The following is a 63,045-nucleotide window of genomic DNA, read 5'->3' as shown; positions in this document are numbered from 1 at the left end:
AAAGAGCGTGAAGAAGATGGTGGCGGTGATGCTGCTCCTTTATGTTACCCCATCGTTGGGAGGCTTACTAAGGGTCAGTATTGGATCCCAACTCCCTCTCAGATCCTGTTAGGTCCTACCCAGTTCTCTTGCCTCGTGTGCTGCAAGACCTTCAACAGATACAATAACATGCAGGTGAGCTGCTCTTTTTCTCCCTACTATAAGCTTGCTTTTGATGTATTGCATTATGTATTGCCATATGCCATGGGTTTCTGATCCACCGCGTTCGTCATTTACCCTGTGGGCGTAACAAATAGATGCATATGTGGGGTCATGGATCACAGTATAGGAAGGGACCGGAGTCGCTGCGGGGAACGCAGCCGACGGCGATGCTGCGGCTGCCGTGCTACTGCTGCGCGCCAGGTTGCAGAAACAACATCGACCACCCGAGATCGAAGCCGCTCAAGGACTTCCGGACTCTCCAGACCCACTACAGGAGGAAGCATGGAGTCAAGCCCTTCGCGTGCCGCAAGTGCGGCAAGGCCTTGGCCGTCCGAGGCGACTGGCGAACCCACGAGAAGAACTGCGGCAAGCTGTGGTACTGCACCTGCGGGTCGGACTTCAAGCACAAGAGGTCCCTCAAGGACCACATCAAGGCCTTCGGGCAGGGTCACGCGGCCTGTGGAATCGACTGCTTTGACGAGGAGGACGAGCCATCATCTGAGATCGAGCAAGACAGTGATCACAGCCGACATGAACTGCACTAAGTACACCAACCCAGAGTGTATCACCACTGCTTTCGTTCTCCATTCCATTTAGCTACTGTGCTTTCTGTTCTCATCCATCTACAAGTGTTAGATTCATATACTACAACATTAATGTAGGCTCATATATTTGACTATAAATTGTTGTTGATCGATGGATGGCTTGGCTAATCTTGCCTTCTTTCTCGTTTATAATGAAATAAGAACACAGTAAATATTTACACAAGGAAAAAAGAATTATTGTGTACTGTTCTCAGGTAGACAAAAAGCAGAAAAAGAGAAGGGAAGAAAGCAGTAAAGATCATGATTTTTTCGGTTTAAAGACTGTAAAGTTGCATTTTCCTGCTGCTTCATTTGCCTATCATCCTCTCTGTGATATCTCTTTATGCATTGGCTTTAAGAGTAATCTGTTTAATCTCACTTGTATCGTATCTCTCATCATTTTACTGTTATCTTCATTTTCTATGTCTGAACGTAATTATGAATTCTATTCACTTCGTTGTTTTGCCTCTATTTTTGTTTCTGATTGCTTTACCAGCCGTGGAAAAAGAAACAGGAAATATCTGTTGAGGTTGTCTGACCTTTTTCTCCCACTATTAGCACGATGATTACAGCCTAAGCTCCTTTTCCTTATGCTTCAAATTTAGGCTTTACCTTTTCCTTCACTTTAATGCAAGGTTTTGTACCCAACCACTGTCCCAGTAATCCTGCAATCTCACAAACATATTTTAGGGTTCCTACACCATCAACCTTTTAGTCTTCTTCCTCACCGCTGCAGAGACCAGAAGCTCTAAGGTGGCACTCATTTCACTACCTCTTCTTCTCTCCGAAATGACCAAAACCGACCCTTTCTACCACAAGTATTCTATTCTACGATCCGTCATGCCATCGGCTGCAACTGAGAACAGTAAAAAAGCTGCAGAGGAAGCATGCAGTGAGTCTGAAAAGTATAATCAGAAGCCGTAAGGCTTGTTCAAACCCTGCAAGTCGACTCAGCCTTCTTGTGCTTTCGGATCGTGGATGTGTGTGCTGCTGATGGATAAATCAATTATTAGATTTCTGTAAGGAACACCGAAGAGAGAGAGAGAGAGAGAGAAGTGTATATAGGCAGATTGAGAAGGAGCCTTAGAGAGAGAGAAGAGAAGTCAACGAAGGGCCCCTCGACATGTCAGATCAACCACTATCTATCCATCTCTACACCCATCACGCTGGCTACGTGCCGTCCAGCAGAGCAGTATTTATATGTATCTCAAACAAGCATGCAAAAAAGACTTGGGTTCCGCACTTCCTGTCCTTTACTTCCCTACGTCTTGTCATCTCTCACTCCAATTTGTTAAGATGTCTCCATGCATCAACAGCCAATTCTGCATGCTTTTAAATATTTGAGATCTTAATTGGATTGCATTAGATGCTAGTCAAAGAACAACAATGAAAAAAATATAATATAATATAATATAAAAATAATAGAATATGGATCGAGATATTAAAAAATAAAAAAAGAAGTTGATGACTACAAGTATTTCATGTATTAAATAAAAAAATATTATTAGAGAATTTTGCAAATTGAACACTTTCCCAAAAAAAAAAAGAGAACAAAAAAGAAATATTTTGGTATCAAATCCATAATAAGTATTAACCGCTGCTCCAGTGACCTCACCATCCTCGTGATCTTTTCCACCAACCGGCCCTATGGCCATCTCTCAACACTTGGATGACAATCCCACGTTCCACTGCTTCTGCTGCATGCCAATCTTGACCTTTAGCTGCTGCTTCGACCCGTCCGACTCTGGGCAAGGCAAAAGGTGGACTTTGTGTCCGCGCGTGGAGCGGCGGCAGCGAAGACCACATCGGAGGAGGCGAAGCGTTTTGCTCTGCTTCGGCGGTGGGCTGGAATGGGTGGAGGGACATCGAGATGGAGGAGAGCGGCGAAGAGGATCGGCTTCCCATGTGCTTCCTTCCCCGGTGACGCCCCTTCCGATGAAACGGTGTTCCCTCTTTCTTTCTGTTTTACCTCCGTTCTTGTCTCGATTTCCCCCTAAAAGAAAGCGATAACAGATCGGCTGTTTTCTTGTACTTGTGAGGTGCTATTTCTCCTGGATCTTTTCCTCGAAAAGATACGATTTTGGATCGCAACTGTGGTGCATTGACCCCAATTTCTCTCCTACGCAGTGGTTCTCGTGACAGAATCGATCAAAATCGGGCATTTTGCCCAACGCCTTGCGTCGAATTAGGGCATTTTTCTCTTTGTAGGTTAATTTAGGCTTCCAAGTATACTTCGTCTCGCAATCAGTCCCTCGTTCATCCGCGGAGTGTCCTAATCTTGTCCGAAATCAATCAATTTTCTCCTTCAGTGAGCTTGTTCTTACAACCTTATACTTTTTATACTGAATTTAGTAGCTTAGATCATACTAACCGCTAAAAATCTTTGGGATTTTATGCTACCACATTAGTTCTTCTAATATGCATGTCAATAACTAGATGCCCCAACAACAGTGCGTATGAATTCTCCACTTTTTAATCATTATCCTGTTCTTTTGTCAGTAAATCTTCTTTTCATTTTCCCCTTTCCTCCATCTTGTGTTTTTAGCTTTTAACTTCTATTCTAATGTTCCCTGATTCAATTCCACTACTCAGATCTCATGCTCCACCGCTAGTAAAACGGACGAGATTGCAGAAGGAAAACCTGAGGGATTAGAGCAAAAAGGCGCCCCTGATAATAAGGTACTGTTCTTTCTTCTTCATACTTCCTATCTGGTTCATCCTCTAACAGTTCAACACCGTAAAATTAATACAAATGTACTGATGCATAACTGTTCTTTTGTTATTTAAATTATGTCTAATCCTTAAGACAAATATGCTGATGCATATTGTTCTTAATTCTCATTGTGATTTTCATATATACTTAATTCAGTGACGCCTTTAAACTTGAATCAGATTTTAGTTCTTGTATATTGTTTAAGTAGCTAAGTTTCTTTAGTTGTGTTGATTTACAAACATGAGTCTTTTGATCTCAGAATTAAATATTTCTTATTGTTCTTCCCGAGTTTACCTTTTGATAATGGTTTTTTTTTTATCCTTTTGCTTTTGTATATCAAAGTGCTCGAGCTAGTTATATACAATCTCTTATGGCAGTATATTAGCAATATATAAGCTATAATGACTGCTGTTATTTGCTTTTGTACACATCAAAGTGCTCAAACTAGTTACACATATCTCTAATGGCAGTATATTAGCAGTAAATAGGCTAGGTTATTGTGATCATTGTTCATAAAATTTATTGCTTTTTTCACATCTTAATATGAAACAATGTATTACTTAATATCTGTGGCAACTCCACAAGCATAACAAGACAAAGCAAGCATTTTAATGTTAGAATCTCATTGGTGCTGATGTTGGCAACAGCTGCCAGTACACATGAAATGGCAAGATCTCATATGGTTTCTGCATAGGCAACAGTTGCCAGCACCATGTTAGCATCAATTTATAGTCAGCCATTATGGTTATACATTTTGTGTGAATGATGCATTCTCACATGATTTACACATTATGTTAATCTTAGTGGTGCAGACAGATCCTAAGAGACAAGAATAGTGAAGTCATAGTTCCTGAGTTGTTGCTTATATTCTTCTCAGTTCCCTGCTAGCCTTCTAACAACTGCTACTGAAGCTTCCTTTCTTACACTAATTGCAGAGAGCATGCGCAATATGCTTGGAGCATCTCAGTTGTGATAATGGAAGCGCTGATGTCGCTGGCAACCAGAGAATTTTCACAGCTCAATGCATGCATACTTTTCACTTCATGTGCATTGCATCCAACATCCGGCACGGAAGCATTACATGCCCCATTTGCCGAGCACATTGGTCACAGCTTCCACACGAGCTCACTGCACCCTCCATAAACAACACTGATCCCGTCCTCCGCATCCTTGATGATTCAATTACCGCTTCCAGCGTCAACCACAGATCCTTTCTCCATGCCAATTGTTACAATGATGATGAACCTGTCGAGCTTGAAGAAGACACTGAACCCATCCACCCTCGCCTCCACTTTGCAATCATTCCAGCTTCAGCACCATCAGGTAATCACTTCCCTGGCTGTTATCCCTGTGCCATACACCTGTGTCATTGCACAGCCGCTCACAACTGGCTATATCTTCTGTAGCTGTGTCTCTGCAGCAGGATACTTCACCGAATGGGCAGAAGAGAGCCTACCTATCTGTAAATCTCTCTCAGAGACAGGCAATTGATCTGGTTCTTGTCGCGAGCCCGAGTGGGTCTTATCTAAGGCTCCTCAAGCAATCCATGGTGCTTGTGGTCCTCTCGCTGCGTGCTGTAGACCGGCTGGCCATCATCACTTATGCCACCACTGCTACCCGTGCCTTTCCTCTAAGGCGGATGTCTTCTCAAGGGAAGCAGGCAGCAGTGCAAGCCATCGATCGCATAGTTTGTGTTGGAGAAGCTGAACCTGTTGAAGGGCTCCGGAAAAGCCTCAAGATACTGGAGGACCGAGTGCACCACAACCCACTTGCTTGCATCCTTCACCTTTCAGACAGTTCGACCCGAAGCTATGTTTGCAGAGACCTAGAGTTCCCAATCCCGGTTCACAGATTTCATATCGGCTCTGGGTTTGGGATGTCAACTGGGGGTATACTGCAGGAGTTTGACGAGTTCTTAGCTAGATTGCTTGGTGGTATGATCAGAGAGACGCAACTGAGGATAGGAGGTGAGGGCAGTTGGATAGTGTTGGGAGATCTGAGGGGAGGAGAAGAAAGGAGGATACCTGTGGACCTGATTGGTAATTGCGGCTTCCTCGCTGTCAACTACAGCTATGTTGAAGGAGGAGCTGAGCAGAGGTTAAGCACAGGAGAAGTGATGGTTGCCACACTGACTAACGATGATAGATGGCACACAGTGTGAGGTCAGACAAGACGATCTGTGTGTTAGTAGAGGAAGAAGTAACACTGTTAGAGTAGAGTGTTCGGGTTACCTTGGCCGATTCATGGCTCAAAGAAGGGTGAACCATTTGCGCCCACACAAAGAACGATGATGCTAATTGTTCGATAACTGCAAACAATATGATCTACAGGTGAAAGAATGAGTTCTTGGTTCATACTCCTGCTATGGTTCAGCTCTAAAGTTAAAACAATACTTGGAAGAGATCATCCACTGGTGTACCATGTATCGGTATATGCCAGAACCAGAACGAACTGGACCCATACTGATCCGGGGATAGAGTAGCATGATCCAGTATTTGAAATATAGAACCGTACATCAATTCTCATTCTTTGGCACAATTTTCTCTTCTATGAGAACTAGGATAACATATATGTGCATCAATAGATAGTGGGCAAGAACAAGTCAGAATTGTTTACAGAAATGACAGCTCAAAAAACCATTTATGAAGACAGGAAGCTCGTCTCTCAGCTAAAACTTATGCACACCAAAGGACCAAATCTATCAGCTTAAAGCATCTTGCTACAACTATCAGAGTATACTAAATCATTTACAGAAATAATTTGGACGTGCATTCTTGGAGCCATTGAGTTGACCTGCAAAATAATATATCCAACGTGGAATCACTTCAGAAACAATAGTAGTTTGACTCAAAAAACTGCAAACTCTATTTTTGCCACAAAGTGCAGTAATAAGAAGGCATAATACCTCACTAAATGGCCATCTCAGCTTGTAATGCAGCAAATTCATCTGCATCAGAAGTATTCTTATGTGGCACAGGTTGAGTGGGAAGTCTAACAGCAGGAACTTGGACTGGAGGAGCAGGAGCAGTTGTGGCTGTCTGAAGCACCTGTTCCTCCAACTTAACACCCTCCAACTCTTCAAGTTCTGCTTCCAATTCATCCTGAAAAATCCAAAACAGACAGTAAACACCGCAAGAGACAAAAGGAGAATAAATCGGAGATAATTTTGAAAGCAAGTACTTCATCAAAATCGGCTGCTCCTCCAATAGGAGCAGATAATGCTTCCTGAATTTGTTTCATGCTCTCTGTCTGCTCATTGATTTCATCCATTGTCTTGTCAACATCATCAATATTACTGTCACAAGCAACATAAATGAAAAATTAAGATGTATAAATCACAGAGCTTCAGAATAATTAGATTAAACACAATTCAACAAGAGTCAGACAAAGTCTGGTCATGAAGCTTGTTTTTTCTTATAGGTAAAGAGTGCAAAATACCTTCTATAGCCTAACATAACAGTTAAGACATGCATCTATTTACTGAAGGAATAAGACGGTCATATTCAAGTCAAACATTATATACAATGTCCAATTGAACATATATTATCTACTCACGTTGCCTTCTGCACAGCCTTCATAGCTGCTGCTCCAGTTCTCAATGCATCAACAGTCTCTGTTGTAGCTTTTGCACCTTCTAACATTATTATCTGACAAATAAACAAGCCCCCCAAAAGAAGTAATATAAACTTGATTATGAGAGATAAACATAGGAAAAATCATCTTTAATCTAAAAAAGAAACCTGATCATGAAGCCGCAACTGGAAGTTCCCAAGCTGTTCAACTTGTTGCTCATAGAGCCTTTTCCTTTTCAAGCATTGTATAGCAGCTGTAATGGTACAAAAATAAAAAAACACCCTCAATTTTATAAATAGATGATTGTTCTTGTAAGATTGTTGGCTATAAAAACAATAAGAATACATCATCAAAACATCCTAACCCTCTAAATATACCACTGACATGCAAATTATCTTTAGTTAAATTGTTTTTTGAGAAGTACTATGAATCCACCAAAATAGATCTTTGTTATATATTTATATTGGTCATATTATATTATTAAATTGATCCTATGATTCCTTATCAATCCAATGTAGGATCATTATTATGACAACATTGCAATTTTTAAGATTGAGATTTATTTCTATTATACAAAACCAAATTCCATTCACCTAAATGAATATACAATGGATCCTCCAGCATGTGATCCCATCTTCTCTCTTCACCAAATGCCCTTTAAACCAATAATATATACAATACATCCCTTCTGCGGGTAGGTTGGTGTGTGCCTATCAATTTTATAAAGTAAGTAAAATCCACTTCAACCTCCTTGCTACTAACCAGAGATGATTTTAGAGAAGAATGAATCATGAAGATTTTCAAAATTGTGCTAACTACAAAATGCATAATGTTGCAGGAAAAATGGGTATAATTTGAGAAAGATAGGCAAAGAACAAGATGATGTCCTTGACAATTTATAGATGGTAGGTTGTTAAACTGCAAAACATGATGAAATTATAGGCAAAGAGACTTTCCCTTATCGTTTACAAATAAAATCTTGCTTATTAATGTACATTATCTAAAAATCACAATAAGTTGTTTGGTATCTTCATTAAGAATTCTTTGATGATCGACAAACAAGCTAGAGTACATGTCCAACTGAAGCAACTAAATCATCCTAAATACTTAAATAGGACCAACTTCATGGTGAAAAAATATGAAGGACAAAGATGGAAACTGTTAATACAAGGTACACAAAGCCAAAACATCCAAACACTAGGGAGTCAACCAAGAGAAGCTAAGAAAAGACACAATGGATGGGCAAACAAATAAGAATCGTCTTCTTGATTAAAGCAACCTAGTGGAAGTATCCTGCAATCACAAGGGACGATCAGAGTTGTGAATAAACTTAATTTTTTATCTGAAGGATGTGTTAGTGCAATGTTTGAGGTTAATAGATACACTAAAATCATTCACCATATTCTTAAACCCTTAGTTGTGTTGACCGTTTAGCTCTTTATCATCTCAATAAATGAAAATGAGAAAATTTATCAGCAAAATTTCAAGTGAACGAAAATATTGAATTAACATAAAACATGAAAAAAAAATTACAGAAAGACAGAACCAGATGATACCTCCATATCTACAAAGCATGTAATGCATTTATCATCAATGGAAATTTAACTTTTACAACTCAAAATCAGCAAGGAGACCTACCACAACATGGAGGATGGACCTAACAGAAAAAGGTCAAATGGTAATACTCCTAGTGCCATAAGGATGTCCATAATTTGAGTACTTTGTCCAATTTACGAACTTTAGGACTAGTAAGCCATACAGAATAGATATGCATGATATGGTAGACAAATAAAATAATCTACAGATACTGTATCCTGATGGATGAACTTATGAGAGACATGTTTCATGGAAAGCCAATTGTAGACATTGTACTAAATCACACCATTAGAGTCATAGGCTGCTACCATGAGATAATCTGTGACAAAACTCCTATAGTAGATTACAACACCCACCTCTCTTGTTCTTTGCTCTTGTAAACTCCTTAGCCTTTTCAACCTCTGCAGCCGCCTTCTTCAGAAGAACTTGCTCCTTTTTCTCTAGCATAGCAAGTGTCTGAATTACATATATAACACCAAGTTATAAAGAGATCATGAATCATGGAGACAACAATAGCAACTACTCTAAAAGTTGCACTAAACAACCAGATCTGCAAGGAATAATGAATAAATTCATGCAAATTAGATATAAGTAATATGAACAGTATATTACTTTCATCTGACAACAAACCTTTCTTGTACTATGCATTGAACTTTACGTATGAATCTGCAAGTACAAAAAAGTTGAAAACATAATATGATGAAACTTTACGTTTGATTGACTAAGCTAGTCATATTCGCAAAACACAACCACAAATCTTATTTCATCCAGTAATCATGCTTCAAGCACAGTAATGTAATGTAACTGCTTTAAACATTTCAGGTTCACTAAACAACATAGTTCACTGACTAAACCTTACAATGTACATTCATATAGACTTCTTTCAAGATTGAAGGATTTCTGAATAATTTCTCTCTTGTTGGACAAGCTTAAAAAAAAAGACACACAAGGTAGATGTTCAAATCTGACAACAAGATTTGCAATTTCCATGGCAAGTCTTTTCTTCCAAGTTTATCTTGAGAAATAATAGAATAAAAAAAGGATTAATTGTCAATACCAGGAAAACATAAGGTCTTCAAAGACCTTAACTTCCAGCCACAAACTAATGGGAGTTGGCTTCTGTAAATACCTATGAGCAATGACAATTGGGAGTTAGGACCTCTCTCTCTCTCTCTCTCACCTCCTAGATCACGTAATGGCATACCATTTTTATCCTTTCACCGGTCAGCTGATTGTCTTCTTTCAAAAGATCACATTTTGAGTAAGTCCTTCTTAGAAAGGACCCCTGTCACCTGCTTCTCTTCTTTCTTCTGTTCTTATATAGCGATTAGATGAAACTCATTGAGGAAGAAATTAATTCACTTAAGTTCTAGAAGTTGGAATCACTCTTCTAGTGGTACCAGTTATGATTTCAAGAAAACAACTAATCCATCCTCTCGTAAACAGTATGTGAAATGTTAAAATGAAAGGTGTAGTCCATACTTCATACATGAGACCTTCCTATCACTATCACAATCACATAAATCTTTTACATCAATTTTGTTTCAACTTTGTAAAAGTTCCCTATCCAATGTTAATAATTTACCAGTGTACATATCAGCTTAATTTGCTATGCTATCTCCATAACATATATTGTGTACCTATCATTTAATTCTCCACTCCAAGACACATACTAAAAATGAAGCGCTTCATCTCATTGTTCCTGGAGAGATTCTCATAGTTTATTCTTCTAGATAAGAATAATTTTTTTCTTGCATAAATTACTTCTCGATTTTTAATATTTTCATCGCATTATTTTCAGGCCTTACTAACAACCCTTGTTACCAGAAAACTGAACATATATCAAATACATTATTAAACGTACCGAGTAGAATGGCAAGCATGAAACAGAATGTAATCTGGACAAATTTAGTGGAGATTGGTGATTATCAACTTCAAATCAAACAGTCAATACCAGATCAACAAAAGGCCGAGATGAAGAAATCAATTTATACATCTAAAACCAGAAGACCTTCGCAAGTGCCACTTCTCGTACCAGATAAAACAGAACTACAAAGGCCAAACCAAGCAGAAACAAACACTATGCTACCCAGGGTTCATCTCATAGTCGATCATCTACAAAAATCTTCGCCATGATGAAGTTACAACGACGATCAAGACCGATCATCTACTCAAAATAAACAACATCAACAAAACAAGCAAGCCAAAGGTACCTTATTGAGTTTATCAATCGTAGAAAAGGTATGTGGCTGCTCCCTGGGCCTCCAGAATAGCATGCTAAACATTGTGCACCTCCTCCAAAATAAGCCACAATCTGCAAGAAGGCGTGATTTGCCGCTCTAGCCCTCGAGTTGCCGACCCCCACGCCAAACCCTAGATGGCCAGCTTCTGCGAGATCTCTCTTTGATCGATTCAGGAGACAGCATATAAGAGATACATGCCTTGTGATCGACTCAAATCGACCAAGATCGACTCACCGAAGAACTTGGCGGCATCAAGAACAGACCTACGTACCAAGAAGAGGAGACAGATGAACCGAAAAGGGTCTCGATAATTATAGCGAGCACTCCCAGTGGTGCACGCCGCGTCACGGGAGAAAGAGAGGGCTCCGAGAGCGAAAGGGTTGTGTATTGGAATTATATTGTCACCACTTATCAACGCGGCTAAGCGAACGTTAAATTTATTTATTTATTTATTTATTTATTTATTTGTGAGTATAAATTATCTGACACAACTTCTTATTTACCTGAAAATAGATTTTTTATTTTTATTTTTTACTTTAAAAATAAAATAATAATTTTATATCAAAAACAAATTAAGATCGAATGAAATATTTTACAATATATCGATTTAATCCCAAATCAATCATCAAATTCTTATAACTTAATTTAAGTATTAATTTACTCCTAATATAAGATTAAATAGAACTAAATGAGTCGCAATCATGTGTTATATAAAAGGTATAGTAATAATTTGACACTCAAAATTAAAAACATGAGTTGAAGGCTTCCAACAACGAAGACATAATCAACATTTCTACTCTCAAATCCAAAAGCGTTTGTTTCTTATTGAAGTCCCATAGCGAAAATTTCTTAAAACTAAGATTAACTTATCAAGATATGATTAGAAATATTTTATAATACATCTAATTAATCTCAAATCAGAAGTGGATTAAGATTAAGATTGATTTATAACTGTGTGATGGGTGTATTAAAAATAATACCCCTATCAAACTCTTATAAGTTGATTTAAGTATTAAGCATATCATTTTTATCTTTACTTTAATCGTTATAAGAAGAGCATATGACACTCCTAAGAAAAGATAAGGGGTGTTATGAGTTATAAGGTTCATACTCTCCATATGAGATTAAGGGATGTTACTGATAGAAGATAAGATTTTTCTAACTATACGAGGAAATCTCTCTATTTTGTTGAGAAAAATCCTTTATTCTGTTGAGGGAAATCCTTTCTCCTATCTGAAGAAATCCTAACTATCGATATTTCATGAAGAGAATAGTAATAATTTAATACTCGAAATTAAAAATATGAGTTGAAGGCTTCTAATAAGAAAAACATGATAACGTTTCAACTCTCATGTGCAAAAATAAATTTAGTTTGTTTTTGTTTAAAGTCTTACATCGAAAATGAGTCAAGACTAAGATTGACTTATGAAAATATGACGAGAAATATTTTGTAATACATCTATTTAATCATAAATCAGAAGTTGATAGATTGACTTATAATAGTGTAATGGGTATACTGAAAATAATTCTCCATCAAACTATTACAAATTGATTTAAGTATTATTTCATTTCCAATAGAGACTAAAGCTAGCGAGAGGTTGTACATCTTGTTTAACTTTATTTCAATTATTATATGTAGGACATATGATACTCTCGATATTAAGGTGTTACATTTGAAGGGATTAAAAACTTGACACTCTTGATATAAGATTAAAGAGTTTTACAATTGAAAGAGTCACAATAATTTCTCTTTTATGAAGGGCATATCAATAACTTGACACTTGAAATTAAAAACATTAATTGAAGGCTTTCAACAAGAAAAACATAGATCAACATTTCAGCCCCCAAATGCAAAACCGGACTTGGTTTATTTCTTGTTGAAGTCTCACATCGATAAGAGTTAAGAAAAAGATTAACTTATAAAGATATGATGAGAAAAATTTTATAATGTATCTATTTAATCTTAATTCAAAATTGGATTAAGATTGAGATTGACTTGTTAGAGTGTGTTGGGTGTATTAAAAATAAGTTTTGATCAAATTCTTATAAGTTGATTTAAGTATTAATCCATATGTGATATGAGATTAAAGCTAGGCGATGCATATCTTATTTAACTTTGCTTCAATCATTATATGAAGGGAATATGACACTCGTGTTTATTTAATCTCAAATCAGTAGTGAATTAAGACTAAGATTGATTTGTAAGAATGTGATGGGTATATTAGAAATAATTCTTTATCAAACTCTTATAAGATGATTTAAGTATTAATCCACTTCCAATATAAGATTAAGGGAGTGTCGGTGTTCTATGAAGGGCATTGTAATAACATGACACTCAAAATTAAAAACATGAGTTAAAAGCTTCCAACAAGGAAAACATGATTAATATTTCAACTCTCAATTACAAAAGTGAACTTAGTTTGTTTCTTGTTTGACAAAGATTTTATGAAGATATGATGAGAAATAATTTATAATAAATTCATTTAATCTCAAATCAAAAGTGGATTAAGACTCAGATTAGCTTGTAAAGTGTGATAGGTATATTAAATATAATTCTCCATCAAACTTTTATAAGTTGATTTAAGTATTATTCCATTCCCAACATGAGATTAGAGTAAGGTATTATATAACTTATTTAACTGTCCTTCAACCATTATATAAAGGACATGACATTTGATTATAGAACATTTAATAAAGAAGAGATAATCAACATTTCAACTCACAAATCGAGAATTGGTTTGTTTCTTTATTTAAGAATGATTAAGACGATAATAAAGGAAAAAAATTATAACATATTTATTTAATCTCAAATCAAAAGTGAACTAAAACTGAGATTGACTCTCAAGATTAAATGATTTTAAATATAAAGAAGTCATAACCATACTTGTTCCATGAAGAGTACAACAATAACTTGACATTCGAAATTACAAATATGAGTTGAAGGCTTCCAACAAGAAAAAAAACATGATCAATATTGATCAATATGTCTGCTCCCAAATACAAAAGTAAACTTGGTTTATTTCTTATTAAAGTTGATGATAAATATTTAGTAACACTTCCATTTAAACTTAAATCAGAAGTAGGTTAAGATTAAGATTGATTTATAAGAGTATGATGGGTGTATTAAAAATAATTCCTTATCAAACTCTTATAAGTTGATTTAAGTATTAATCCACTCCTAATATGACACTAAAGCGAGGTGTTACATGTCTTGTTTAATTTTGCTTTAATCATTATATGAGGGATATATCACTCCCGATATGAGATTAAGGGGTGTTACATATGATGGAGTCACAACCGTTTCATGAAGGGCATAGCAACAACTTGACATTCGAAATTAAAAACATGACTTGAAGGTTTCGCAAAGACAAAAATAGAGTTGAAGTTGTACATAAAAAATAAGTTAAAATTGATATTGACTTATGAAAATATGATGAGAAATATTTTGTAACACATCCATTTAATCCCAAATCAAAAGTGAATTAAAATTAAGATTAACTTAAAAGAGTATAATGAGTGTATTAAAAATAATTCCTTATCAAACTTAAGTTTTAATCTATTCCTCATATGAGATTAAAACAAGATGTTACATATCTTGTTTAACTTTGCTTCAATCATTATACAAAAAGCATAAAACAAGATATGAGAATATTGCATACTAAAAAGTTACAAGATACTCTCGATATAAGATCATCCAGTAACAATAACTTGATATTCGAAATTAAAAACATAAGTTAAAAGTTTCAAAAAAAAAAAAAAAAAGATATACACAACAGAAGTAACTTTCATACTCGAGTCTCTCTGGTTGACACAAGATTTCAAAGTTGTAATCAAAATGAAAGACAGCTCAATGTTAAAAGGAACAAACCACGCACGCTCAAGAAAGGTATGAGAGAAGATGAAAGTCAACTATGAATACTACGAAACAAAAAAGTTAAACATTAAAAGGCTTAGCTAAAACGGTTGAATACTGGACAATGAATGTCTGCGAGCACCTTCATAGTATGGAACAAGATCCAAGGGGATAATCATGGCTTACAAATGATTTCTCAGATACAGAATTCAAAAACAATCCGTGTGATAAAACATCATTGATGAGCAAAGGAAGATAAAATTCATGGATTTTCATACATCATCTAAGTCACTAAACAGACTAAGCACTGGCGTATGCTGGACAAAGCCATGTTCTCGAAAGTTGAAGGTATGAAACTTTTCCTGGCATCTCCAAGAATACTTGCAAGCCCATCAATTTTCAACCCCCTAGGATGATGAACCTCAAAAATTACAACATCATCAAGAGTCACCGAAGAGGTCATCATTGTCATCAGCTGAACCATGTTCCTTTTTACCGGCAGAGCTAGGAGGCTTTTCCTCAACACCTTTGGTTGATCCTGTCTGTCCGTCTGATCTATATGCCCAAGAAGAACCCACCTTACCAGAAAAGGCATCTCCGTATAGATCATCATAAATCCCACTTTTTTGAGTGCCTTTCACTTTGTTCAAAATATTCTGTAGCTTATCGGTGACACCTTTGGGAGATGTACCTTCTTCCTTTTGAGCTATCTGCCCTCTACCTTTTGGTATAACAGTAACTTGCACGAGAGATTCGTACTTACCAACAAGACTACCTTCTTTTACACCGATAGGGCCTGGTTCAGTTTCAACATCTGCACCATCAGATATGCCAACTACTTCAACCAGTTCTCCCCCAACCTGATCCTTGAACGCTACTCTGTTTTTCCTACTTCTCTTGGAAGGTCTGTCCCGGAGGCGGTTCTCATCAATTCCACTTGAAGCATTGCCTGAAGAGCTCTTTGACTTGGATGAAAGATCTGACTTAGTGACACCATACCGATTCAATATTGTATTGTATGCCACAACAGCATCCTCATCGGTAGGGTCTGGAGGGGAGGGTAAATCAACTCCTGCTGGAAGAGCAAGGGTAGGAAAGAGGGCAGCAGTGTTCTTTCTTAGTATGTAACTTCTTGTTGATGCAGCAAATCGTAGAGATTGACCAACCTCAAGCTCAACAGGATTATCCTTAGTTAGTCTCTCATTTGCAACAAATGTACCATGCACTGACCCTAAGTCAATTACATATATGCTGTCAAAACAAAGTATAAATGTGCTGTTAGACATAAGCAACATAGAGAAAGATATAATTCAAAGTGAAACCATTCCATCTTATAAGCTTTCAATAAATCACAATATTAAGTTTAAATAAAAGATATTACATTCTACAAAATCACCAAAGACTAGAAAAGCAAATATTTGAACAAGACACGGTCATGGATAAGATTTATGCAAGCACAAACTGAACTATCTCAAAGCATATGCTTCATCATGCTTTCAATCCATTGGTTAAGAACGTCATGGATAAGTAAACCAACAAACGTAAGAAGATCATAAATCTAACCAACAAACATAAGAAGATAAAAAATCTAACCTTCCATTTTTGTGGGGAACTACTGCAGCATGTTGGCGTGACACAGACTGGTGATCCAGCACAAAATCACACGTTGGGACCTGCCTTCCAAAGATATGTCTTCGCTTCTCTAAATCAATCCGATCGATGACTTCGCCATCCTTCATGACCTCAAGATAATAAACCCCAGGACGTGGCTCTGTTGCCCAGTCAGGGGGCTGCCAAGTGGATTGCCCACCACCAATCTGAGTAGTATGTGGGGCTGGAACCGTTGCTTCAGATCCTGTGAACTTTGAGGCAACATGCTGTTGATGCTGCGCATAATTTAGGTTGGAATTTTGAGTCTGGAATGACTCAGCCAAAGAATTTGTTGGTTTAGGAGCCGAAGCAGATTTGGACGGTGCACTAATAGCGATAGAATAAGGCTCCAAAGATTGGGCTTTCTTAAACCTATCGAGACCTCCTCTATACATTTTTATGGCTTTTTTTCTTAATTTGTGGCCTCCATGAAAGTCACCAAAGATGCAATGTTTGGTTCAGAAACAAAAAAGGGCTTAAATTTTTATCAATCCGAAGCATTCAACCACAAATTCTATAGCTTAAATGGACGCCAGAAAACATAGAAAAGAAAACTACAACTGTTCCCTGAATCAGCCCTCAATGCCTTCGTCCTCAATATGCTGCACCATGAAGCGAAAGAAAAAAAAAAATTAGTAACCAATGCTAGAACAATAGTATCACCACCATCTGGTCGTGTACAAGCCGTAAAAAGATAATGATACGGAAGAATCCATCGTAGCCAACCCAAGATCCCTATCTCAGTAGAAATGCAACGCCCAAAATCATAAAAGACGAACAAAGAAGCTCCCTTCCAGCAATCGAAACCCTCGAACGCTCCATCCCTCACAGACAGTACGACCTACATCAGATACATGCAGAAAGGTGTCTACCAAAAGAGGTTTCTTTTGACCGAATCCAAAATCAGATGTAAATTGAATGTCCTGACGAGAACAAGGAAATCACCCGATGGAAATTGAATCACACGAGTAACTGAAGATCCAATCAACGATTCCGGGGCTAACAATAAGGAGAATGGAGAGAACAAGGGTTTACCTCGGAGAGATCGAGAGCAATTTTACGATTAGGGTTTCTCCGTGGAGGACGAAGGGAGTAACGCGTCGAGAGGAGAAAGCAGTGGGAGCAGTGGTGATTGGCGTAGAGGCGTTGTGGTCTTCGTAAGCAATATATAAAATACAAAAGAAGAGTTACTCTCGGGCCGACCCACTTGTGCACCACATCCGCCATCACTAGTGGGCCCGCTATCTAAATGACCCCAGACCACAGGTACGTGATTGAGGTTGACGTTTAACAAAGATGGTGGCAATCCTTCACCCTAGTATTTACTAAATATTAGAAAAATGAATTAAATCAAATATCAAGTTTGAATTATAATAAAACCCTATTTTACATATAATCAAATGAATATTCATATTAATTGAAAATTAAGCCTGATAATAAAGAAGACAGTATGAAATTGATGGTCAAAGCAGTATGTTTCAAGTTAATATTTTTTAATTAATATTTTAGTTAAAAAATTAAAAGAAATATATTACTTGGTTTGTTTTGATATCAATTGTTATGATTTGAACTAATGAAATAATTATAAAAAAATATAAGAAGTTTTATAAAAGAACAAAAATATTAGAAAATAACAATGGCATATTTACCAAAATAGTAAATATATCATACAAGGATATTACTGTAATAAATAAATATGTTGTAGAAAAAGACTCAAAATGTTTCCAATTAAAGCTTTGAAATAAATTAATGTGTTGAGTAATGCAAAGATAAATAAAATCACAAAATTATATTTAAAGAGAAAATACAGAATGAAAAAATTGCAAGAAAAGCAACATTCCCTTTATTTCATAATCATATCATAAGTTCATTTTATCTAATTGGCTCTTTTTCTCCACCAAGGCTTAACACTTAGAGATAGTCATTAGCTTTTCTACTATTCCTTTTGATTTTAGTTTTTTTTCTTTTCGGCTATCAAATAGAGTAGAATTGAATGAAATTATATCAAAATGAAACATCTTCATACGACTCATCTACTAAGATCCTAATACTATAATTCTGAATCCTCCTCAAAAATTAAATGGAAATATTCTTCTCTCACTAACCTTACACTTAATTTCTCTATCTCTTTCTATTCTCATCTTGACATTACCACATTGGCACATTCCACCTGAATGTACTCTAGTTGGATGCAGTCCAACTTACCCTTATTGAGTTTGCCTCATGCATCATACATAAAAAATGAACAAGGCCAGCAGCTTCAGTCATCCACCTTAGCAAATGTCCTTATTTTGCTTTCATCAAGTAGTAGGATGATAAAATAAAAATTAAGTAGGATATCACAAAGTTTGGTTTCTTATAGGCATCTTGTCAAGGATCAATGAAGATCTTATTCACTCTCTAGAAGAATCTAAAGGGTAAATATCACTCATGGAGACCTTGTATTTTTGTTCATTATAAAGATTCACAATTGTGCATTACATAAGCCCATCCTTTCTCTTCCCAAATCTAATTTTAATTTAATCATATTATTACTTTTAGGTGAAGCTCATGGATAAACAATAAAAAGTGACTGAACAAGTCCAAGCTGATTCACTAGGAAACAGTATAACAATTATATTTATATATAGTATAGACACATTTGGGTAAAATTATAAAAAAACAATATTAAATTTGATAGTCGATCGAACATATCAAAATTGATCCAACCTGATTCATTTTCTAGGAGAAGAAAGAACATTATCTGTATAAGATTTAATTGGAAAAATAGGCCCGTTATGATTTGATAGTAAGTGTGATTGACTTTGATCCAAATGTATCAACTAGCCTTGATAGATTTAAATATGGAAGAGCATCAGATTTGCACCAACTTCAACAAAATTATTATTTTATCAGACACATATGCCTTCAATATCTGCAACTTCAATTCAGAAATGAAAGAGAGAAAGAGGCCAAAGTCAAGGTTTAGCATTTCCATTTCATACTAACACCTAATTACTATGTTATACTTTCAATCTCTCTCTCTCTCTCTCTCTCTCTCTCTCTGATCCTCACTGCCATCCCATCCTTTGTGACATGTCAACATGAAAAAGGAAGAAAAGTGCAACAGGAATCATGTGCCATTGTCTTGAGTGTAACACTTCCAATTAGTTCGTCAAGTGGTGTCTTGTCAATACCAAAATCGATCATTTTCCTCAATAGATGGTTTCTTTTTTTTTTCTCAATGCATAGAGAGATTAGCATTAGAAACTCAATCTAAATCAGATGAGTTTGGCAAAAAGTGCAGAAGAAAAATGCTGAAGAACATGTAAATTATAAGATATTAGATTCTGGTCTATCCTGCTGGATGAGAAAAGGTAATAAAAAAATCATGAGTTATATAGCAATCTTTGATTTCTTTGGTGGCTTTTCAGATATGAGGCATATTTTTCTTGGATGGATTGCATGTGCTTTCAACAGTCGCCAAAGTTTGCATGAAGAGGTTAGCATTAGAAATTGAATCTAAATCAGATGACTTTGGTTGGCAAAGCACATACAAGAAAAATGTTGATGAACAGTATCAGATGAATTATGAGGTATCAAATTCCGGTCTGTTCTACTGGAAGAGAACAGTAAGGAAATCATTACCTGTAGCAATCATTGAGCTCTTTTGGGATGAAGATTCTGACTGCTTGTTTTATGCAGCTGATTTCAGAATAACTCAAAAGGATGGCATTAATAAGGACACTGCCTCACCAACAGTAGATTCATTGCTAAAGATCATGAACCTGCAGGAGAGCTTTGTTTTCTGGACCACCACCACCTTACCTTTCGGAAGTTTCAGAGAAGAAAAGAGTAAAGGAAGATGAATGAATGTGTCGGATGAAAAGTCAAACCATGGATGGGACTAACCTGACATGATAACTACTCCACCTGGTGGTGCTTTAACATCCAATTTTAAGCAGAAAAGATGATCAAGGCGCAATTTTTTCTTTTCTTTTTCTGAATCTGCATGATCCTTTTTTGTTCTTCTTTTTGCTGAAAGAAGAGTTTCCTAATGATTTCCTGAGATGACCAGTTGATAACCATTCTATGTCTTGCCTTTGCTGGAAGGATTATACTACTTTCAAGAATGTACACTTTTTATTTCTTCCAATCATGCATGTGCTATGCAAGTGAAGATTAATGGAAGGTAAAACTTCGATAGCTGATGAGAAGACATTAAGGTCGTTCATCTTTATACTTGGATCCAATCTAGCCTGTTTGTTCTATCAAACATGAGGAGGACCCTTTCGAATTGGATGAGTTCGAGACGAATGGCGAGGTGAGTGCAAATGCTCGAGCTACAATGTGTATGGGTCAATGTTCCTATGGCACAAAGAGGTATTCCGACATGCATGCAGTCGAGCCTCAGATCTTTCTATCCTCTTTGTCTTCTTCTCCGCGTCCAAACGAGAGAGGGAGAGACGGAGAGAGAGAGAGAGAGTGCGCGTGTGTGTGTGTTGTTTTGCCTCCAGCAGACGTGCCTGCTTTTGGTGCAGATCCTTCAAGGTCCTGCACATGCATCTCCGGCCTGCTTACTCGAATGGAGCAACCAGTGAAGTATATCCCAACCGCGACTGCCTTCCCACCACCGCGACTCCAGGCAATTACCCAGTTCATGTTGCTGTCGCCGGTCCGCCATGCTCGCGAGGACTCCGACAACCTCCTGCACAAGCTTGTTCGACACTCAAGTCGCTGTTGGAATGCCCCCGCCACGGCAACTCTTCCTTGCATTGCCGTGTTTCATGTAGTTCTCCGTCCTGAGCACTACTATTAATGCTCCCTCATGGTAGAAACCACTGCGATGGCCAGCGGGATGATGGATTAGTGATTGCACGTACTGCTTCAACTACACACAGAGGTACAAAATGCTTACTGATCCAATCAATCAAAATAAAAATGTTATGATCATCAATTATCACAAGTCCATATATATTATTTACCTTAGATCACTACTATTCAGCATATTTTCTTGTCTCCAGGGCATACGATTTGAACATGACATCATCACTTTCTCATTCCACCGGCATGCCAATAATAATAATAATAATAATAATTTATTTTGGAGCGCTGATGATGAACCAATCAATGCCAAAATGCTGTCGGTAGGATGGATTGACATCTCAATCCGATTTGGTACTCATCTTCTTCTTCCCATGGCTGAAAGCTAAACGAAACATGCTGCATGGACCACTCCAGCAATCCCTAACTAATGGTGCGAAGGCTACCAGCGTAGCTATCGTTGTTAACCACGTCTTCCTTGTCTCCCACCTTTCCTTTAGCTTCCACTATCTTTCGCCATGAATCACGTTCATGTTCCTTGATTGATCCTCGTGGCTTCACATCAATTACTCACGCCCACTATCCAAAAAAGATTTATAAGTTTTTTATTATTTATTAATTAAGCAAAAAATACTACAAATATCACTCAAAATGAGTATTATATATATATATATATATATATATATATATATATATATATATATATTCTTCTATATTTAATTTTTAACATAATAAAAAAAATATATAATGATGACTTGATGTCATTATTATCTTTTTTCGATTTATTGAGAGGCTTACTAGTTTCAAAAAATATCTTAAACACCTCTCTCTCTCTCTCTCTCTTAAGATAATTAATTATACTTGTAATTATTTTACATTGAAAGCTAAATTAAAATTTTAAACATGAATTATGATGGTAAGAATACTAATGATATGCTCTTTAAATATTTGATTTTTTTATAAAAATAATTTAAATTTGCTTATGCTAATCATAATCAAATAAAGAAGGTGTTTATTTTATCATTTAAATTAGCTTTTATGCTAAAAAATATTCTAATTAGTTTAATTGGTAAAAATTTTAACAATATATTGTTGAGTCTGTATACTAAAAATTTAATTTTATCATTTATTTTTTTAAAAAAGTATAATTAAATAGTTAACTTTAGTTTGTTAAAGATTTTTTATAGTAAAAAATATATGCAGAGGAAAAAAGCATATATATATATATATATACATATAAATAAAACCCTGAATAATTAAATGAGTAATATTGTCAGTGAATTAGAATATTAGGATAGTGTTTGTGAAAATATGACTTTGTAGAGAAATTAATATTTGAACAAAATTTCTGTGTGGATAGTGGCTTGCAATGCAAGTGGAGGGCTTTGCTCATTATTTTGTTGAGATCAACTTTATTTGATCAAAATTTAACATTCTAAAATTATAAATACAAAAATTCAATTTTTTTAATTATGAAAATATTTGTGTTGTTTAAGAAATTATAGAAGTAAAAAAAAAAATGTTTAGATACATTTCCATCAATTTGAGACAAACTTTTAAGTTTTTATGGGGAAAATAATAATGAAATCAAGTAGTTTTAATCTAAACTTGAGAAAAAGGCAAAAAATCATATATAAGGCAACCAAAATATTTATTTCTCTTTAATTCAGGAAACATGACAAACACAATTAATACCAAGCGGGCCCTAACAATTCTTCAAGTCTTCTTCTGCCCTTTACTCTCTCTCACTCTCTCTCTCTTCTCTCTTTGGATGCTGCAGGGGGAAGACTACAAGAAGAACTTCCTCGTCAGCCAAGGAACCACCCAAAGCTGCGGTCTTTCGCCATTAAGTACTCTTCTTAGATCACTTTTTGCTGCTCTTCTATGATTACTTTTGCATCTAGCTTGCAGAATTCAGGGGCGGCGTTTGATCCCTGTTAGGGTTTCCAAGGTTGGGGTTGGGAGACTTCGAAGGGATTATCATTTTATCAGCGGATGCCTAATCGCTTCCGATACCCTAAAAATCCCTCCTTTGATTCCGTGCTGGGTTTTTGTTTCCTTTGCTGACAGAAAGATTGGATTTCGATGCGGTTTTGGTGATCTTTACCTGTTGTTTAGAGCCTTCTCACCAGTTTTATGTTCTTTTCTTGTTACTTTGGGAGCCAGTACTCGATTACTTGCATGGGGCCTCTCTCTCGGGCTGTCTGTTGTTACTCTGTGGCGAGAATCAGACTTTTTTTAGCTGGGCTCCGTCGAACTTCCTTTCTTTAGGGGAAAGATTCGATCCTTTGAATGAATTGTTGCCCTTAATGTGATTCCTTTCTGTAGGATTTGGTCTGTATGCTGACGCGTTATTGGAGCTGTTGGTGTTTTATCTATAAAGTTGTCATCTTGAAGTGGATTTCGTTTCATTGAAAAAAAAAAAGAAGTTATGTTTTCATTTTTGCGAATTTCTCATTCTGGAAAGTCATTATCTTTTTTTCTACTTCATTAGGATGTGGCCTTTCATATTTGAATTTTCGTTTCTATGGTTACCTAGTTGGTTTGTGCCAGATTAGTCAGTAGATCAAGTTTTGGTAATTTTTGATACGATGATGTTCATGTCTCTATGTTATCCAGTTTCTTGGTAGTTTCCCTTCTGATAGTAAATAATATGTTTTCATCATCATGAATCCAGGACTACCTTGTGTATCTTTTTCCCTTCTACAACTGTTTTCTTTGCAACATGCATGCATCATTCTGCTTGTCAACTAGTTCTGATGATTCAGTTCCCAATTCAGGCACACAGTTATCCACTGCATACGCTGATGGGCTATTCAAGCTACAAGGTGGATGGTGGAGATTGACACCCGATACAAGGAGCAAGTTTCATGTAATGTTGTCTAATAAATAAAAGAGCGAGCGGCTGTATTAATGGCATCTAGCACCATTGGCGAACCCTTATCTGAACCTGTTGGCCAGGATGTTGGGCTGGCTTCTCGACGGCCTTCACCTTTGCAGATACCTAAGCCAAGCAATCTAGAACATAATACAGCAAGCAGATTGCCAAAGTTGGTTCAGGAGGAGACATCAATGCATGGAACTACTGAGGTCTTAGAGGGTCAAGAATTACATCACCTTGATAATGGGCCTATTGGACCTTCAATTGATGGGATTTCTTCAAAGAAAACTGAACAGTCAGGGGCTAGTTACTTGAATGCAATCTCTGATGATCTGAAACAGTTAAGTGTACAAGGTGAGCCCTTGGTGCTACCTCGGTTGTACGAGACTGTAAGCTTGGAAGCAAATAGGGGTACAGAAAAGGAGAACTCAGAGCGACACAGCGTGAAAGAAAACTCAGTTTCTACCAAAGTTAGTGATGGCACCAACAGTCTAAGAAAGACTAGTGGGTCTGCTAAGATTAGTGACCGGGTTGAGAGTGGCAAGAATAGTATGTGCAGGGCCAGTACAAGCAGTGATGTCAGCAATGAAAGTACTGGTAGCAGCATAAGCAGCACCATTAACAAGCCTCACAAAGCAAACGATTCAAGATGGGAAGCAATTCAGGCTATCCGGGCTAGAGATGGGGGTTTTGGCTTAGGCCATTTCAGGCTGCTTAAGAGATTGGGCTCTGGAGACATCGGCACTGTTTACTTGTCAGAGTTGACTGGGACCAAATGCTATTTTGCTATGAAGGTTATGGACAAAGTATCTCTAGCTAGTCGTAAAAAGCTGCTTAGAGCACAGATGGAAAGGGATATATTGCAATGCCTTGATCACCCATTTCTTCCGACATTGTATACACACTTTGAGACCGAAAAATTCTCTTGTTTGGTGATGGAATTTTGTCCCGGAGGAGATCTGCACACCCTTCGGCAAAGGCAACCTGGAAAATATTTTTCAGAGCAAGCAGTCAAGTAGGAATCTTGTTGATATTATCATTTCTTCTTCACATAATGCATGGACTGATAAACTGTTTAGTCTGCTTATTCAGAATGTTCCTTCTATTTAAAAGTTAATTTTGCCATCTTTTAAGGTTTTATGTGTTTTGGAGATAGTTTCTGGTTCACCAAGAAAAACAGTTTGTATTAGGTTAATATTCTTTTAAGGAGAGGAAATGATTTGATTTCAATGAAATAATAGGCTGTTAGGTTGTTAGAATGTGAATGCAAGTCTAAAGCAATAACCAACTTGAGTTTTGTAATCATTACTTTTCACTGTTACAAAATTCAATGAAACTTGAACAAAATGAAACTTTGAGGCCATGAGTAACAAAAACCACTTTCAAGTAGATGTAAGAATCATCAAAGGATGTATTGAGCAAAGAACATATTGTTAACAGTCTGGATTGCTTGTAACAAAAATATAGGCTTACTACTGTGCCAATGTTTTTGTTCAGTTTAGGAATTAGATGGACTGATTTGGTGCCTGCCTTATTTAACTACTGTCCCGGTTGAGTTACATATCTTATACACAAGTCTATAATCGATGTCCTTCTGCTAGATATCTGGTTTAACCTAGTCTTAGGAAGATAAATTATTAAAAGAAAGGAAAAACGAAGGGTTCCTATCATGGATGAACAGGCCAAGTTGTTCATTTATGTGGGTTCTAGTATATAACCTTAGCTAGAGAAATCTGTTAAGGTTTACAAATACACTACTCACCTAATTACACTTTACATGGATATATGAACAACGACTGTGTGCCTAAGGTTTTAAATCTTAATTGCACTGATCAGGTGTAGGTCAGTATTTATGGCCCGACCAAGCATCAATACCAAAATATATAGCTCGATATCGGTACAATATTATTCTTTTTTATTTTTTATTATATTGAATGATACATACCTATATCATTCTGATCCAGTAATTTACCAAAATCGGCATCAGACTGAGATTTAAGTCCTTGCATGTGCCTTCACTAAGTTATTTGGCTTATCCATTCCTTCAATGCCTATCTTGTATTAGCACTAACTTTTGTCCAGTGGCAGTTTTTTAATCATAATTAGTGCTAAGGGCACTAGGCTGATGTGTATGTATGCTTTAGTATGAATACCAACAATATGGGATCATGATTAATTAAAAGTTGCAAAGGAAAGTTGTTTAATCTGGAAACAATTATACCTTATCCACTAAATAAGGGTTACCAAGGGATAACTGAATTTAGGAACCTTCACCACCAAAAAAGGAACGTGTTTATGAGGTACCATTAGAGATATCATAAGTTTGTTCATCCTAGGTCCTATGAGATCTCATCACCACAAACTAGATATGAATATTAAGCAACTACCATTATGCATATTATATTTGGTGCCTCATAAAAAGGTTTCTTTGTTGAATAATTTCCTCTCTTTTCTTAATGAGAATTACATTTTTTTTTATTGTTGCTCAACATGACTGAAATTAGTATTATGATAAAGCATCAATAATGAATCTTCAAATTTCCACTGACATGTTTATGCATATGATTTGTGACATTTTTCTATTTGTTTTTCCACAAATGCAGGTTCTACATATCAGAAGTCCTCCTAGCTTTGGAATACCTACATATGCTTGGTATCATCTATCGTGACTTGAAGCCAGAGAATGTCCTCGTCCGAGAGGATGGACACATCATGCTCTCAGACTTTGACCTCTCCCTCCGTTGTGCTGTCAGTCCCACCCTCATCAAGTCCTCCACTCCTGACTCCGAGTCCTTCAGAAGAAATAACCCTGCCTACTGTGTCCAACCTGTTTGTATCGAACCATCCTGTGTCCAGCCTTCCTGTGTGGCCCCCACAACATGCTTCTCCCCTCGACTATTCTCCTCCAAGTCCAAGAAGGCGCGAAAGCAGAAGCTTGAGATCGGAAATCAGATTAGGCCATTGCCTGAGCTTATCGCAGAGCCTACTGATGCCAGGTCCATGTCATTTGTTGGCACTCATGAATATTTGGCCCCTGAGATCATCAAGGGAGAGGGCCATGGCAGCGCTGTGGACTGGTGGACCTTTGGTATCTTCCTCTATGAGCTTTTATTTGGAAAAACTCCCTTTAAGGGATCTGGGAACCGGGCTACACTTTTCAATGTGATTGGTCAGCCCTTGAGGTTTCCGGAGTCTCCAGTTGTGAGCTTTTCTGCTAGAGATCTTATAAGGGGATTGCTAGTGAAGGAGCCACAACACCGGCTTGCTTATAAGCGTGGTGCTACGGAGATAAAGCAACACCCATTCTTTGAGGGTGTTAATTGGGCCTTGATTAGATGTGCAAGCCCTCCTGAGGTCCCAAAGCCCATCGTGACTGAGCAGACCATGGGGCCTGTGGCATCAACAAGCCAAAAGGCGAAGACCTCATTCGAAAAAGGTTCAGATAACTATCTGGAATTTGATTTCTTCTAGTACCATATTCTTAACTGGTTCAATTTGTTGTATTAAGGCAATTTGTAGAGTTTATAAACATATCCTAGAAGTGTTCTCTTTACAGGTTGCCATTCTGATTGTATTTCTTTTCTTGTCCTAAGTTGACTGTTTCAGTTGTAAATCTACATTCAATGGATGCTGAGGTGTTCTCATCTGTTGATGATTATTAATTAAGGCCTGGTTATCTTTTGATATTTTGGCCGAAGTTGACACTTCATTTGGCTTTGTTCATCAAGAAGGATCCTTGTGCTAATGAACTGTGGATCAGAACATTTTAGACAATTTTATTAGTAATTTGCATTTATGTGGCCGAGCATCTTGGAGACTGACAGTGATGAGCCAAAGGTTGAACAAATTTTTATGTTAGATTTTTAATCATGGCATCTCAACTCATGTTGAACAAAGCTACAAGGGTGATCTTGGCATCTAGGTAAAGGAAAAACCTTTTCATCCTTGCCTGATATTGCAACAAGATGCCTGCTATACTGCCTTCTTTCCTCCACAGGTCTTTATTAATAATTGGATATATGCTGTCTTTTTTGGCTGATGTTTTGGATGGGGGTTTACCTTCTTGATAGATGTGTCAGCTTGAAGGTATTCCTTTTAAAAACTTAATTTTTCGTACAATTGACTCGTGCTTATCTACATTCTAGTTAAGCAAAGTACATTTACATGTTCACTTTATAAGTATGAATGATTATGTGCATGCAGACTTTTATGGCTACAAGACCAAGTGTCATGGACACAGCTTCTGTTTGGAGATCAAGCAAAGCCATGGAACAATGTAAGAAGCTCATCAAATTTTATCAGTTGGAAAAAGGTTGGTCTGGTTTTACATCAGCTGTTGTCTCGTAAGGTACATGTGATGGACATGAATTAGATTCTTTGTTCGAAAACTGGAAGTATGAGTTATTGGAGTGCTCCTCCTGAGAAAATGCCAAAATTTTTGGCTTGATTTGTATAATGAAATTGTTTATGGCTCTTCATTATGAAGCAAAAGATTAGACAGGCTAGAAGTCAGTACTTACATGATTTATGGTTTTCTTGAATTAAATTGTTAAAATATTAAAGTTTTTTTTTTCCTTAATTTGTTATCTATAATTTTTTTAATATATCATATATATTTTCATACAGGCATAAAGTACATTTCTAAAGTATAAAAATGCATGTCCGTATCTTATGGATTTTGCATTTGGAATCATTATGATGAGATTTCATTTAAAAGGCCCATACTCTGTTATTAGATCTTTTTGCAAACTGACTATAAATAAAAGTTGTAGTGGCTCTTTGGAGAGAGTGTTAGCTTCTCTTTTCTCTAAGCATAAGTATATAAAGCATTTGCTTCCAACTATCAGTTTTTAACTGCATATGATTCCTTTGCCATCATCAAGCTTTATAGAAGACAACTGAGGGCACTACTTTAGTTCTTATTTTTTTCAACCAAGAGCTACCTTAATCTCTTGTGGTGACTCTCTTATAGATCGGTTTTCATTGCTATATTTGTGTTCTTTATGTTGTCATCTTATGAACATGTTCAGGGTATCTTAGATTAAACCCAAAGAAAGGAGAATGATGCACTTGGTAACTGAGGGCAGCACAGAGCCTTTTTCAAAAGAGGTATGAGCATTTTCTCATCATACATTTTACCATGTAGTTTAACTCAGCAATTTCATAATGACCCTAACTTGCACATATCATTTCATAACTCTGGGCATTTAATATCAGGATGAAGTTCAATTGCTTACATGACAAGATAAGTTTCAAACTAACACTGCTATTATATTTTCTGACAAATCTGCTTTAAATACTTGTAGTGGCTTGCCTGGATAGAAGGTGGCTATGTGTATCTGTCTGGGTGACATTAATAAAGCAATGGCTATAACATTAATAAACCACTAACAATCATGTGGTGGTGGTATAAGATAATGTTACACTGAACTGGTGAGAGATACATTTAACAACATTCTTTATGTATGGTTATCACTTTCCTTTTGAGAAAGGGAGATGTGCCACCTTGATATGGAGCTGATCTGGTGGCAGGAAATATTTCTTGTGGATATGAATTTCATGTTGAGAGTATCAAGCATGACTTGCTTTGCCTGCAAAGAACTGATCTGAGTTGGTAGTTTGATCTTTTTGGGGGAAAAAAAATGATAGAAGGTTTTGTGTAAATCATAGAAGAAACTCTCTTGTTAGAAATCTAATCTTCCACAATACTCCAAGCTTGAGAATTTCTTCAAATCTTATACTATGTATTGGATTGCTTTTAAAGCAGGCCCATCGTCATTGGATTTCTTCAAATCTTATACTATGTATTCTAATGCCTAAAGTGCCCATTGTCATCGTCACCTCTTCCTCCTCCGGATAGATATTGTCGGTCATCGTTTTTATCCCGCTATGGTCGCCTGTCTTCTTGTGCAGTTTGATTGTTTTCGTCTATCGTGATCGTGTTACTTCTGTCCCTCTGTTTCGATCCCGTTGTTTCTTTTTCTCTTTTTGAGGTTCGATCGTTTTCGTCTTATCACATTATTTTTTTTTTTCCTTTGTTTTGTTTTGTCCCGTATGTCTTCACGAGATGATGAAGAGTATTTAGAATATTAAAGAAAAAAAAAGGGTAGCAAATAGAATAATTGGAAACCGAGACATCTTTCGGCTAAAACCAAAAAAAGGTTTAAAGAGAAATCGCCCTTTCTACTCTTCGTCTAGCTTCAACTGCATTAGCATTTGATTAGTATGATTTATGTCGTAAGACTTCGATGCGCCATCATCCATAATGTTAATGTTGTGTCGGGCTTTGCTGACATGCTACCGACCGATCAGATCATGGCTGACGCATAAAAGCATACCACAAAAGGTGGCAAAAGCTTCGTATTTTCTATGTCCCGAGGATTGGGTTATTCTAACTATGAAATAAATGTGCGTGGCGGTGGGCACTGTGAAAGCCAGACACGTGTAATCTCATCATCAGCGGACAGTCATCTGCATCATGCGTCAACAGTGGTAGTACTTGGTACGAGCGGTACTAGATGATCCTGATAACCTGTCGGACCGGTAAGTACCGCCCGGGTGATACACATTGATATGGTAGACCTGTATGGATCTCTTGTAACATTGCCATACAAAGATTTTAAGATTGCAAGGTGTTGAGAAATAACCACGGTTAAATCTAATCTTTTATAACATATGATGTAAGGGTGATTAGAAATCAATACCATGGAGGTTCTATGACATAACTATATGGAAATCTTTTATAACATTACTAATTAGATCTCCCTTTACATCACCTCACACCACTGATATTAATTAGCTCTACTCGCTTCATAGAGATGGAATCAATTTAGATAAAAAAGGCAGAAAAAAAGGCAAAGCTTTGGCCAAGGTTTAAAGAAGTTGCCTCTCGTTCAGCTTGACTGAGGGCTCACCTTCTTACACATGTTTTGACTTTGATGTTGAATTGCAAGAACAGCCGAATTGCATGCACGAAATAATAGAAAAGAATAATGCAGAAAGAAGCTTGGAAACACTGAAAAGAAAGCTCAATTGATTATTGATTTGAAGTGACAGCAGCTGCTGCTATTTACAGTATGAGATGGGCAGCTTCGAGGGTGTCTAATGTGTACCGAAGCAAAATAAAGAAACAGAGATGGTGAGAATATAATCATGGAAATATGCTGTTCGTTCTTGCAAACATTCGACCCACAACGGAGAAAAGGAATATCTCCAGATGCTGTTCTTGATTCTCGAGTGAGTATCACACGGCCCAGACTGTGCATAGCTTCATTAACTGGGGGATTGTTTCAGGGTCAGGTTGAATGATTCGAGAATCGACTTCTGCTGCTCTTAGAGTGCGGCCGAGTGAGATCTCTGGACCGTACTCTGGAGTAGCGACTTCATGTTTCTGCTTTTGGAGTCTGCAACAGTGTGGTGCATGATTCAATTAACTGTGAATTGTCCAGATAGTGGAAAACACAGAAAGCTTGCATAATAATTAAATAAAGCAAATGGATTGAGAATGAAAAGAATTGGGTTAATTTGTCCTAACCCATTTATGTTGGACCCTACTTTATGTTTAACTTCTAAAAGGTGGCCTATCTAGGTTAGCAAAAAAGAAAACGAACTATTTTATCCCACTTATTTGGCAGAACTATTTTATCTTGGCTACTCGGATGAACTTCTTCGACAGGGTTGATTTAACCCTCAACTACATTACATTTGGAGGTCAAACCAATACCTACCAACTTAATCTTCCTAAACCCTAAACCAAATGCAGCCTTACCAAACAAGCAGCAAGACAGAATTTTGAATTCCAACTATGCCAGTTCTTTAATCTTCGTATTTTTCAAGTTGAAGCCACCAATATCATGGTATGCTTTCATCTCCCATCCCCACCTTGTTCAAAATTTTTAAAAAAAAATTGGACATAATAGATGAAACATCAAAGGTATCAACATGATTTTTTTTTTTACAAAGGATATCAACCATAATTTTACGAAAAAGAGCAAAAATGAACTTATTTGCCATCAGATCCTAAAAATGTGTTGATAACACAAATAATTCAACTCACCTTTACATAGCAGAAAGAGATCAATTCCTTGGCAACTGGCCAAGGACTAGAAGGCTTAACCAAAACCAAAGCCTTCACTAGCTTCATGGATTGCAAGCAGCAGGCGTTCCTCTAATTGTTCCCTAGAGGAATATTCTGGTAGATCTAATTGGTTAAAACTGCAAAAATATATTGGACATAATTAGAAAAGGACTAATTAAAGAAGAAAGCAATACTTGATTATGCTTTCCAGTCTAAATGATCTTTAGATCCTTGGAAGCAAACAGCATATAGGCATTACAATACTTCAAGAACAGATACTCTACAACAACTCGTAAATTTTACCAGGTATGTGCAGAGGGCAGCCTTTTGGGAGTACCATATGCCTTATGAATCTGAAATCGCTGGGGACCAGATATACCCTGCAATGCTTTAAAGCCTTCTAAGGGGACCTGAATAGCCACCAAACAGTAACTTAAATGAGAATTAAGCAAAATATTATGAATAATGAATTCTTTTTCCTATGCCACTAGGTATCCTATAACACTAGATTGATCTTTTTAATCCTTGTTAATCTTTTGATTTCCACATCACAAGAATTGGTCAACATATAAGGATTTAGGGTGTACACATTCTTACACTATAGTAATTCTCTTCAATGTTGCCACCTCATCAAAGTGCGATAGTTCAACAAAAGACTCTCGGTATCATAATTACAACCGATTTGTTGTGTAAATGATAACTAGTTAGCTGATGAGTTGATTATATAGTTGTGTTCCTGAATTCTGTTCTTTTAGGTTGTGTCAGAATTTTCAGCATTTGGACAGTTGACACTCATGTTTATTTGTTAAGAGACGATGCTAAGGGGCATTTGGTTACTTTTGATGCTAAATGTTTTCAGTTAGGATTAAAACAGAAATGCAAATGCTAACACTTGCAACTACAATGCAGTTGTTTGGTTGGCCTGCATCTACGATTGTAAGATGCCACTTTTCTTTTGTTTGAATGCTCGCATTTGCATTGCAACATGCAAATGAAAGTGAAATGCAATGCTGTCATGAGAATCCCTAGGCCTGCATAGGAATATTGCCTTGAGATATTTAGTTAAGCCTCCTCCAACTAGGCACCTTGCACTTTTTGAGTTTTAGGCCAAAAAGCAGCTTGAACACCTAGATGGAACCTCAGAAGCTACCCAGGGCCTTAAGGCCTACATTTTTCTAATAACTGTCCATTTAAGTTAGTTGTTCTTACAAACTTGTGCCATAAAAAGTATCAACAATGTATGCATTTGTTGTTAAATCCTACTTATTATGCTTCTTTTTAGCCAAGATCCATGACAGTGTATATTAATTGTTATAATATGTTTTATTATTTTTTCTTCTGTATATATTTATGGCAATATTTTAAGTAGTATCACTGACAAAAAGGATATCAAAGAAGAAGATCTAACTGGCCTTAGGATTACAATTGAAATATCCACAATGAAACAATGAACACTAGAGAGATTCTAAAAGTAAATGGTAGACTACATTGATGTATCAATTTTATTTTTTTGAAAACATATGGATTTTCAAGAAAGATGCTTGTGCTTAATTAATTAAAATGTTTCAAAGGTACTATTTGGATGCCCGCGTATGGGCCTAGGCCTTTCAAAAGACTTACACCTATGACTGTCTGTACGTTTTAGCAACTTGGTGAAGTGGAGATGTGGTGGTGGGAGGCATTGCAGCAGGGACTTGTGATGGCTGAAGGCCATGTGCAGGGTGGCAACACCCCTGGGCAGTGGCGGGAAGGTGATGGATGGGTAAGAGAAGATGGTGGATAGTGGTTAACGAGTGACAGGTGGGTGGGAGGGTGGCGGTGGTGGTGGTGGTGGTGAGCTGTGGAAGTGACATGGTGGATGGTGGCATGTTGCTGGAGGTGATGTTGGTTTGTGATGACAGGTGATTTTTACGAGTAGGGTGGTGGTGACGATAACAGTGGCAGCAGCCGGCAGTGATGGTGGATGGGTGGCGGCGGTGGCAGTAAGGTGGGAAGGGTGATGGTTATAGTTACTGATGATGGTGTTGGGGTAGGGGGAAGGCTACAAGTGGTTTGCAATTTGACTTATCACTGTTTTGTTTATGAGTCAAATTGCAGTCAAAAGCTCCAAGTTCCAATTTTAGTCGCACACAAATAAGCCTTTTGCTGGCAATTAACCACTTGCAAGTAGTAGTTCACCTACAAACGGCTTGCAGCATCCAGACTTTACAGGTAACCAGACAGCCACTAAGATACATTGCATGTCCAAGACTTTCTTCTTGAATTCTAAACTTTTGTCATATATTTTAGATGCCAACAAAAACTAGCTAAAGTTAATTCATACCTTATGTTGTTCTTTTATATCTTAAATCGACATTCATAAGCTCAATCTTACTTGTAGAAATTTTACGCAAAATGTAGTTCTATTTTTCCAATTGCTAAACAGAATTGAAAAATCAATCATGATATTCCTAAACAAATGAAACACAATTCTAAAACTGGTCATAATATACCTTTGATGTTCCGGTTACAAATTGAAGTAGTCTCGCCATGTCCTCCTTGTTAAAGGATTTAACAACTTCCCAGAACCATTGAATGACAATAGATGCAGCTGAGTATCCAGTATACTCAGTGTTGGCTTGCAAATCATCAACTGCACCAAGAAAAATGAATTACATAAACGAAGGGTAAAACAATCCATTTTTCGGTAACCAAAAAAGTACAAACTTACTGTCAATTTCTGGAAGCCCACTTAATAGGAGTTCAAGCTCCTTGTCATTGAATATTGAGACAAGTTCCCTAGGAACTAATTCATTGAAGCCTTCAAGGAAAGAATTAATTTGAGGACGAATAGCTGTTGTCAATATGTGTTCAGCCACGAGGTCCACATACTCATGCTTAGTTTCTTCAGTTACTCTGATATTCCTTCCTCCAGGGATAAGCTCATAGTCAGTGACCTTCATCAAAAGTATTTACCGGAAAGAACATAGTCAGTAGGAATGCATAAATCAGATCAAACATGATTTTAGTTTTCATTTTGTGCTTGAGCCAATGGCCATGCAAATATATTTTGTTGGTTTTGACAGATTTTAGGTGCAGTTTCAGCTAGTCTGGACAGAAATTTAAATCTTGATTCTACACCAAATATGGTGAATTGCAGCACCAGTACTGTACAAGAATATCAAGCCATATACCAAACTGTAACATCCATCAACCTAAGCTCAAGGACATGCTACGCCATAGGATAAATGAACCATCATTTCATCACAGAACAGACCTCTCTCTGAAAGAGGCAATCATAAAAGACAGACTAAAAGAGGAACGGAATTGTTAAGAGTCCCAGTGATTCAATTTAACTTTTTTTTTTAATACATCAGACACTACCATGCACGTTTGGTTTGGCAGATCTAGGCAACCTGGTGTAGAACCAAGTTTTAAATTGCCAATACATAACCTTTAATATTTTCACAAAATGATTTCATGTTTAAGATAGAGAGAACAAAAAAAAAAAGGAACTAATAGGTATGAGAACTGTTGTCTTAATTTCAGAAAGAAATGACCAGCACATAGATGCTGCTGGATCAAAGCAACTGAAGATTGCTGCTATGAGAAAATTGAAGGAAAAAATACAACCAGCATAACTAACAGTTTTACAGGGAAAATAGCCTGTCTTCTCTGCTGTTGTGAAAAAATTTAGAATAGAAAAAGATATGGGGATTTTCGAAAGATAAATAGATGAGATGGTCTGTGGAAAAAAAAAACATAAATATAGGGGTAAACAATACCAAAGATGAGAATCTGTCTCCATAAATGGATATTGCAACCCTTTTAACTGTCCAATCCTCTGAATGGTCAACTCAAAAATTATACGCTGTTACTAGTTGTACCACTATTCCAACTTTAAATGGACTCCATCTGAGATGTTTTGAGCCCTTTTAGTTTGCAAATAAAGAATCTGAGGAAAATATACGAGTACCACTGGTTCCCCCAAAAGGAAAAAAACATAACAAAACATAAAACAGACAATTGAAGATCCTTATCTAGACCAATTTGAATTAACCTAACAGTAAGCACATGATTTTTATCTAACATAAATATATACAGGTAAAATCAGTTTGTGATACCGAATTCAAAAATATAGCAAATTCGAAACTTCAATTTTTAAGTTACCTGGTTTTTTCCATAAAGGATGTGTTTTTCCTCATCCGCATCTATGCTGAATGTCAAGTCTGGAATGTCGCTTACATCATTCTGTTTAAAACAATAAGGGATGCATATATTAATCAAATAACAGTCAATAGGAAAATAGAGAGAAAGTTGATACATACCTCAAGCATCCACTTTAAGTTCTTGTAATAGTCAGGATCAACAGCCTCTATGTCATGATAAGTCACTTTTACACCAAGAATATGCTTGTAAAAGGAACGGGTGAAGTACACATCCAACAGTTGCCCATCAAATAAAGCTTTGGCGACCTGCACAAAGGACAGAAACATGACATTATAGAAGCTTCAAAGAAACAACTGATGAAAGATTCAGTAATCAAATGAAAAAGAAAACAGGTTCAGAAGATAAATACCAAACGACCCACAAATCTGAAATAAGAAAGATGTTCGGTCTGGTAAGCAGAATTGGGGTTGGGCTGGAAAGTTGAATTGTTCCCAACTGTAGTAAAAAGTAAAGCTCCTTTATCAAAAGTGACCCTTGAAAGCAATTGGTACCATTCCCTGGTCAAGCCACCAGCATCAATCCCTTCCTCTCCTTGAAATTGAACTGTCAAGCGTCCCTTCAAGTCCTGACTGGAGCGCAGTCGCAACTGATTGTAGGAATCCTCCAAGACATAAGCTCGGCGAACACTTATCCTCAAAGGAACAGCAAAGTGCTGATCATGCTGTTGCCTGATACGTGAGCGAAAATATGCCCTTTTGTTGTCAAAATCAATGAGCCTTGGAAGTTTTAACATCATTGAAAGTGACTTTTCAAGCAAATTTGGGTTCTGTCTGATGAAGACATTAAGAAGGCGCCGATGCTTCTCAGCAATCCTTGCAAATGTCATGGTGCCCATTCCAGTGCACTTGTGGATAGGTGACGATGAGCTCCCAGCAGATTCTTTGACTTCTCTTGCAGTAACATTGCTATCTGGCTGCCCAATAATCTGATTTGTTTGAAGCTTTTCACATAAAAGAAAAAAAGCTTCTATGTATGGTAATAGTCTTTGTGCAGGAGGAGGGAGAGGCTGCGTAGGGGAGAAAGGACCAGCCATTACTCCAGAATCATGTACTGGTACTGTAAATGAGAAAGATGATGTCTGCCCTATCTGTGTTTCAGTTGCACTTATGCAGTCGCTTAGTGCTTGCCACAGTGGCTCAAGTGATTTATTTAGATTCCACAATATGGACTGTTGCTCATCAGCATTTACATCTTTATTGCAATCAACTGAAGCAAGTACACTGAGTGCTTGTAGTACACGCAAGACTGGAGCTCCAGCCATAGAACCAGTGCCAAGTCCCAACACATTTGAATTCCTTAAAATTAAGAGCTCGGTTATAGCAGAAGAGCTCAAGTGATTAGCTAAATCGGCTAACTCAACTGCAAAAAAATTTCGGTGGGGAATAGCAACCAATGCTATTTTCTTCACTAACTCAGCAGTAAGTGAATATACTTTGTCTGAAAGTCTGATTATTCATAAAACAAATCAGTCAGCTGGTCCAGTAAAAATAATATAGGAAAGGCTAGTCATCATAGAAAAATAAGTTATTTTGACAAAAAAACAACTTCAAAAGATATTCAAGAAACTCATTACCATAAGTAAAAGATTGTTCTTTAAAAATCATTCATTACTGGGGGAAAAACAGTACCTAGTATCAAACAGATCAGAACAATATTCTCAAAATATGCTAGCATTGATGTGTGCTGTTTCTGGGATGCAGAATCAGAAGAGATTGGGCAAAATCTTGAAGAAAATAATGCATGGACAGATTCAGATTATCCACGATAAATAAAAAAGGGTGGCCAAGAGCATGAGGCTCCCACAAACAATTGAATGCATTTTCAAGCATTCATTCTTTGCCCAATAAAAGAAAACAACTGCAGGAATGTACAGTCTGATCTAATGTTGATCTATGATGGTTGATCTATACCTAGGAACCTCTTAGTGGAGATTCTCTTTTTTTTCCTAATCCTATGAAATTATTCTTTTGATAACAAAAATAACACACTATTCAATCAGTAAATTAATATGAACTCCTTTCCGTCATTAGAGCTTAAATAAAAAAATAACTATCTCATCAGAGCCAACTTAAAGCAAAGAAATAATCATCCTCCTCTAAACAAATGTTCTTTTATGATTTTATCTAAGAACTTCTTTAGTCTACCTTCCTTCTTCCGTTCCCTGTGCCACCACTATTTGAGTAAACTATTCTCTTTTTTGTTTTGCATTCCTGTTAAATAGTGCATCTGAATCTACAAAAACTGTTTCACACTCTTAATGATTTCATTAGTCTCTTTGCTTGATATACAACTTAAAGAATAGCCATATCTAATGAATAAGCATGTAGAACTTCTGTTGAGACTTCCCAGATCAATATGAATACTAAATGTTTAAGTTCTCCAAGCAATCACTCTGCTACAAACAGATGATTCCATAAAAAAAAAAAACTGGCCTTACCAACTCAAGATATGAACGGAAGGTGCATTCCATCACATCCAAACTACTTTTAAACCATTGGTTGCTAAATCATTTTTGATCTTAAATTACCACTTCAAAAGACAAATTCTTGATGCATAAAATGCATGCAGTACAGACTTTAAAGGAATCAGACACTGCATGAAAATCAAAAACTAAGTATGAGGTAGTGAAATAACTAAATGGTGAAGGGTCTACTGATTACCAAAGCCTGAGCTCTATAGCAACAGGTGCTCTAGCAGTGAGATGTAAAAAGAGTAGCATTAAAATATGAATGAAAATCTTAGTAAGAATTGATGGCAACAAGGGCTGTATTAGCAATCAAAATAGTTAGAATAAAATTTCTTGGCTAAGGTTAAGTATGATATCTATTCTCTAGCACTGTGCATGAGCAAGTTTTATTTGTACCTTTAAAGATATTTATCTAAGAATAACTATACATGCACAAACCAAACATTTTGCTAACCATCTATCTTCAAGAAATCTTGAAAAGAGTTCACAAAGAAGCAAATTACATGAAACAGGATAACAGTGCATTTAGCAAAATCTCTTAGGTGTAAAAACATCTTGCCGTCCATGATAGGAATTAAGTCCCCATTCCATTTTACCCCTCCATGCCATGTTTTTTGATAAATTGGATGCAGGAAGAGACAAATCTCTTGGACAGAAAGCCTGAACCTAGTGATGTATCATACATGCGCAAGCAAATAAATATACGATTGGCTGAAGTTAGTTACCCTTCATGTGCAAGGATATGGCATAAATTGTGCATATCCGATTTGGGAAGCTGTAAAAAAATGTCATGTCGGTTTACAGAACTTTTCAAACTCAAAGATGATGCCTCAGCACTAGGTTTTGGGTTCATCTCCAGACCAAGATTCTGTTCAGAAGTCAAATTATCATGTTTGCTATCGGAAGAAGTTAGAGCTGCTGCCTCTCTCTCAGAACATCCTGGAGCTTGTCCAAAGTGAGGTTCACAATCGATTTCTGAGACAGCATTGTTTACCACTACTTGGAGCAAGCACATGACCTGTACAACAAATTTAAATATGCTGTATGTGTAAGTAAAATTACTATGGAAGTTTTGGCAGTCTAAATTAGGTACCTGTTCAAGATGCACATTGCTGCGCAAAAATAATGGCCTGTCCAGAAGCTTTAGAAGTAATATTAGAGGTGAAAAGCCCTTAGCTGAAGTTTCCATAGTATCCAAAAGGGTATTTGTGACAACAGTCTTCTCTTTACCTTTCTCCCTTTTATTCTCTGAATATTCAACAAGAGTAGATTCCACAGCTGATGATGGATCAAAATAGAAAAGAACACTTGCAACAGACAAATTATTTTTTGCCAGATATGTTAAAATTTCGAGGAGTCGGCGTGTAACAAAGGGAGGAAGACCTTCAAAGAAGCAGAAATATTACATTCCAATAGTAAAAGTAACAAAGGACTGAAAAAGCATATGGTAGGCAACAATGTAAGAGCAGAGAGGTACCATTAGAGTGATGAGGTCGGCCATAGACAACATCCCATCGACATCCATAAAGCCGCTGTGAAGTTGACGCAATTGACTGACCTGGCCCATCAGCTTCAAGCCTAATCATATCAACTAGATGGCTGACCAGAATATTACGGGTAACAGTATGTGCACATAGATTCAATAGAAGTCTTTGAAGAAGGCCTTTGCTGATGGGCTGTCAACAAATAGTATAACGAGAACAAAGGGACAGAAGACTCAATTAATGCCGCCACGTTACTGTATCATGCAAAATTAGTTGAAATAAAAAAAAGTAGCAATAATATATGCCAACATTGATAACATCTCAGGATTAAGGCTAGATAACATTGACAACATCTCAGGATAGCAAAGGTATATAGGGCTGAAGAACCAAACTGTCACAGGGCTAGATATTTTGACACAACTGAACCAAAGAGCTACCCAGCTGGTCCACATCCAAATGGCTAGTCAAGTCAAGTTTATATTTAAGGAGAAAAAAATGGATCAGGTCAAATTTAGTTAGTTTAAGTTTTCCCAATTAAACATATGCTTGAATCAAGTTGAATCCACCTGCCAGCAAGTGCAGATCTATTGACCAACATAAAGTTTTAGATTTTTTTATTCAATTGTTCAAGAAGATGAAGAGATTGACAAATATTATTCAAACTTCAAAGTGTGTTTAGAATGGAGGACACTAGGAGTTATGTTTGATCACTGTGTACTTTTTAGATTAAAAACTTAGAAAACAGTTATTAGACCAATGATGATTTATGATTTTGAGTGTTGGACCATTAAAAAGCAACATGTGAAAAAATCCATGTCGCTAAATATGTTGATGCTAATGTGTGGAATTACTAAAAAAAGATGAAAAATGTATTATTATTTGTAAACAAGTAGGCATAGTTCCAACAAAAGAAAAAATGAGAAAAAGATAATCTTAAGATGATAGAAAATAGGGACACATTAAGGAGACATTGTAGTTAGACACAGACAATTAGTATAAATTGCATAAGAGGTAAAGAAGGCCTAAGAAGATTTTACACAAACTCTAGATGCCCAAGATTTAACTAAGGGTATTGCTTGGTATAGAACTCTGGCAAAAGAAATCCATAACTCTGGCAATAGTTAGGAATTGGGACATTACGGTTTGTTGTTATTGTTGTTGTAACCAAGCCATAAAACCAATGGGTCACTTTAAAAAGCATGCCTCTGGGTCAAGTTAAGTTGACCTGATGTGATATTATATATTTCATGGGGAAACAAACATTCTTGGCTAAAGCACCTTGATGTTTCACAAACATCATATAATATAATAACACCCAAGCAAAAATTTCTCATCAAAAGCCCTGGCAAGAAAGTGAACCCAAATCGTTGGAACCTTGCGGCTTACCATTGTTGTTTGCAAGAAAAGGACCCAAAATAGTTGGGACATTGTGGTTTACCATTGTTTTTTTCAAACCAGTATAGTATCAAACTATCGATACACCGAGTGGTACACCGACTCATACTGATATAACTGAAATAATAATAAAGAATAATATACCAAGTTACCAACTTATATTGACCTATATGGCCTAGTAATGGTACTCTTTGTTGTTTGTATTTGAAAAATGTTTTTCCATATCAAGTTAAACATTTCATCATCATTTCATAATTGTGTCTGAAATTAGCTTTTCTCTTGCTAAGCAGGCCAAAATCATCTTAACGACCACTATCAAAATTCCACAGGTTGCCATGCATATTGTGCTGCACAGTGAACACCATGTCAGGCCATAAATAGTTGGAAATCTCTACAACAGGCATGCCACTGGAGTTTGCACGTTCCTGAAGAAATTTTGGCATACATCCATTCTATAACCAGACAAAAATTGGTGTGCTCTAGGTATCATGGCAACCCATAACAAGCATATTTCAAATTACTAAATTCTCCAACCTTGAACAGCTGTGGCAACAAAACACCACTAAATAAACTTGTGAAAACAAACATCTAGATATGATATCAAAACAGTATCACTCTATAGAAAGTTTTGGCTACTGTAATAAAACTAAACAAATTTCTCTACTATATTATTGATGGATGAATTTCTTAGTCAACCCCAAATTTATCATCTAACTAAGCAAAAGGGACAGTGAATATAACAATGGCAAAGCCATAAAATTCCACCAACAACATATGGTTCCTAAACACAATACTACAGTCTGTACAAATATTTACAACATCATACAAGTATCTAAATATATTTGGTCATCCTAATATAAATCATAAATGATGCAAATAACAATTAATCACAGGCCACAATGTTCATAAATTTTAACCTATAGTAACATGTCTGCTGAGGTTTTGAGCTGATCAGATATTCAAACTATCTACAACATGTCATGCATTCTAAATTACTATTACTTATTTTAATTTTGCAACAGATGATGTGGCACAGACTAAGATTTATGTTATAAAGTACACCTACAAGTCTGTACATCGTAAAAAGAAAATATCATCAAAAAATTGTGCAGAGATCATCTTTAACCACAAAAAAGAGATTTTATTAACAGAAAGGAAAGTACCTGAGCTAATCTTAATAGACGAATGAGAGCCTTCATAGCATCTGCATCTAGCAAAGGCGTCCCTTCAACCTCTTTGACCTTTGAAGTATTTGGATTTGGAGAAAGCACTCTTCGACCAATTGTTACTCCCACACCTCTATCCATTACTGTTTGCCTATTAGCAGCTAATCTCCTGCCATCAAGTCTATGGCTGCCCCCAAAAAGGGTGCTTCGATAATGATAGCGACTGTTGTTCCGTCTATCCCTGAGCATTTGGGCCTCAGCGATCAAAGCTGGAGGTAGACGGGACAAAACTGCTTCAGGTGAGGTAAGGAGTACCTGGATTTGGAATAGTTGAAAATAAGCATTGACTAAAAGAATATCCACAATAATAAATAAAAAGGCAAAACCTCTTCACGTAGTTCAGGGGGGAAAGTAGCTATAATGGAAGCATTGTCCATTTCCACTGGTTGCCCTTCAGCTTGCTGAAACTGTGCATTTCTTTGTACTTGTTGCTGAGCCAAAACTTCAGCTTGAATATCTGGAGGAAGAGCAGCCAAAAATTCAGGATCTATTTCTTCCGTAGGTGGTGGAGCATAAGTTGCAGCTAGGGTAGCTTGAGTGGGCTGGGAAGCTTGCTGGGAAGCTAGAACTTCAGCACGGAGATCCACTGGAAGTGCCTCAAGAAAGGTTGGATCAATTGCATTTGTGCTAGAAGCCTCATTGCTAGAATTTATTCGATTAGCCTGAGTAGCTTGCTCAGGAACTTCTATATTTCGACAAACAGATACTCCACCATTTGAAGGTAGAGCATCATCATATTGATTCTGAACAGCATTTAGACCATTTATGTGAACATCAGCACTTCCAGGAGCTGAACCAGCATAAGCATCACTCAGTTCTTGTATGCCAGAGCCAGAAGAGATGAGGCCCTGACCACCGGAAGGGCTCCCAAGAGATGAATGCACTGGTTCACATTCATTGTGAAATTCTGGATCATGAGAATCATCAAGTATTTCAGTAGCATTTTGCACTGGATGCATAACTGGCAAGGCAGTGGTTGATAAATCAACTTCAAAAACAGCAACCATTGATGTGATAGTCTCACTATTATTATTATTTGTGATATTCAAATTATAAGGAATGCTCTGCCTTATTTCAGTTGTCTCTCGACTGTCCTCCGCAATGGCAACCTGCTGTACAACAATTTCATGGGATGAATCAGGAGGACAAGAATAACCTTCTAATGGTAAATTCACAAGCTGATGATCTGAAATGATCCCTGAGTCTTGCTGTTGGTTCTCAGTTGATAGAGTATCAAGATTAGTTGTTTCAAGCGCTTGGACATTAACATCTAATAGCTGCGGCTGTCGATTAACCTGGTTTGCACACTCAGATTTTCCCATAGCTTGAGGGTTATCAACAGAAATTGCAGCACGCAAGTGAGCCAGAAATTGGTCCTCTACTGCCTGAGCGATTGCAGAAGCATGCCCCCCTGCTTGAGGCTGGCCATCATCAGTCCAACGATTATCACCAGGCCCCCTTCTGGAGGTAATATGGCTAAAGTCCATGCCACGTGAAAAATCAATTAAATGTGGGTGTGCAGCACCATCCAAACGGTCACCAAAAATAGCAGCACCAGCAGCATGCTCAGATGGAACTGTAGCATCAAATATGTTGAGAGGAGATGAACCTAAACCTGCAAAAGATGAATTCAAATCTCTGGAAGAGCTCCCATTAGTCGACCACAATGAAGTTGACAGCTCCACTGAATGTGATGGTCTCATAAGTAGGGGATGTCGAAAGGCAGTTGCATCCAGCCTTGAAAGTTCAGAAGTCCTATTACTACCCTGACGACTGTGGTCTAAACCAAATGGACGGTGAAGATGATACAAGTCAGCAGAATCCAAACCCTGAAACGGATCCTCAGCAATGTCAATAAAAGCACTTGCAGTGACAGGTCCCCTCAGAACTCGCAAGTGATCTAAACCAGTCAAACTTTCCCTCCACCTAACTTCTATAACAGGATTATCAGGAAAATGACCATCTTCTCCATCAATCATGTGATCATTATACTCATCACCTATACCATTGTCATTGTCATCATGATCCTCCATATCTGTATCAGCTAATGACAAAGCAGCACCATCTTCTGCGACATCCTCTTCATCATCCTGATCATCATCTTCTTCATCATCTTCAATATCTTCACCAACATCCTCATCCTCATAGCTCATATCATCAATATTCTGGTGATCATCCTGAAAAGTCAATCCAATCTCGTTTGTGTTAGGTGTTCCACCAACTTCTTCCATCTCCTCATGCATAAATTCCAACCCATCATGTGGATTTATTGTTTGATTCTCTTCCACATTTACTCTGGTATTTTGATCCATACGTGAATCTTGATTTACATCGTGGTTCATCTCATCATGAGAAGATTCAGGATGCAGCTGATCAGCACGTTGACTGGCAGCAGTCGCTTCATAATTTTCATTTTGGTCATTATTAGCATTTTCAGTCCCTGCATTAGGATGATCTCCAGTTCTTCCTCGTGGCAAGGTTGATCTTTTCTTTGCAAGTCCATCCAACTTAACAACTTGATCAGCATTGGCAGCCCTCGTGAGATTTTCCAGAGCCTTGACTATCAGGTTTACAACCTTTGGAGCATTTGGGTGGTCTAAATCGATAACTTGAAGGATGCAGGAAAGAGAACGCGCCATTCCTCCATCTATCATGGCTTTTGCAATATCAGGTGAGCATCCAGGGCCAGGTAAGTTGCTAGAAGAAGAATTTCTAGATAAAATAGAATTTATCAACTCAACAAAAGTTAAAAGTTGCTTGTCAGGTATCAATAAGGATTTAGAGGTATTGGGCCCTTCATCAAGGAAAGATAATAATGCTCTCAAAATTTCAGAAATAACTCGTCTGCGACCCTCAGTAGATTTACCACACAGCACAACCAAAAACCAAGATGCTTTTTCAGAAAGCTTATCATTCAATTCATCTGAAGTTTCAGAAGATCTCTCTGAGGATAATGGAAGTAGATGATGCAATATATGATGAAGAATGGCACTATGTCCGGAGACACCTAATTGACCACAACCTTGCATTTGGAATATTTCAACATCACGTCTTAATAATACACCCACAGCATGTGTATACATGAGAAGAATATCAGTCAACAACTTGAGAACAAATGTCACCTTTGAGAGCCATGCAGATCTTTCAGAGAGATTATCCTTGTCCATCATTATGATTTCACCAATCTTTGATTTGCCCTTCACCTTCACAACATGCTCATCTATTTCCATGGGAACTGAGGAGCTAGTACCTTCCTCCTCTTTCTTCAGTGAAGGGAGACTTAGAATAATTTCCAAAAGTTGATCAATAACTTGAGAGAGATTCCCAGGAACCCTCTTATGACTCCTGGAACATTTGCTTGGTGTATCATGAAGTCTATTTTCAGGCAACCGAATGGATTCAGTAGATGGAAATCCACCTTCATTTCCAGCAGTTCTCAGTTTGTCCTTATCCTTCTCTTTCTCCTTCCTCAAGACTATGTTTATCCTTCCACCTGATGACTCTATATGACAAATTGCAGCTGCAGCTCTCATAAAAACCGCAGGGTCTCGGGAAATCAGAGGGGCCATGGATGTTAAAAACAACTTAGGTGAAAGACGGCCAGCATGACGGCTATGAGTACCAACTAGAGTCTGTTTCATCTCCAATTCCATGGCAGTCTGTAAAGTTTGGGCGTCTTCAATGAGATGTCGAACAATTACAGATACCAAACTGTCAAATCCAGGGAACACACAAGATTTTGGAAGACCAAAAAGAGCAGCCAAGCCTCCACTTTCAAGAAACTGACTTGCCAAAGCATGTGTTTTTGTTAAGCGTGCAGATAATTGTAGAACAGCCTGCATAACCATTGCTGGAACATGCTGTTTTATGAATTCACAGGCAATGGACAGTGCCCTTTGACTTTCTTCAAGAGTCAAAAAACCAGTAGATTTACCTAAGATTTTCTCAAAAATATCACTAGATTCTTTCTCACAGTCATCTACAGCAGATTCTTTGTCAGTAATAGCTGTTGAATTTGCAAAAGACATACCTGCTCCAGATAAATCAGATAGAGATTTACCAGCTCCATCAGCAGCTCCTGAAATAAATTTGGGTCTGGACTGTGCCATATTATCAACTACAAGCAACAAAGAGCTTACAGCTTTTGTTGCTGCAGTACCATATCTAGACTCATTCCTTGATTTAAATTTGGATAGTATATCCAGAACGACAAGAATGAGACCATTCTCTGCAGCTGATTCCCGAGTGCTACTATCTTCATGAAGAAGTAATGACAGTATATGTGAAATTGGACAGAGTGCACCTGTGTCATCGGAAAAATCTGAAGGACAAAACTTAAGCTGCTGAACAAGAAAAAGAACTACCCGTGGACGATCTTCACTGTTGTTTCTACGACAAAGTGCCAGAAATAGATCTGTCAATGAAAAGACCATCACATCACTACAATGTAACAACTTGACTGACAAGGCAAGAACATCATCTACGGGGGGTGCCTCTTGCTTATTCTCTAAATATGCATTTATCGTCATTTCATTATTGTCTTCTTTGGATGATTCAAATGTATTTCCCAGTGAGAGAGCAAGTGCCTGTGCTAGCTGAACATCCTCCTGAACAATTTCCTCAGGATGACTGAATAACCAATCCATTGCCATCTCAACACTATTGGCGCCCACACTTCTCAAAGCTTCCTCAGCACGAGCCCTAGAAAAACCCATCTCAACTATGGTTGAAATTGCCGATTCATCAAGTGAAGGACTGGTAAATCTTCGACCGGTGCTTCCTATGATATCATTGCGACCATGCTTCACATGTCCAACCCCCAAATATATGTAAGTCAGAATAGAGTTCACAGAAGTAATGAAAGATGGACTGCAATTGGGGAACATAGGGTGGTTCCATATAGGAAGTATTACATCCAAGACTTGTGATTGCAGCATTCGAACAAATAACTCAGGATCCCTTGGCACAGGGAAAAGACCAATTGAAAGCCCTGCGGCAACAGGCTGAACGAGCAGCTGAATATCAGAAGATGAGGCTGAGGATAACAATAATGATGAATTGACATGATATGCTAGCAAGCAGCAATAAGTTTGCAATGTATCCAGAAGCCATGACCTATGAGATACTTTCTCAACACTAAAACTCCCTTGATCTGTCGTGGCAGCCAGAATAGAGAAAGGCAGTGTCCAAAGCAGCTGGCTAGTTGCCTCAAATGTAGTCAGAAGCTCTTTAAATGTTCCATTTACATAGAAGCTGTTCACCAGTGCAGTACTGCATGTGCGGCGTTTATCCACGATAATAGCAACAATATCTTCGACAACTTTCCCAAGATAACGGCATTTCACAGATAATGTCAATTCAAGGCCAGAAGTGGAATGCCCTGGATAACTAAGAGCATCAAGAAAAAGTTTCGCAACAGCTGTCACTAGATTCTTTGAGAAAAGACTGAGGGAACTGGAATCTCCCCGTCGAGCAGATAATCCTTTCACAATGGTAACAAGAAAGGATCGGATTGCAAGACCAAGTTTCCTCAAAAGTTCAGGTACGACAAAATCTGCACTTTTGCTCTTAACATCTTGAATATGGTAGTTCTCTAGTGTGCTAGCAGACCCTTCTGAATCTGTCTGTGATGGATCTAACTGCCTATAAATTCTTCCACCACGTGCACGGGACAATGAATGACGAGCATGACGGTGCAAAGTTCCAGAAGAATGAGGGATGGAAGAAAGATCACGTTCAGTCCTCCAACGAGATGCAAAACTATTCCTTATAGAGACAGTGTTCATATACTGGACTACAGGAACAGTATTTCCATCATCATCACCATCCCTTCCAGTAATATCAGATGCCGATGCAGATGCATCTACATTGCCAATTTCCTGATTAGCAGCCCGCTGACCATCAGATGAGTCACTACACAAAGATATCTGCCAAATAACTTCCTTGTAAGCCTTGGCAAGTTCTTTCAAAATATCAGCATCTGCAGATCCCAACTCCGAGTTCATAGTGGAGGATCCCTTCAAAAGATTAGTGGAAAGTGACAGCAGCCCCATCAGGCTAGAAAGACATTTCAGCACTTCTGTCTGCTTCAGATGTTCAATCTCAACAACCTTAGTTCCAGAAACTGAACTCAGTAGTTCATTCGTAAACTTAAGATGTTCCTTAATAAATGAGCATATAGCTCTAGTCAAAGTAGCTGAATTCTGAGATGAAAACTTTTTAAAAGCATTGGATATGCTCTGGCTAACAGAATCAGAAGTGGGCACAACCTGCACTGTGAATAACTTAAGAAGGGCTTCAATGCCCCTTCTTTCAATGAAAATATTGATAGTATTTGCATTCTGAAGAACAGCTTCAAGAAGACGAGAAGCATTGCCAATATATTCCGGAAGAAATGACCCAGAAATCAGTGATGTGCCGTCAAAAGATGTCTCATTCAACTGTTCTGAGTTCCCAGTGACAGACATTTCACCTTTGCCTAGTGATATAGAGTCCCTTTCTAGGTTAATCTCCACTGGAAGTCGAACCGAAGAGCACTCAGACTCAGTGGAGTAAGACTCCGAACAAGATCCATATCTTAAAATTGTATTGAGGATCTCAATAAGCACATCAACACCAGAAGCACGCAGCAAAGATGAATGACGCATTAATTCATCCAACCCATTAGACAGGACTTCTAATGATTGGTCATTGAGCGCTCTTAAATATGAAGCAGAAGTAAAGATTTTTATCAGGCACCTGAGAGCATTACAATTTTTTACCAGTTGCAGACCAGTGTTATTCAAACACAGTGCATCTAAGCACTGTGGAATACAACTTATTGCTTCACTAGAGCAGGGTACACCACTATCAATAGCATCAAGAAAAGCACCAGGTACATCAGCAGCAGCAAGGACAGAAAAGCATGTGGGATCTTTGTGTATAATATCACTCATGACGTTTGCAGCAAGCGAAAATACTCCACCACCAAATTCTTTTGCTCTCCTGAAAATAATAGACAAGCATGTTGGTAATAAGCTCTCTTCAGATCCATCAACACGGGTGGAGCTTCCAGGAACATATGTTGCAAGTGATATCGTGCGAAGCAATGCTTTTATGAGTGACCGTCGATCATGTGTAACCATGCTTTCTGAAGAAAAACTTTGCCTCTCTAGCTCAGATAAACTGCTGATGATTTGTTTGCCCTTGCTATCTTGCAATAATTTCTCCCCAGTGTCATTTGCTCCTCTCTCAACATGTGTAACTTCAACCTTAAGTCGTGCAATGGCATTATCTAAACCACCTAAATCTCTAAATAATGCCAAAGAAGGATTATGATAATCCAAGAAACCTTCAATTACACGAACTGCAGTACTAACAAGATGAAGGTGCTGGGCATTAGTATCCTTAAGAAGGGGTAAAATACTAGGTATAAATCCTCCTTCCTGCAGAGCCAAAGAACCTGGAGTAGATGAGACCAATATGGATATAAGAGACAACAGTGCTTCAGCAAAAACAATAGAGAACGTCATGGAACCACTGGTAACAGAATCTACTGCCTTCTGCATAAGACTAGGGAGGGTCCCACGATGACCACCAGCGGACACGGAAGACAGAACCATAGGTTGGTAACTTCGATCTTGGTGGAGAGCAACCAATGACTGAATCCCTAAAATTCGAATGTCTTCGGGAATTTCATCTTCATAGCCTAATAAAGATAGCATTTCACCAATAAACTCCGGTGCATTATTAAAAAATGTTGCCAAGTCATCGGCATTATTACTTGCTTGAACAAGAAGATTGAAGGCATACAAGCGGATACGAATGAACTGACGTCGAGCAGTTAAGGAACCAAAAGCTTTCGCAAATCTTAATCTTGTTGATAGGGAAAAGCATAGATTGGAAGGTATGTTGTAGCTCCTCACTAACTTCTGCATAATTTGAAGAACATCCTCATTGTCATTACTGATGCCAGGTAGATGAATGACTTGCCACCCCTGGTTCACATATTCTGTGGTATGAGAATTTTTTGATGATTCGCCAACTGAATAGAATTCAAAATGAAGTGTGGAACCAATATCATAAGCCACTGAATCACACCCATTTGGCAAAGAGCAAGCAACTAATCCAAGCCCATCTTCCTTCCCTCCCCAGCCTTGTGAGAGTGCGAACAACTTCAATCTCAAAGAGGCATCTCGAATATAGCACTTCCCTACTGTTTTTTTCAAGAATGCAGCCAAGGTTTGAAGGCTTGCTTCAACAATATCTGCATCAGTTGAAGCGAGAAGCAAAGATAGATGCTGCTGCATTTGTACAAACAAATAAAATAAGAAAATCATGCATAGCATGTGAAAAAATTGATGGTTTTCACTTAGAGGATTCTCTCATTACATGTTATGACTACAAAGCCTAAGATTGTAGCAAAAGAATTACTCATTGAAAAAAATCCACCGAGAAGATACATACTTCAAATGAACTGTAGAAGTGCTTGTTCGTACAATTATCCAAGATAACTCTCATAACCCGAAGAATCTGAAGAACTGCATCCCTAGGAAATAATGGATCTGCATTAAGAAAGTTGTCTTCAAACTGCAAATCCTTTCTTGGTTTTATGTGCTTCTCAAAAAATGAGTCAAAATGATTAAAAAGGTCGATCCAGTGATGAAAATCTCCCTGCAGACGATTAAGCTAGGACAATCAAGACACTTCGAATAAGAATTTTGTTTACAAGGAAATAAAGGAAGGCCAACCTTATCAAACTCCCATCTGAAGTCCTTTAGTAGTTCTTCTATATTCTCAAAAGCAGCAGAAATGACATTGTTGATAAAGAATGTTATATGTGAAGGCTGTAGTGGCAACAACAACTTATGTATCAAGAACAACAATCAAAAGTAAGACACTATGAAAACAAGAAAAGAATTTGAAATAGAAAACTGATAAAGATAAGGATTAAATAAAGGCATAGATACATAACAAGAAACTAAACAAAAAGAAATGACCAACGATTTATTTTTTACATCACATATGAGACCCTATAGAGCACTCTAAGTGTCATGCCAAGCACATGGGCACACATCCTATGCTGGCCAATGCAGGCCATACATGGAAAGCACCAGCTTAGCATGTGCCAGCCCACTCCCTCCAACATGACAAATATTGGAACGAATTGCACAGCAAGAAGTTTTTCCACGTTTCATGTAAATATTCATCCAAAAACAACAATCACCAAGTTCTAAGCATTACACTTTACACATGATATCTGGCAGTCAGTTTGCAACAATGCATTCATACAAGACAACAGTGTCACCGAGCACTTCGCCTCCCTCTCCTATGTTTTTGTTCCAACAAGAACTAGACCATCACTAGGTAACCACAATGTGCCCCATCTAAAAACTAACCATTACAAGATGCCAAGACCTGGCATCAGCTTGAGAAAGTGCACTATTCCATCACATAACCAATTAGAATTTCACGAAAAACTTCCTGTTTTAACATAATGAGTACAAACACCTACATTTGCCTTCAAAAGAATAATAGACAGCTACAAGCATTTTTACTTAACAAAATGTTCAATCCACATCTGAAGACAATTAACAAAAGCAGATATTGATAGACTCCCATGTTATCCAATTACTGAAGAAACAGAATGTGAATAGAATTTATCGAGACATCATTAGCAATTTTAGACGATCACAACCTTTGATGAGAAGAATTCAGAAGATACCAAGAAGCAAGAATACCACCCTGAATATGACTATCTAAGTGTTAAATAGACAAAAAAAAAAAACTTGAACTTTCAAAGAGTCACCTAATGGGGCATAATAATACTTCATGAAAGAACAAAAATCAAGGAAATTAAAGTTACATTACTTAATAGGATGCATGTTGTGCAATATGTTATAAAGAAAATATTCTGGAATACTTCTTAATAGCTGAACAAAAAGAACTTATGCACCATGTTGTAACTTGCCCAAACCAACAAAATTGCAAGAATGACAAGTCCCTGAGGATAAATTGACTTGTTCCTTATGAAGCATTAGATAAAGTACTTATCCAATTGTGCTTTGTGTATCAAAATGTTAGACAGTTAAGAAACTATATGTACAAAAGTTGGTGTTCCGAGATTGACAATACAGAACAGACATGTAGGATTACTAGAAACAATAGAAAAAGATAACTTTTAATTCATGAACAATTAAGTATAAATTTGATTGAGGATGAAAGAAAACAGATATCATTTAAGACAACTTAAACAGGTCCAAAGGAGACCGAGAGAATACCCTATGATACCCTAAGACAACCCCCAATGCCATGTGGGGTTTGGCTGTAGATGGTATGTGACTTGCCACCCACCCAAAAAAACAACCTTTTGAGTACCCTTTTTGGGGGGTACCTGACCCATATGGTTTCCTACTTAGGTCGTGACCATGGTTCAAGCTTTCAGTAACGGACTCTGTACTGGTCGCCAGCTGAATGGGTACAAATCTGGTATGTACCAACCTACCAACACGTGGTAGGTCAGTGTAGCACTTGGCACCAAAACAGAGTAATAAATTAAAGACGTGGAGTGGGAAGTGGAGAATAAAAGGGGGCAAATTACGATGAGGAGGAGAGGAGTACCAGGCAAATGGGTGGCACAAGGCTAAAGGTTGAGAGAGACCTAGTGAGTGAGGAAGACATGTATTCAAACCGTAATTACCTAAGTCCAGTGGCACTTAAAAGAAAAGAATGAATTGAACCGGACCATGCAAAAAGTTCTGCTCCATGTGTTGAATGAAGCCCAAACCAATAAATACCGCTTGGTAAGTTACTCACATTTCAATCACTTGTATTCATACCGATGACCAAATAGAGAAGTGCCTGGGGTATTACAGTGGATTCCATGAGTATGTGTGATTCAGTTAATCATGTTTCTGTTGCTTTTTGATTGGATTATCTTTTAGTGGTTCCACTGATCACCAAAGGGTTAGGATTAAGATGCTTTGCTTTACTATATTTATTTTTCAAAATCAAGCTCTGCGCCCATGTTGCAACACTGGATGTCACTCTTGACATAGTTTGTTTCTAACCTGTCTAAGTCCTCTAATGAGATAGCGAATAAATGAGATTCCCACTCACAATATCTTATCCAACTTAATGCAAACAGAAGAACAAAAGATAAAAATATAACAAACAGAAGAGGCATAATTCTAGAATCACAAACCAAGATCAGGTAATATGGAGGGTTTTGTGTCCAGAAAAGTAAAGCTCATGATGGCTATGGGAATATTGCTGATGCATCATGTATGGAACTTTCAACCATGTCATACCACATTGAAGTGTCATTATGTACTGAGTGAAACATGGATTTTAAGTCATTCTTAACCCCACTGCTCCAAATCGTAACAAATAAAATTAAATCACTGTTAACCTTAATAACTTAGGTCATAATAGATAATCAACTCACTTTTCATAATCCCCAATGCCTCAAGTCATAAATAGTCAAGCCGAAAGACAAATATACAATACAAATGACATGTAAATATAACTATTCCAATTTCACAAATATTAAATTAAATGAAGGTTCCATTCTGGTACAAGGATAATTTCCCTTCTAAAATCTCAGAACTTCCAACGTAAATCATTTGAATAATTACATGAAAACACACCATTCCAAGACCAAAAGAAGTTCTTGGTGATAAGGAATTACATAAATGATATGCAAGACAGTCATGTTTACACACAAAATCTGAACAAATAGAAGAGCCTTATTTGTATAGAATTATTCACATACATACAAAGTATGCAATAGCAGGAAATAGCATGACTTATTTACATATGCTATGACCAGAATCACGAAAGTTGGGTGTGACCTAGTTACCTATGATATGACCAAATCACCAAAGATATGAATGACTTCTGAGTTATCACAGTTACATGTGACAGTACTATTTCTTAACCGCATAGGAGTAATTAGCAGTGGGCAACACTACAGACATGTTTTCTAAAAACTTTGTTGGAGGCCAAAAGACAAACTTTGTTGGATCTGATCCGTTTTGCCTCTCTGTCGGTTGTTTCTATGCCTCTACAAGGCATGTACTACACATGTGGCTTGTAATACTAAAAATAAAGTCCACAAGGTCATGTCACATGGATACATGATGTAAAACTAATTACAAACTTTAGGTAGTGCATCTTCAATGGTAAACATATCTCAATGACAAATTGAAGATAAAAAACAGGCACAAAATTATCTATACAAGTTGACAAGACTTGCAGCCCATGAATCTCAGTCTCTGGGACAGACCGATATTTAGGCATAGGAAGCTCAAAAATGCTCCCAGCACATCAATAGAATGACTGAACAAGCATATATGACCTAACAAGAATCCAACAAGGAACATCTCCATAGCACTTGTCGATTACCCAGGCATGACAAAGAACACACCAGCTTGATCAGAAAACATGGTGGAGAATATCAAATAACTTCCAAATCTATTGTATACGAGCCTTCCAAAATCAATAAGAAAAAAAATAGCTGGCACGCAAATAATACAAGCTAACAGCAATGGACTAAAGTTGGAGTTGCCAACAGAGATAAATCAAACAAATGCAACAGAAGATCTTTAATCAACACAATACAAACAGTATAAAAGCATGCATGCGAGTGATGATTTGGTGATATGTGGGTAACACTAAGAGTATTCTCCAGATGCCAAACAAGAATATGGCACACAATGAAAGACATTGATTTGCCATCCACAGAGATTAACATACAAAACACGATCAACTTTTCATGCTTGAGTTAATGAAAATATTATTTCAAACGATAAATTTGAATACTCAATTACTTCTTCTAAGTGTATCGACATATTTGACAATGTATGTAAAAAAAAAAGGAAAACTTTTCTCCAGATTAAAAGAAGGAGAAATATTTACGTCGAAGGAAAGTGTGATAAAAATATAGAACGAAACTACTACAGTAAATGAACAAGCAAGACTTCCGACAACGGATTGGCACAAAAAGCATAACAGAATTCAAAAGCACATAGAGATTCCAACACTGGAAGCAAGAGGAGCAGGAGGGAAAAGAAGGCGCAGATCAAAGCGGTCGAATGTTTCACGTACCACCTCCAAAACCCTTCTCTTCTTGAACTTCATCACGAAATTCGCATCGCCAGGACCAAGCGCACCTCAAGAAACCCGTCAAAACCCCCGGACGGACGCCGAATACGCCCGAATCCAGCGCCCGATCGCGGCGGGCCGGCGTATTCGCCGCGCAATTCGGATCGAGGGGAAAAGATACCCACGCACGGCGACGGCGATCGGACGAGGAGGTAGCCAAGGCGGCAGCGGATAGCCTCAGAGCGCTCAACTCTGGCGACGAACCGCGTCACGATTAGGGTTTCGGTCGCCCCCCGATGCGATCAGGGTTAGACGAGAGCGAGAGGGGGGAAGGGAAGAGAGCCGAGAGAGCGGTGATGAAACCACGGAAGTATTTATATATACCCATAGTTTTTAAAGAAATTATATAAAGTCCAAATTACACATATATCCCTCTCAATAATTAAGCTATTTATCGACGCAAAACTTACACTAAATATCATCAATAAACATTACCTATAGTTACGTAATTAATCTGAGAAATTACAATGACAAATATGTCATTTTAAACATTTTGAAAGGTTATATAAGTAAATATATAAATAAGGTCTTAAGAAGTAACCCGTCTCCTTTAAATCAGCACCAAAATGATAGGGAGAGAGAAAGCGTGTGTTGTTTGCTTGAGATTGAAGTCATGGAGATATTTGATGTTAAAGACTTGAGAACAAATCAATGGCTATCCTTATGAATGGTCCAATGAAGGGACATCCACACATGGAATGATTTAAATACTAATTTAATCATTAATTAACACGAAGTAAGTTGTTATCATTTGACCACACCAAAAACGTTGATTAGAGATTTTAAGTACCCATGAATCATGGAATAATTTAATTTTAATAATTTGGATTGCAATAATCTTCAAAAAGAAAAAGATCAAAACAATCTTCAAACTCACTCTTTTGTTTTCCTGATCTTAGATAACTTTGATTGGTTAATTTGGTCACATTAGAATAAAATTACCCTAATTTTCAACTTATTGATCATATGCATTTTTGAAAAGTGATGGATAAATAAGGCAAATCTCTCTCTCTCTCTCTCTCTCTCTCTCTCTCTCTCTCTCTCTCTCTCTCTCTCTCTCTCTCTCTCTATATATATATATATATATATATATATATATATATATATATATATATATATATATATATATATATATATATATATATATATATATATATATATATATATATATATATATAAAAGATAGAAAATCCATGCATATATATATATATGCAAAAAATAATAATTAGTTCAAACCTTAAATAATATTAAAAATATTTATAATTATAAGAAAATAATGATATTATAGATCTTTTATATTTTGGTACATTTTTAAGTCAGCATTATATGCTAATATAATTAGTCATGATTAGCTTAAGTTATATGGATGAATGTCAAAGAAATGAATGGAGGAATACAAATAAAAAAAATCAAGATATGTTAGGGCAAATATGCATATGTAAAAAAAATTCATTAAATATAATATTCAATTTTGATGATTTAAAAATGGAGGAATACGATAATTGTCAGCTTGATTACAGAGGATAAAGCTCACAGCAACAGAAGATTGGGATAAAAGGGCTTCTGCAAGTTTCAATGAGCATAACATTCACTGTTTGAGAGGAAGAGTATAATACCTAAACTTACATCAATCGAATGTATTTTAATAGATTGAAAGGCAGATTTTACTCATTGACAAAGGCAACAGTCATCATCATATGAGACTTTCCCAAGATTCTGTAAAGGCCTCCCACCACTTCCTGAGGCAATACAATCTCTTCTTGGAGTAAGCATTGCAGGCTATAAAATCAAGCAACCACGAGCCAGCAATAGTTTCCTTAAGAGGCCTAAGCAGAGCTTCATCATAAACATTCATTGAGAAGCAATTTGTAGACAGCAAAATGAACAAGTGTAAAAATGTTCATACAGATTCCATATTTCCATCAACACACAACTTTTAAGTTACATATTGACAAATGTAGCAGTGAAGTTCCTAGTGGCAGTTGAGCAGATAAGCTTGAAGGTGGACCCTTGCCTCCGCTGCGGCGGCTATGGACTCTTCACTGGGGTTCTCTTTTGCGGTAGCAACAGCTGCAACATAGGCAATTCTTGCCTCTTCCATCTTCTGCATGCCATTCTCATCAATGTCATCCTGTTCAAAGCACACCTAATTATGTTTGTGAAAAATAGTAAGTTTTTTCATTTTAAATAATGGTCGATTTAGAAAATAAAAACTGTATATGGAAGCTTATCAACAGGTTGAGAAATACAGTCTTACTATATATGGAAACATATCCATGGGTTGAGAAGTATTGTTGTCGTCCAAACATGCATCTGGGCATGTATTTGATAATTCATCAAATAACTTGGTAAATGCAGCAATCTCAAAACTTGTAGAGTCTAGAATTCCCTGAAGTTCCTCAACTTTTTTGTTCGACTCTGTGACTTCCATCTCTAATTTCTCCAAAGCTGCTTGCCTTTCATCAAGCCTATTCTGTATTTCAATAAAATAAGCATTTTAACGAAGGTATTTTATGAACATTCACGATTCTAAGTTCATAATGAGATGGTAGATCGTCAATGGAAGTCTAGTTAAGCTTCGACAACGCATTCTGACTTGTGTCCAGAAGAATCATAGAATGAACAATGACGAAAAGAATAATGCGAATGTAATTCCAAGGAGACAATTTTTTGTAGAATACAAACACTACCAGATAGAAGCCAAACAAAAATAATGTGGTTCACACTATCACCATGCTTTGAAGCACATAAATGGCCAGAGACTATCACTCCAGTGTTGCATATTACTTACATCCCAACCTAAGGATCCTCTTGTGCCAAAAGTGGTGCCTCCCCACTGTTGCGTTGCACTCTTAGACGAGCCTCTACCAAATACCTTTTGCAGGCTAAAATTTACACCTTGTCAGTCAATCCGGAGAAATACATGTTCCCCCACACACATACACACACGAGAGAGAGAGAGAGAGAGAGAGAGAGAGAGAGAGAGAGATCTATCAAGTAGCATGGTGACCTACTAGTAAAAAATAGCAAGAAGACACATAATTAGATTAGTGACAATGAACTATCACAACCCTAAATTTGCTAATTTATGAACTCCTAAATAATAATTGTTTCTATTAGCGCAATACAATGATTTTTTGGGATGCTATGGCAGAAAGAAAAATAAGTTCCTGCTACCAATAGACAGGCTTCAAATACTAACACTAGTTTTCATCAAGTTTGAGTCCAAGATAACATCTACTTATGTTGCATGTTGGATCATGCTTCCATCTTTTAATGTATTCTACAGAAACATATTCTGCAGGCATTTCTGTTAAATTATGTCTTTCCATGTAGTGCAAAAAATATTTTGTGTATTTTTCTTCTGCTACATAATCAAGTCTGGTTGTTGGACTAAACAATAAGTAAAAAAAATTATTACAATATGCAGCTATTTTTCAAATATCTCTGGCAAAATCGGTTCATCCGGCAAGAACATCTTTGCCTGACAGTGAATGAACTGTCATATATCAAATTTTACATACAGAGCAACTATTAGTTTTAACTAATTATTTTGCTCCCCTGATAAACATGACATATAAACCACATAGATAGAATACCATTTATATACTCTTCAATCTTCATAAAGTTGCACATGGAATGTATGCAATAGCAACATCAAATTAGTCTTCACTAGCACATAATGAATGTATAATACATGCTTGATAGGCATAGAATGTAAAAGCCAGATAGAATATCAAATTGATAAAAGCTGGAAAGGAATAATATTAGAAGTTGATAACAAGAAAAACTAACATATGAAAATGCACATAACTAACCCATCAACTCAATGTTTGGCAATAGAGTTTTCATGACAAAGCAAACACCATTTCACCTCTACAAAATGAGAAGTGGGAGATCAACAATAGTTGGAGATAATTAAATTACTAAAGGTATGCCTACCATCATAGATAGCTCATAGCTGGATCTCATAATTTAATCAAACCAATCAACAAATGGCTAAAGCCATCCAGGTGAAAAATGAAGAGAATGACAGCATAGGTGTGCCAAGATATATACCTTTGTATTAGTCAGTTGCAAATTTGCATTTGTAATCAAAGAATCCTTCTCCATAAGTTGCTCCTTCAACTCATTGACTGTAGCATTAGCTACATTCATCTCGTTCAATGAGTCTTTTAAAGATTTTAAAGCTTCATCTTTTTCCAGCAGCTTTTTGTGGAGGTCATCCAATTGTTCCTGCAACAACTTCAGCTCTTCCACATTCTTCTGGACATCTTCAGCTGTCAGGGCACTTGATGAGAAGAATCCAGAGGCACCATCTAGTTTATCTGATTCTTTATTTGGGCCATTGTTTCCATGATCACTTCGTTTCTTAAAGGAACAAGTTTGAGCTGTTATCCTTCCATTGTGGTCAACAACCTACATTTTGACAATATAAATTTGCTGAATCAAGTGCTTCTAGTGTCTGTGATCTTTTTTACTGTAGGAAGTTAGGCCAAAGGGTAAAATTTTTTGCAAGGACTAAATATTTGGGAGTAAATGACAGTCTAGCAAAGCCTTCAACACAGTCCCCACACAAATCTAGAAAATGAATTAAGATTAAGCACTGAATACTGCTAGAAGTAGAGATATTGTTTGCTAATCTTTACTTTGAACTGTCATAAAATTCTCACTCATGCGTCAAGCCAAGAATGAATTTTAATCAAATAGCAAGCTATGCCATTTGCACTGCGACAACACATTCCCTCTTCTTCCACTTGGGGATTTCTGCATTTGACCATGTTGATATGAAGGGGAAAATAACGGAAGCATAAATTATTGACTATACCATAATCCTGCACAGAGGATTCAACTTTCTTTGGGGGAATCATTAGTCACACGAACTGACATCCCAGATCAGGGTTCATAATTCACATTGCAACAGGCACTATCATAAAGCAACGGATGAACTATCAAATTGCACCTACTAACAAGTAAAAATATTAGTAAGACCTTTAGCAAAAATTATATGTCATTCCCGGAATAATTTACGTTTTTCGTTAAATTAGAATAAGAAAGGACGATTTACCAATTATCAAACAAGTAATAAATTTCCAAATAAAAACATCATCTTTGAAAATAGTAAAGGAAGGATGTCATGACAGAGTCGCTTCTTTTCATCGAAAGCACTCAATTCACATTTGACCAAATACTAAGCTTCAGGTGTCATTACACACTGGTCTCGAGTCAAAATTGAATATTTTAAAGTACTCTTATAACGCATACAAGTGATTAGAAAGGGGAGAAAAGGGAAAAATATACTGCAAGGCCACACCTTTCTCGGGTGGGAAGGAGTGGGGGTGTACACCAACGACGCCCGCCGCTTAAACGAGGGATTCGGCCTACGATCCTGCCACAAATCCACAGAAGCCCTTAAACAGAAGGAGCGGAAAAGAACAAATACGAAAAGGAGAGCGAGGAGAAAGGAAATCATAGGAAAAGTAAGGAACCATGAGCGACTCGACGAGCGGAACCATGTCGACGAGGTTCTTGTAGAGGACCCGGTCGACATTGCTGCCTTCTCCCCCAGAGGCATTCTCGAAGGACGAGCACTGAGAAGGAGGATGAAGTGGCGGCGAAGACGAGGAGGAGTTCGCGTGCATCTGCGGCCGCTTCTCCGCCTTCCGAGCAGCTCCGACCGACGCCATCGCCGTACACAGAGGTGCGTGTATCAGTCAGAGAGAGAGAGAGAGAGAGAGAGAGCTTTTTCTCTTCATGGTGACACAAAACTACGAAGGAGATCCATTTTGGAAGAGGCATACCCAATCATATACCTGTTCGATGACTGGGAGAAATATCGGAGCTCGATCGGGACCCATCGGTAAGGCCCACATGTCTTCCAATCACATAGCGGACGACGCATGCCCATTTGCGATGCGTGGTACGGAAACATATGCTTAGTTTGGTTGTCGGGGCAGGCCGCGACGCGGCTACCCCATTTGCGGTGCAGCTCACGCTGTTTGGTTTTGATGAGGGTTCAGGAAACCAGAGCTAACTGTTGGTAAGAGAATGTGGGCCCAGATCTGCAACGGTGTGTGATGATGACTGAGTGGCTTGGAAGGTAAGGTAAAAAGTGGGAAGGCTGACAGCCGATCACGAACTCCACCTCCCAAGTGTTCAACAGGTGTCTTTTCAAATTAAAGCGAGTATTTCGTTTAGTCCGCCAAAATGCTGTACCCGCAGACTCATTCCATGCGTCCGCGTTTCCTTCTCAGGAATCAACACCGCATATTTCAGGTTTGCTAGAGAGCCACGTAGGATGGAGGTGCCGTTGGGGAGGAAATTGGGGGCCAAAACATTATGCTATTGACTCAATTTTTTACAGTTTTTATATTAATATCTTTATAGAATTTATAAATAACGTATTTACCCTTATAAATTATAGTATGCATGCCTCTTTTAATTTTATGATTTTGCACATATATCTCGTATTTTATTATCTATAAAAAAACTTAAATTAGCATCTTAAATATTGCTATGATAATGATATACCTAATGTTCTTAACCAAAAATTAAGGGTTCAAAAGTTTAAGCAACATATTTCTAAAATATATTATAAGGTCTTCAGCTCGAATATTACTTCGTTACTTACCCTTTGTAAAAAAAAAATTAGCAATTTCCAACTACACTTAAATTTATTAATCTAAGTTAAAATATGTTAACATATTGTATACCTAAAATACTTCTACTATTTTTAATCATTAGAGCAAGTTCTTAAAATATAGCAACACTAATTAAAATTTTAGGTAATTATTGGTCATAGCTCCTTGAGGAGACTTTAATGTCTTTATTTTCCTCTTTGTTGAATTAGAAATTTAAAATGGCAATCTTGGTGTTGAGAGTGTGATACACTGAAGCCCATGATTGTTGGGTGCAGCTTCTAAACCACAGTTTTGTAATTATTATTT

The 63,045-nt window shown here is 37.3% G+C and overlaps 7 protein-coding genes across 21 annotated transcripts in view; 3 read left to right on the top strand and 4 right to left on the bottom strand.

Annotated features, from left to right (window-relative positions):
* Positions 1-898, top strand: part of LOC135672341 (zinc finger protein WIP2-like) — a 1,557-nt gene extending 659 nt beyond the window's left edge. Inside the window, exons 1-2 of one of the 2 annotated variants that reach the window (XM_065180799.1) lie at positions 1-174; positions 324-898. The exon at positions 1-174 is cut by the window's left edge and continues 659 nt beyond it. In XM_065180799.1, the coding sequence (XP_065036871.1) occupies positions 1-174; positions 324-746 (597 nt within the window). In that variant the 3' untranslated portion in view covers positions 747-898. Of the gene's footprint in view, positions 175-296 lie in introns of both variants that reach the window. The other variant, XM_065180798.1, reaches the window with a different exon arrangement.
* A 1,503-nt stretch (positions 899-2,401) lies between these two features.
* LOC135643165 (E3 ubiquitin-protein ligase WAV3-like) lies at positions 2,402-5,852 on the top strand. Of its 2 annotated transcripts, none has more exons than XM_065159818.1 (4): positions 2,402-2,705; positions 3,378-3,464; positions 4,434-4,821; positions 4,905-5,852. In XM_065159818.1, the coding sequence occupies exons 1-4, from the start codon at positions 2,433-2,435 to the stop codon at positions 5,657-5,659; spliced, it is 1,503 nt and encodes a 500-aa protein (XP_065015890.1). In that variant the 5' UTR covers positions 2,402-2,432; the 3' UTR covers positions 5,660-5,852. The 2 variants fall into 2 exon arrangements, with proteins under 2 accessions (XP_065015890.1, XP_065015898.1); XM_065159826.1 differs by having other exon boundaries at positions 2,488-2,728.
* Positions 5,853-6,055: 203 nt separating this feature from the next.
* LOC103980756 (vacuolar protein sorting-associated protein 32 homolog 2) lies at positions 6,056-11,300 on the bottom strand. 5 transcript variants are annotated; one of them, XM_009397251.3, is made up of 8 exons: positions 11,182-11,300; positions 10,881-11,068; positions 9,024-9,123; positions 7,239-7,324; positions 7,054-7,145; positions 6,679-6,793; positions 6,404-6,599; positions 6,056-6,291 (listed from the first exon to the last, which is right to left on the bottom strand). In XM_009397251.3, exons 2-7 carry the CDS (start codon positions 10,950-10,952, stop codon positions 6,408-6,410), a joined length of 657 nt encoding a protein of 218 aa, XP_009395526.2. In that variant the 5' UTR covers positions 10,953-11,068; positions 11,182-11,300; the 3' UTR covers positions 6,056-6,291; positions 6,404-6,407. The 5 variants fall into 5 exon arrangements, with proteins under 5 accessions (XP_009395526.2, XP_009395524.2, XP_009395525.2 ...); XM_009397249.3 differs by having other exon boundaries at positions 10,881-11,055; positions 11,145-11,295; XM_009397250.3 differs by having other exon boundaries at positions 11,145-11,292.
* A 3,581-nt stretch (positions 11,301-14,881) lies between these two features.
* LOC135582171 (protein phosphatase 1 regulatory inhibitor subunit PPP1R8 homolog) lies at positions 14,882-17,552 on the bottom strand. 4 transcript variants are annotated; one of them, XM_065159806.1, is made up of 4 exons: positions 17,449-17,546; positions 17,099-17,254; positions 16,357-17,015; positions 14,882-16,014 (listed from the first exon to the last, which is right to left on the bottom strand). In XM_065159806.1, the coding sequence occupies exons 3-4, from the start codon at positions 16,806-16,808 to the stop codon at positions 15,204-15,206; spliced, it is 1,263 nt and encodes a 420-aa protein (XP_065015878.1). In that variant the 5' UTR covers positions 16,809-17,015; positions 17,099-17,254; positions 17,449-17,546; the 3' UTR covers positions 14,882-15,203. The 4 variants fall into 4 exon arrangements, with proteins under 4 accessions (XP_065015878.1, XP_065015881.1, XP_065015864.1 ...); XM_065159809.1 differs by having other exon boundaries at positions 17,140-17,254; XM_065159792.1 differs by lacking the exon at positions 17,099-17,254 and having other exon boundaries at positions 17,449-17,552.
* A 5,361-nt stretch (positions 17,553-22,913) lies between these two features.
* LOC135582164 (serine/threonine-protein kinase D6PK-like) lies at positions 22,914-27,783 on the top strand. Of its 2 annotated transcripts, none has more exons than XM_065159776.1 (3): positions 22,914-23,066; positions 23,997-25,112; positions 26,701-27,783. In XM_065159776.1, the coding sequence occupies exons 2-3, from the start codon at positions 24,130-24,132 to the stop codon at positions 27,566-27,568; spliced, it is 1,851 nt and encodes a 616-aa protein (XP_065015848.1). In that variant the 5' UTR covers positions 22,914-23,066; positions 23,997-24,129; the 3' UTR covers positions 27,569-27,783. The 2 variants fall into 2 exon arrangements, with proteins under 2 accessions (XP_065015848.1, XP_065015856.1); XM_065159784.1 differs by having other exon boundaries at positions 23,055-23,167.
* A 3,330-nt stretch (positions 27,784-31,113) lies between these two features.
* On the bottom strand, positions 31,114-56,386 carry LOC135643136 (E3 ubiquitin-protein ligase UPL1-like). 4 transcript variants are annotated; one of them, XM_065159755.1, is made up of 16 exons: positions 56,042-56,386; positions 51,685-51,798; positions 51,401-51,607; positions 43,282-51,237; positions 42,893-43,210; positions 40,328-40,526; positions 39,944-40,233; positions 39,576-39,868; positions 36,733-37,828; positions 36,482-36,628; positions 36,324-36,404; positions 34,885-35,110; positions 34,667-34,806; positions 32,478-32,584; positions 32,154-32,311; positions 31,114-31,500 (listed from the first exon to the last, which is right to left on the bottom strand). In XM_065159755.1, the coding sequence occupies exons 1-15, from the start codon at positions 56,072-56,074 to the stop codon at positions 32,209-32,211; spliced, it is 11,310 nt and encodes a 3,769-aa protein (XP_065015827.1). In that variant the 5' UTR covers positions 56,075-56,386; the 3' UTR covers positions 31,114-31,500; positions 32,154-32,208. The 4 variants fall into 4 exon arrangements, with proteins under 4 accessions (XP_065015827.1, XP_065015835.1, XP_065015837.1 ...); XM_065159763.1 differs by having other exon boundaries at positions 43,282-51,234; XM_065159765.1 differs by having other exon boundaries at positions 51,685-51,780.
* Positions 56,387-57,910: 1,524 nt separating this feature from the next.
* Positions 57,911-61,866, bottom strand: LOC135672339 (protein MICROTUBULE BINDING PROTEIN 2C-like). Of its 2 annotated transcripts, none has more exons than XM_065180796.1 (5): positions 61,588-61,866; positions 61,413-61,487; positions 60,158-60,517; positions 58,356-58,571; positions 57,911-58,244 (listed from the first exon to the last, which is right to left on the bottom strand). In XM_065180796.1, the coding sequence occupies exons 1-5, from the start codon at positions 61,783-61,785 to the stop codon at positions 58,071-58,073; spliced, it is 1,023 nt and encodes a 340-aa protein (XP_065036868.1). In that variant the 5' UTR covers positions 61,786-61,866; the 3' UTR covers positions 57,911-58,070. The 2 variants fall into 2 exon arrangements, with proteins under 2 accessions (XP_065036868.1, XP_065036869.1); XM_065180797.1 differs by having other exon boundaries at positions 57,911-58,229; positions 61,588-61,865.
* Between the last annotated feature and the right edge of the window lie 1,179 nt (positions 61,867-63,045).

The sequence above is a fragment of the Musa acuminata genome, chromosome BXJ1-4 (assembly GCF_036884655.1).
Source record: "Musa acuminata AAA Group cultivar baxijiao chromosome BXJ1-4, Cavendish_Baxijiao_AAA, whole genome shotgun sequence".
NCBI lineage: Eukaryota > Viridiplantae > Streptophyta > Magnoliopsida > Zingiberales > Musaceae > Musa > Musa acuminata.
The sequence above is the reverse complement of the archived record's forward strand: the minus strand, read 5'-3'. Positions and strand labels throughout refer to the sequence as shown.

Excerpts from the sequence above, each read along its gene's own strand:
- LOC135643165 (XM_065159818.1), top strand. The coding sequence starts at position 2,433 with ATGGCCATCTCTCAACACTTGGATGACAATCCCACGTTCCACTGCTTC. Across the intron at positions 3,465-4,433 it reads AAGGCGCCCCTGATAATAAG|AGAGCATGCGCAATATGCTT; the intron begins GTACTGTTCTTT and ends CACTAATTGCAG. Across the intron at positions 4,822-4,904 it reads TCCAGCTTCAGCACCATCAG|CTGTGTCTCTGCAGCAGGAT; the intron begins GTAATCACTTCC and ends TATCTTCTGTAG.
- LOC103980756 (XM_009397251.3), bottom strand. The coding sequence starts at position 10,952 with ATGTTTAGCATGCTATTCTGGAGGCCCAGGGAGCAGCCACATACCTTT. Across the intron at positions 7,146-7,238 it reads AGTTGCGGCTTCATGATCAG|ATAATAATGTTAGAAGGTGC; the intron begins GTTTCTTTTTTA and ends TTTATTTGTCAG. Across the intron at positions 6,794-7,053 it reads AAGGCTGTGCAGAAGGCAAC|TAATATTGATGATGTTGACA; the intron begins GTGAGTAGATAA and ends TGCTTGTGACAG.
- LOC135582171 (XM_065159792.1), bottom strand. The coding sequence starts at position 16,808 with ATGTATAGAGGAGGTCTCGATAGGTTTAAGAAAGCCCAATCTTTGGAG. Across the intron at positions 16,015-16,356 it reads GTTCCCCACAAAAATGGAAG|CATATATGTAATTGACTTAG; the intron begins GTTAGATTTTTT and ends TTGTTTTGACAG.
- LOC135582164 (XM_065159776.1), top strand. The coding sequence starts at position 24,130 with ATGGCATCTAGCACCATTGGCGAACCCTTATCTGAACCTGTTGGCCAG. Across the intron at positions 25,113-26,700 it reads TTTTCAGAGCAAGCAGTCAA|GTTCTACATATCAGAAGTCC; the intron begins GTAGGAATCTTG and ends CCACAAATGCAG.
- LOC135643136 (XM_065159755.1), bottom strand. The coding sequence starts at position 56,074 with ATGAAGTTCAAGAAGAGAAGGGTTTTGGAGGTG. Across the intron at positions 51,608-51,684 it reads TCAGATGGGAGTTTGATAAG|GGAGATTTTCATCACTGGAT; the intron begins GTTGGCCTTCCT and ends AATCGTCTGCAG. Across the intron at positions 35,111-36,323 it reads TCCTTTATGGAAAAAACCAG|GTCACTGACTATGAGCTTAT; the intron begins GTAACTTAAAAA and ends CTTTTGATGAAG.
- LOC135672339 (XM_065180796.1), bottom strand. The coding sequence starts at position 61,785 with ATGGCGTCGGTCGGAGCTGCTCGGAAGGCGGAGAAGCGGCCGCAGATG. Across the intron at positions 61,488-61,587 it reads CGCTCGTCGAGTCGCTCATG|GATCGTAGGCCGAATCCCTC; the intron begins GTTCCTTACTTT and ends GATTTGTGGCAG. Across the intron at positions 60,518-61,412 it reads CTCCTTCCCACCCGAGAAAG|GTTGTTGACCACAATGGAAG; the intron begins GTGTGGCCTTGC and ends GTCAAAATGTAG.